At 45.1% G+C, this 72,089-nt stretch overlaps 1 protein-coding gene across 5 annotated transcripts; it reads left to right on the forward strand.

Annotated features, from left to right (window-relative positions):
* The first annotated feature begins 7,066 nt into the window (after positions 1 to 7,066).
* Positions 7,067 to 41,639, forward strand: LOC125551313 (rho GTPase-activating protein 7-like). 5 transcript variants are annotated; one of them, XM_048714496.1, is made up of 22 exons: positions 7,067 to 7,427; positions 8,222 to 8,258; positions 8,901 to 8,977; positions 31,519 to 31,589; positions 31,677 to 31,755; positions 31,873 to 32,017; positions 32,103 to 32,222; positions 32,346 to 32,423; positions 32,623 to 32,678; positions 32,786 to 32,855; positions 34,564 to 34,651; positions 35,001 to 35,244; positions 35,549 to 35,776; positions 35,961 to 36,281; positions 36,432 to 36,481; positions 37,305 to 37,365; positions 37,442 to 37,525; positions 38,228 to 38,341; positions 38,414 to 38,583; positions 38,903 to 38,969; positions 40,951 to 41,142; positions 41,221 to 41,639. In XM_048714496.1, exons 1-22 carry the CDS (start codon positions 7,296 to 7,298, stop codon positions 41,407 to 41,409), a joined length of 2,673 nt encoding a protein of 890 aa, XP_048570453.1. In that variant the 5' UTR covers positions 7,067 to 7,295; the 3' UTR covers positions 41,410 to 41,639. The 5 variants fall into 5 exon arrangements, 4 of the variants coding, with proteins under 4 accessions (XP_048570453.1, XP_048570450.1, XP_048570451.1 ...); XM_048714493.1 differs by having other exon boundaries at positions 31,519 to 31,755; XM_048714494.1 differs by having other exon boundaries at positions 31,519 to 31,755; positions 38,414 to 38,550.
* Positions 41,640 to 72,089: the final 30,450 nt, after the last annotated feature.

Here is a 72,089-nt window from a genome sequence, read left to right on the forward strand (position 1 = left end):
AAGTGGCCAGGTTTCTTGCACTTGTGACATGTTTTCTTCTTGTAGTCGTGAGCAGAAGCTTCATCATTCCTTGAGCTTGATCGGGAAGACTTTCTGAAACCTTTCTTCTTGGTGAATTTTTGGAACTTCTTCACAAGCATAGCAAGTTCCCTTCCAATGTCTTCAGGATCATCCGAACTGCTGTCAGATTCTTCTTCAGATGAGGAGACAGCTTTTGCCTTCAAAGCACGAGTTCGCCCATAGTTTGGACCATAGATATCTCTTTTCTCAGAAAGCTGAAACTCATGTGTGTTGAGCCTCTCAAGTATGTCAGACGGATCGAGTGTCTTGAAATCAGGACGTTCTTGAATCATCAGGGCTAGGGTGTCAAACGAACTATCAAGTGATCTCAGTAGTGTCTTGACGACTTCATGCTTGGTGATCTCAGTAGCGCCGAGGGCTTGAAGCTCATTTGTGATGTCAGTGAGTCGGTCAAATGTGAGCTGGACATTCTCATTGTCATTTCGCTTGAAGCGGTTGAAGAGGTTGCGAAGGACACTGATTCTCTGAACTCTCTGGGTTGAGACGCCTCCATTGACCTTGGAGAGCCAGTCCCAGACCAGCTTAGATGTTTCCAAAGCACTCACACGGCCATACTGTCCTTTGGTCAGATGACCACAGATAATATTCTTGGCAGTAGAGTCCAGTTGAACGAACTTCTTAACATCAGCAGCAGTGACACCTTCTCCAGCCTTGGGAACGCCGTTCTTGACGACATACCATAGGTCGACGTCAATGGCTTCAAGATGCATGCGCATCTTATTCTTCCAGTAGGGATATTCAGTTCCATCAAAGACGGGGCACGCAGCGGAGACTTTAATTACCCCTGCAGTCGACATAGCTAAAACTCCATGTGGTTAAACCGAATCACACAGAACAAGGGAGCACCTTGCTCTGATACCAATTGAAAGTGCGTTATATCGACTAGAGGGGGGGTGAATAGGCGATTTTTATGAAAGTCTTCAAAACGTGGAAGTTATGAAGACAAACGATAGAAATAAACCTATTACCCTGCAGCGGAAGGTAGACTACACTAGGCAAGCCATGAATTTTTGTTAAAGGAAGTAGGATTCCTCGGACATGTTATATCTGGTGAAGGTATAGCAGTAGATCCCACTAAAGTTGAAACCGTGACCAAGTGGGAAGCCCCAACAACAGTTGGAGAGATTCGGAGTTTTCTTGGACTCGCAGGATACTACCGGAGATTTATTGAGAATTTCTCAAAGATTGCGAAGTCTATGACAGAATTATTAAAGAAGGATACCAAGTTCATATGGACAGAGGAGTGTGAGGCTAGTTTCCAGGAGTTGAAGAAACGTTTGGTTACCTCACTAGTGTTGATTTTGCCAGACCAGACCAAAGATTGTGAGGTGTACTGTGATGCTTCACGTCGAGGACTTGGAGCAGTGCTTATGCAGGAAGGGAAAGTTGTTTCATATGCCTCAAGACAACTGAAACCTCATGAGTTGAATTATGCTACGCATGATTTGGAGTTAGCAGCCTAGTGCATGCATTGAAAACATGGAGACATTTTCTCATAGGAAATCATTGTGAGGTGTACACGAATCATAAGAGTTTGAAGTACATTTTCACACAGAAGGAGTTAAATCTCAGACAAGGGGAGATGGTTGGAGCTTATCAAAGATTATGACATGAAATTACATTATCACCCCGGAAAGGCTAATGTAGTAGCTGACGCATTAAGCCGTAAGAGCCATGTCAATACGTTAAAGACGGGAGAAATACCCAAGGAGTTAGTAGAAAATCTTCGTGAACTATGTCTGGAAATAGTTCCGAGAGGCTATGTAGCAGCGTTGGAGACTCAGTCAACTTTGATGGATAGAATCAGAGAAGTTCAAAGGACTGACAAAGAGATTGCCACTATAAAGGAGAAACTGAGCAAAGGAAAAGCTAAAGGATTTCGTGAGGATGAACACGACACCCTATGGTTTGAAGACCGCGTTTACGTGCCCAATGACCCGGAGATCAGGAAATTGATTTTGCAAGAGGCACATGACTCACCGTATTCAATTCACCCAGAAAATACCAAGATGTATCTGGATTTGAAGGATATTTTCTGGTGGACCGGAATGAAGAAGGATATAGCGGAGTATGTAGCCGTTTGTGATGTATGCCAGAGAGTAAAGGCAGAGTATCAGAAGCCAGCAGGATTGTTACAACCATTGCCGATACCCGAATGGAAGTGGGATAAGCTAGGCATGGATTTTATCACGGATTGCCCAGGACTCGTTCAGGCTATGACTCAATTTGGGTTGTAGTTGATTGATTGACGAAAGTAGCTCATTTCATCCCAGTAAAGACCACTTACACCAGTGCTAAGTTGGCAAAGATATAGATGACCAGGATCGTATGTCTACATGGAGTTCCGAGGAGTATCGTATCAGATAGAGGAACCCAGTTTACCTCAAAGTTCTGGAAGCAGTTGCACGAAACTTTGGGTACCAGACTAGAATTCAGTACAGCTTTTCATCCATAGACAGATGGACAGACCGAGAGAGTAAACCAGATTCTGGAGGATATGCTGAGAGCTTGTGCGCTAGATTATGGATCTAGTTGGGACGATAATTTGCCATATGCAGAGTTCTCTTACAACAACAGTTACCAAACCAGTTAAAGATGACCCCTTTCGAAGCCTTGTACGGAAGGAGGTGCAGGACACCGTTGTCATGGGACGAAGTTGGAGACCGCCAGTTGTTTGGACCTGACTTGATTAAGGCGTCTGAACAAAAGGTGAAATTGATTCGCGATAGGCTCAAGATAGCCCAGTCCAGGCAGAAAAGTTATGCAGATTCTAAACGCAAGGAGACAGTTTACGAAGTCGGAGATAGAGCTTATCTTCGAGTATCTCCACTTCGGGGAACAAAGCATTTTGGAGTTAAAGGGAAGTTAGCGCCACGATTTGTAGGACCGTATCGAGTTTTGGAACGTATGGGAGAAGTGGCCTATAAGTTGGAATTGCCCGAAGGATTGTCAGGAGTTCATGATGTGTTCCACGTTTCTCAGCTGAAGAAGTGTCACGCGGGGATGGCTGACATACCGTTGAGAGATACAGTGTCTTTGGAAACTATTCAGTTGGATAACGATTTGACCTACGAGCAGAAACCAGTCAAGATCCTCGAGTTTGCCAACCGAGTTACTCGCAGCAAGGTTATCAAGTTTTGCAAAGTTCAGTGGAGCCACCACTCACAGGATGAAGCCACCTGGGAGCAAGAGAAAGATTTGTTCAAGGACCACCCTCACCTATTTTCTAGCCAACCCGAATCTCGAGGGCGAGATTCATCTTAAGGGGGTAGGTTTGTAACATCTCAAATTTTCAATTTGGAATGTTATACATTAGATCATCAATGCATATCATATTTATTTTGCATTTTGGTTGATCCTAGGAATTCTACGCAACTCAATGACCCACGGAGAGAGTTGGGGATTTCGATATTTTCATATTTGAGTTCTCTCAAATTTTGAGAATAGGATCATTTGATTTTATTTATTCTATCATCAATTATTTCTATTATAAAAATATGAGAGAGGGAATAAAATGACTTTCCCAAAATAAAGAAATATTGAGGATTTAATAATAAAATCAAATAAGATTTTATTTCGGAGTTTTTCGGTGTTTTATTTGAATTTAGGAAAAATGCGTTTTTCAAAAAATTGTATTTAGGTCCCAAATAAATGTTCACCTTGTGAGGCTTGATTTTAGAAGCCCATGAAAATTTATTTCGGAATTTTTATAGTCCGTTTAGTATTTCTTTTTCTTTTTCTTCCGAGCGGAATTTTTTTTTAAAAAAAAACCGCGCCCGACTGGGCCAAGGGCCCAGCCGAGCCAGGCCGGCCCAGCCGCCGCCGCCTCCCGCTCGAGCAGCGGCCGGACTCGGGAGGAGTCCGAGCCGGAGCCGCCTCGCCGCCCCCCGACCCCCTCCCCAAGTTAGCCCCCCTCTCTTAAATACCGGACCCCGCCGCCCCTCACCTCACCCCGCCCCGCCTCGAGCCAGCCGCCGAGCCGCAGCTGCCACGCCGCCTGCGGTGTTGCCGCCGCTGCCGCCGCCGCTGCTGCGTCGCCCCGCCGCCCCGCATAGCCGCCGCCGCCTCCGGAGTGCCTCGCCGGAGGTATACCCGCTGCCGTTCGCCTCGGTTTTTTTCGAAATCCTAGATCGGTTTATTTTTTCTGGTTTATTTATTTAGTGAACGTTCACCGATCCGTTCGTTTTAGCGAACGTGTTCCCCGGTTAGTTTCTGTTAATGAACGTCCGTTCGATTAACTGTTCGTCAGTTTTCTTTTCTCGGATTAAATCCGCGATTTCTCTGATCGCGATTCCTGATCCAATTTTCGTTTTAGTTTAATTTTTCGCTCGTTTATCGGAATCAGGCGATTCAAGCGCCTAGAGTTTCGTCTCGAAACCCTCTATCCGTTTAACCAACTTAAACAAGATTTTGTTACTATAAAATTTGCCCTAGATCCAGATTGCTAGAACGAAGTTGTTTTCTTTCGCCATTTGTCTTCGTTGCTTCGTTCGATTTGATTCTTTGGCCAACCGGAGTTCTTAAGTTGAACCTTCTGGTTAGATCTCTTGTTTGAGTTTTGCCTATGCATTTGATGAGTACTTATTGTATGCTCGTTTGTTTGTTTGCGATAGAGTATCCGGAGTGCGCCGCTTGTTACTTTGAATCGCTAGGTTTCCCGGATCATCAGCAAGGCAAGTAACACTTTGATCATACATTTTCTACTACCCAGTTTTATTGCATTAGATCAATCCTTACACATTGCATGATTATGATCTAATTAAATTGTGGGATGGAAAGTAGATGAGGTAGTACCTATTACTTGTTTATTTTCAAACCTTTGGGAGTTACTTCTACGTTTGCTTATTATGCCATGCTATGCTAGTAGACGTGGATTGGGTGAGTGAAATTCATGACAGATGTGAGATTGTTAATTAATGGTTTATCTAAGGTGGCAACTTAAACACACATCTGGGTGGATTGAGGCACCTGGGTATTCCAGGACTTGCCTGTTTTCTTTTGGACCGCCACCCAGGCTCAAAGGGATCATAAGACTATTCATACTAGAAACTTCCGTGTGCAGCCACAAGCTATTATGGGCTCTAGCATAGTTGACTAAGTTGTGCGAACTCTTACAGTGGTAGACTAGCAGATGTAGGGGATGTAGGTGGTACGGTCTACCCGATCGTAAGGTGCTAGCGCTTCTGAAAGACTATGTCTCGGCCATCCGTCTTCTCAAACACCCTGTAGTGCGAGAAATCAAACGGAGGCGATCGAGTCTTGTGGGGAAAAGTGTGTAAACCTCTGCAGAGTGTAACAAACTAATCATGATTAGCCGTGTCCCCGGTTATGGACATCTTGAGTATCTAGTATCTGGATTTTCATGTGAATCTCAACATGTTACTCTAAATTAATTTTGTTGGGTTATTTTAATGATGATGCTTAAGTGGGATTGGGAATGCTGTCAACCATTCTCAATGTTTAACAACTATCATGATAGTTAAATAAATTTTATTCCTTTGAAGTAGGGAAAAATTGGCTTTACGCAAAAACTATAACCATAGAGCTTTCCACCAGCCAAATATGCATATAGTATAGTTGTTTCATTCCATTACTCTCTATGTGTTACCTTACCAGCATATTCCATGTGCTGACCCGTTTTCGGGCTGCAACGTTAATGTTGCAGACTTTTCAGACGACGATTAAGGAGTTTTTAGGTCGTGGTTCTATACTCAGTGATGCCGTTGGAGTTGATGGACTCACTTATCTTTCAAGCCTTTCGCTGTTATCGTTATTAGATAGCCTTAAGCCATATTTATTGTACTAAGTTCTCTTATGAGACACTCGATGTAATAAGTGTGTGATTGCTACTCTGCTATAAATCCTCCGAGTACTGTGTGGTGTCAGCATTACTGATCCAGGGATGACACCGGAGCACAGTGATCAGACTGTTTGAGGTCTGGTCGCTACAATGGCAAAGCGCTAGAACTAGTAGCCGTCCCGGGAGGGGCCGATGGGCGGGTGGGGCTGGGAATGGCGCCAACGCTAACCTTAGCGTGCCGCCAGTTCGGCCTTGCGATGGGAGTTGGTGTTTGAATCGTGGGAGGAGGAGGAAGATGGAAGTGGGGAGGAGGACGATGGACATAGCGAATAGATCGAGGGGAGCCTCATACCCGTCCGCCTTCGAGAGTTTCTCGTTACCTTGTTTTTTTTTCGTTACCTGTGTGGGACGAAAAAGAACCCAGATGAATGTAGGAGGTGAGACAAAAAAAACCAGACGAAGGTGGGAGGTGGGATGAAAAAAACTCCGGAACAGAGACTACCAACTGCTCCATTAGAAATAGAAATTTCAACATCCACTATAACCTCCTTTTTACACTAATTCGCCTAGTTTCGAGGCACTTTTTCTGTATTCCATCCAAATGACCATTCGTGTAGTTTTCCTTCATTTTGTAATCCTCTGTTTTGCACCTGCAATCCCATCGATTTTTTTGTATATTTGAATTTCTGTATTTTCAAATTCTACTCCCTCCTTTTGAAAAGCCCTCACCCAGGCATATGACCCAGGGTAGCAACAAAACGGATCCTTCCCAGGCGCAATAGCGTGCGTAATGAAAGTCTGCCGCCCCGCGAATCAACCTGTGGTTGAGTTGGTTAGATGTACAGTGGTATCCCCAACCCACCAGAGTTCAAATCCTGGTGCTCGCATTATTCCTAGATTTATTTCAGGATTTCCGGCGATATGCTTTCAGTGGGAGGAGACGTTCCCGTCGACGACGAGGTGCCTACGGTGACTTCGTAAATCTCAAGATGATATGCCGGCTCAGTCTCTCGGAGGTGCTTATAAGGGTAGGGTGTGCGTGTGTGCATTCATAGAGGTGAGTGTATGCGCGTGTATATGAGCGCTTGTGTGTGTACTGATGTTAAAAAAAAAAAAAGGTCTGCCGCCCCTGCAGCGTACCAACGTTCGGAACGCTCCAAAGCGTCTAGCCAGCCCAGTCCGGCAGCCGCAGGAAGACGGAAAGCTCCACACACACACACATCCTCCCCAAAAAACAAAAAGCGAAGCAAGGAGAGCGAGCTACCATCACCAAAACCCAAACCCTAACCAACGCCACCACCACCGTCCCTACGCTTCTGTTGTTTGTGGGACGCGCAGCAGATCGGCGCCCGGATCCAATGGCGCGCTTATTGCTGCTGCTGTAGCGTAGGGCGGCGAGGAGACCGGTGCTCGGATGCGGCCGATCCGAGGCATCGGCGAGGAGGAGGACGAGGGGATGTCGTCCGCGCCGGCGCCAGGTGGGGCGTTCGACCGCTACGTCCAGCGCGGTGGCGCGGTGGCGGTGCTGGCCTCAAGCGGCAACACGGTGCGTCGTCCCGTGCTTACCGCCGCGTGGCTATGGGTTGCTTGCGTGGCGGGGGTAGTGGATTGGCTGGGTTTGGGATTTCGTGTGGGTTTGGCATCCGACGCTGATGGGCAAGCATTTCGCTTCCGTGTTCCCGGAAGCTCTTGACCGTACGCTGCTCTGAGCGCTCTTTGTTAGCACGAGTGTTTGCTTCACTGCTATTAATAGGTTTGGCCTGGCCTTGGTTGGATTGTGTTGGAGGCGACGGGGAGATTTTATGCCTTCTTTGGTCCAAGAGCTTTGAATTCCTGGCTAATGATGATATTAGTGGGTATAATTGGCAATGCAGCTTAGGTTTGGATCCAGAGGGCGAGCTTGCCATTGGGGTGTAACACGGATCATGTTAGGATATGGACTACCTGTGGAGATTTTTGCTAGTTGCTCGATGCAAATGCTATGTCCGGACAATTGACGATGGTTGAATTGGGACAGAGTGAACAGATGACTTGAGGGGGGGGGGGGGGGGGGGGGGGGGGGGGATGGGGAGAGATTTGCTGTACGGTAAAATAGTGCAGAAATGACTAAGAGGGGTTGTCAAGGAAGGAATACAGTGGTTATAACAAGGCACTAAATAGAATTGCTTCATTGAAAACTCCACATAGCAGTTCCTTACTTTACTTTTACCATATACTCCGTAAAATTTTACTATATGCTGTCCAATGCTTGATTGAGAACTCCATGTCGCAGTTTCTTAGTTCACTTTTACTATACTCTGCCCATCTACATTTCTGATGCCATAACATCATTCTAATCAGGTTTTCAAGAGTGGACATCTCTTCATATCGTCCAAAGGTACACTCTTTGACTTTCCCTCTCTAACTAGTTGTTCCGCCCAGTTTAGCGACATGGATAAGAAAAATTAAGAAGCAAAATGTTTCCATGTGTTCTAGTATTGTCGTGTTAAGCCTTTAAAGCAACATTGGCATGCATACTTCTTTCTTTTTCTTGTGATTATCAGAGGGACCTGTGCAGATATGGCACTGGCACTTTTAATACGACTCTTCCATTATTGTTAATCGGTTGCTCAGGTTCTGTAGCTAAGTAGGGGCACTTGAATGTTGGGTAGTTCTCTAAGGAGGAAATCACCTTTAAATTCACGAACTTAAAAGATTTAAGAGTTATCTAAAGAGAAGTTTTTCTTGATGATAAGATATGTTTCTTATCACTAACATATACGAGGAACAGAAATATGTGGTCATGTACATAGTTCCATCGTCACTGTCAAGTTTGTTAGGTTGTCTCGTGTACAGAAAAATGGTCACCAAATCAGTGAACCATATTAATCCTTTGCATATCTGAATCATGGTCTGATATCACACAGTATGGTATTAGGGTTCAATTTCACGTGGCTGGTTATGGTAATCTGATGCAGTTTTGGGTACCATGACTTTTTGTCCTAACGGAAAAGAGAATACTTACATATTTGCTTTTCAGGACTTGGATGGAAATCATGGAAAAAACGCTGGTTCATCCTCACACGAACATCATTAGTTTTCTTCAAGAGTGATCCTGTTAGTACCTCTATTCTCATAAGTTTCCTTTTCATTTGTGAGATGCAATACTTTACATTTATACATCTTAAGGCTGAAGATACGATTATTACTATTATGATGATCATACGTTTGAAATTTTCCTCCAAAAGCTTAACTCCTCAAGTATAACACATCATGAAGTAAAATGCCTTTAACCCTTAAATTTGTGGAACATGAGAGAGACATACCCAAGCAGCTGCTCGATCTGGTGTGAAGCAGCGTCGTGATCAGATCCTCTTGTATGTTAAAGAATGGGCCTGGGTGATGTAGGGTGGAACCCTAATTTGATGATCTTTTCACACTTGGAGGAGGAAAAGGTGAAATCAACAAGAACAACAAGAGGAATCACTCAAACAAAACCCAAATCACACATCCACTAGAATAACATACATGAGATCCACAAGCATAACATGAACAATCAAGGGAAAATAGCACAAAGGTAAGGTTCTTCCAAAATCCAAAGGAGATGAGGTCTTGATAGTCTTCTCCACAAGGGAGGTCTTGATATCCACTTGGGGATCTTCTCCTAAGAGGTCTCGATCTCCAAGAAGAGGGGTAGTTGAGCAAAGCTCTCTCTAGAATATCTCAATATACTTTGCTAACCCTAATTCGTCCAAGTGAAGGGGTATATATCGTATAGGGAGAGAGGGGGATACATGGGTCAAAACCCGAGTGGCTGTGCACAAGCAGTTCCAGACGTCCAAAGGTTACCAGTCGTCCGGTGTCTCGCGAGGGACAGGATGTTCGGTACGGGTCGGACTTCCGACGTTTTGGCTTGGGTGCGGTGATGCTGGATTTTCGGATGATGTCGGATGCCCGGTCGTCCGGAGGGCTTCGGTCTTCCGCTGTTTTCGTATTGGACTGGGTGCACCGGATTTTCGGAGGGGTCTGGTCGTCCTATACTTACCGGTTGTCCGGCCACCGGAGAGCTTGTCGGCTGGGCCTTCTGGCTGGCTGATCCTCAGGGCGTCGGACGTCCGGTGGTTGTAGCTTGACGGCAACTCCTCTTGCTTCTTGTCCTTGTTGTCATGTCCGTTGTTCGTAGCGGCTCCATGGCCTTCCTCCAAGTATCTGATCACACGCAGCGTCTCCGCTTGAGGTAGTAGCCATGTCTCGCATGCGGAATGTGTAAGTTCGGAGAGGAGCGAGTTCACCTCGGTTTTGATGGCCCTTGTACAAGCTCTAGTCATTGGTACACTTGGTGTCTTGGGAGACAAAGGTACGTCCATGGGATGACCGTAGGATGCTCCGCATCATCTCCCTCCCTTAGGAAAGATCCGACCTCGGGTTGTTAACTCCATCACCATGGAAAGGAGATAGGTCCTTGACGTTGAAAATGTCGCTCATGTTGTACTTGTTGCGCGGGAGGTCGATTTTGTAGGCATTGTTGTTGTAGCGAGCTAGCACCTTGAATGGTCCATCGATGCGAGGTAAAAGTTTGTACTTGCGCTTGTTGGGGAAGCGTTCTTTGCGTAGGTGTAACTACATAAGATCTTCAGGGTTGAACACCATGGGGTGTTTGTTGTTGTTGAGCTTGATCGCGAGGCGGATCACTTGGTTCTCGATCGTGCGGTGTGCATCTTCATGCACCTTCTTGAGGTAACTTGCTCTTGCGCTCGCATCCATGTTGGTTCGCTCTTGTAGTGGTAGAGGGAGAATGTCCAATGGTGACAACCGGTTGAAGCTGTAGACGACCTCGAAGGGGGACTTGCCTGTTGTCGAGTGTCGTGCTCGATTGTAGGCGTACTCGGCGATGGGCAAGCATTCTTTCCACTCCTTGATGTTTTCTTGATCAACACACGGAGGAGTGTAGAGAGTCTGGTTGGTGACTCCATTTGGCCGTCCGTTTGTGGATGGTACGCCGATGAGAAGAGTAGCTTGATTCTAAGCTTGGCGCATAGCGTCTTCCAAAAGTAGCTAAGGAACTTGATGTCGCGGTCCGACACAATCATCTTGGGCACTCCATGTAAACGCAAGATTTCCCTACAGAAGAGATTTGCAACAAGTGAAGCATCGTCTATCTTGTTGCATGGAATAAAATGTGCCATCTTACAGAAGGTCCACAACGACAATTACCGAATCTTCGCCATTTTGAGTTCTAGGCAAACCAAGCACAAAATCTATTCTAATATCTTAGCATGGTTGGTATGGAATAGGAAGTGGCATATGTAATCCATGATATTGAGCTTTTGACTTAGCTTTGCGACATGTGATGCACCGGTTGGTGTAGCGTGCGTCGTCGCGATACATCTTGGGCCAAAAGTAGTTCTTGGAGAGTGTGGCGGAGGTCTTGTCGTGGCTGAAGTGTCCCATCAGTCCTCCACCGTGAGCTTCTTGCAAAAGCAACAAACGAAGAGAAGACTTGGGTATACAAAGTTTGTTAGTCCGCATAAGATAGCCATCCTTGAGATAATGTCGCTCCTAAAAATTGTTAGCTTGGCATTTGGCACAAGGAATTGCAAACGAAGTATCATGTGCATACAAGTCTTTAATGTTCTCAAATCCAATAACATTCAATTCAAGTTGAGTAACTAACATGCACTTGCGGGAAAGAGCATTCACTACTACATTTTCTTTACCCTTAATGTACTTAATGACATGCCCTTGCGGGAAAGAGCACCTGCTACTACATTTTCTTTACCCTTAATGTACTTAATGACATGCCCTTGCGGGAAAGAGCACCCGCTACTACATTTTCTTTACCCTTAATGTACTTAATGACATAAGGAAAAAACTCAATGAATTCACTCCAGTTAGCATGCCGTTTATTCAACTTGGTTTGACCTTTAAGGTACTTAAGCGTTTCATGATCCGTATGTAGGACAAATTCACGGGGTCGGAGATAATGCTCCCAAACATGCAAGACTCGCACCAAAGCATACGTCTTTTTATCATATATGGGATAATTAAGTTGTGGGCCGGAAAGTTTCTCACTAAAATATGCAATGGGTTGCTTTTCTTGCATCAACACGCCACTTATGCCATTACCAGTAGTGTCGCAATGCACTTCAAAAGTTTTGTCAAAATTTGGCAAGGCAAGTAATGGAGCATGTGTAAGCAAGTTCTTAAGCTCATCAAATATGGTAGCTTGAGAGGGTCCCCATATGGGGTGCATTCTTACTCAAAGCATGTAAAGGTGATGTAATAGTGCTAAGATTCTTAACGAATTGACGATAGAAACCGGCTAGGCCAAGGAAGCTACGCACTTGTTGCAAGTTGGTTGGTTGTGACCAAGTTTTAATAGTGTTAAACTTAGACTCATCAATTTGAACACCCTTAGAAGAGACAACAAAGCCCAAGAAAACAAGCTTATCAACACGAAAAGTGCATATTTCCATGTTAGCATAAAGTCGCTCGTTTCTAAGAACTTGCAATGCGTCTCTAAGGTGTTTGACATGATCTACAAAAGGTTGACTAAAGACAAGGATATCATCAAAATATACGACAACACAAATGTCAATATATTTGTGAAGGACATAATGCATGACGCGCATAAATGTGCTAGGCGCTTGAGATAAGCCCATAGGCATGATTAACCATTCGTATAGACCAAATTTGGTTTAAAAAGCCGTTTTCCATTTGTCACCCTCTTCCATGCGAATTTGATAGTAGCCACTTTTAAGATCAATTTTTGAGAAAATGGTTGCTCCACTAAGTCATCTAGCATGTCATCAAGGCGTAGAATGGGGATAGGTGGAGTACCGGGTTTGTTTCTCACACCTACAAAAGTAAAGCTTATGGAGTAGCTTTGTGAGGATAGGTGGCACAAAATTGATGCAATGGTTAGTAAGATGCCAATAATGTTGAAGAGATTCACAAATTCACAAGTGAAACAAGTAGACCAATGACAATGAGTCGCACACGAACACACACACACAGATGGATAATTGGGGTTGTGCAACCAAGAAATGAGCACAAAATGTGGAATCCACGGAAAACGCTCGTGTTGCACAACTCTAGAGAGACGCTAGCACGATTGCCCAAAAGGCTAGATACGCAAATTGTACACAACCTATGAGAGACAGAACATATCGACTTTCTATCCCAAATATGCTATGTATGTATGGTTCTGGTGTTTCGCACACGATGATCCAAGATGATCAGTGTCAATATGCTATGCAATGTGGCGTGATGCTATGGCTATTGCTTACAAGCTCTTTGTTTTCCTCTTTGCTTAAAAGGTTTTCTCCCTCTTTTTTTGGCCACTATGCGAAATGCTCAAACCAAGATAGCAATTATGTATATGAGGGAACTGTTAAGCTTCATGCACTAGCCAACGCAACCAAAAGTCCGAACTGATGGAAAGGGCTAGTGCAATCCACATATACTGTAACACCCCCTCTCACGTGTGACGGGGAAGACAAGTCAACACGTGTGACGGGGAAGACAAGTCAACACGAGTGACGGCGCGCGAAACTCACGTATGACTCAAAGAGGCCACTACGTGGACACAAAGGGGAGCTACGAGCAATTTTTGGATAAATTATGAAAGCCAGGACTTGAACTCAAGACCTTAGCTCCGATACCATGTTAAGCTTCATGCACTAGCCAACGCAACCAAAAGTCCGAACTTATGGGAAGGGCTAGTGCAATCCACATATACTGTAACAGGAACAAACTGATGACACAATAGATGATACGATGATATATGCATGCAATGAAAGCTATGCGGAGTATGTATCACTAAAGTGCACAAGTAGAATGGCCCGACAATACTCAACGGCTAGTCTCGGTAGGAAAGTGACGCAAAAATGGCTCGGTGTTAACAATGCAATAGCAAGGAGAATGTACAAAGATGTCGTCGAGGTTACCGTCCTTGCTTACGGTGTGGGTGTCAAAATGGGGAAGTGGTCATTGTCGACGCCGAGTCCATGGCGAAGTTGAGTGGCGGTGATGTCGATGACGAACTGTGCCTAGTTAGCAACCTAGGAAACGGAAAATTGTGAACTCTTCTCAAATGGAAAACGTCAAATGGTGGTAGCGGAAGGTGTGGTGGTGTATCGGAAGCTCGATGGGTTTGCAGAAATGCAATGGTGGGTTTCGAAGTTGGCGACGCGGAAGAGGAGTTGGTGGCTGAATTTACCTTTGAAAAATTTGGTTTCGTCAGGCTCGGTCGGACGTCTGGTAGCTGTCGGACGACCGACGGTTGGATGTTGGCCGGACGTCCGGTGGTTGGGCGATTTCGGGACCGTGGAGAGGAAGATGAACTCGTGGATTTTGGGGAAGAAAAGAAAAAATGGGGCCTAAATTGGGTGAAATTTGTGGATGGAAGTGGTGGAAAGCTAGATCTACCTAAACACTTCTAATCCATGGATCAAAATAAGCAAAACATCATCAAAGCAACAAATCACAATTTTTTTTGGTATGGCTCTTTTTGTGGGGATTTTCAAAATTGGGTAAAAACAAACAAAATAGGCTAGAAAATGGGGGTTAGGGATACAAAGATGTGAATCAACCTTACTCTGATCCAAGATGATATAGGGTGGAACTCTAATTTGATGATCTTTTCACACTTGGAGGGGAAAAAGGGAAAATCAATAAGAACAACAAGAGGAATCACTCCCAAATTACACATCCACTAGAATAGCATACATGAGATCCACAAGCATAACATGAACAATCAAGGGAAAATAGCACAAAGGTAAGGTTCTTCCCAAATCCAAAGGAGATGAGGTCTTGATATCCACTTGGGGATCTTCTTCTACGAGATCTTGATCTCCAAGAGGAGGGGTAGATGAGCAAAGCTCTCTCTAGAATATCTCTATACTTTGCTAACCCTAATCTGTCCAAGTGAAGGGGTATATATAGTCTAGGGAGAGAGAGGGAGATACATGGGTCAAAACCCGAGTGGCTGCGCACAGGCAGTTCTGGACGTCCAATGGTTACCGGTCGTACGGTGTCTCGCTCGGGATCGGATGTCCGGTACGGGTTGGATTTCCAGCGTTTTGGCTCGGGTGCGGTGATACTGGATTTCCGATGACGTTGGACGTTGGCCCGGTCGTCTGGAGGTCTCTGGTCTTCCGCTGTTTTCGTATTGGACTGGGGGCATCGAATTTCCGGAGGGGTCTGGTCGTCCGGGCGCTGGGGCGTGGCGGACATCCGGTACTTATTGGTCATCCGGCCGCTGGAGAGCTCGTTGGCTGGGCCTTCCGGCTGGCTGATCCCCAGGGCGCCGGACGTTCTGTAAGGACCTGTCGTGCGGTGGTCGTAGCTTGCCGGCAACTCGTCTTGCTTCTCGTCCTCGTCGTCGTGTCCGTTGTTCGTAGCGGCTCCATGGCCTTCCTCCAAGTACCTGATCACACACAACGTCTTCGTTTGAGGTAGTAGCCATGTCTCGCATATGGAATGTGTAAGTTCAAAGAGGAGTGGGTTCACCTCGGTTTCGATGGCCCTTGCACGAGCTCTAGTCATTGGTCCACTTGGTGTCTTGGCAGACGAAGATACGTCCATGGGGATGACCATAGGATGCTCCGCATCGCTGGGCCTTATGAGCCACACTGGAACGTGGGATCACATACAACACTCCCCCTCAAGAGGGGTGATAAATCAATCATTCCCATCTTGTCACATGCTAAGCTGCATTCTCTTGTTCCCAACCCTTTAGTCAAGCAGTTTGCTATCTGTTGCCCTGAGCTCACATACTATCTTGATAACCCCAGCATCCAGTTTTTCTTTGATGAAGAATTTGTTAATCTCCATATGTTTGGTTCTATCAAGTTGAACTGGGTTGTTTGCTTTGTTAATTGCCTGACTTGTTGTCACACCATTCATTCATATAACTAGTCTGCAATATCTTCAGGTCTTCTAATAAATTCTCCAAAATAATCAGATTTCGCAAGCAACATAGAGGAAGTATGAAAGGATAATCCTGCCGAGGCAATCGTATTTGTTTTGGTAGATATGCTCTTCAAACACTTGAACCTGCTTGGATCACGGCGAGACACTAGAAGCAGGACGACGAGCAATAACACGATATGCATGTCGTAGTGGAAAAATATGGGTCCTTATCCATTACTCACTCAATCCCTGAGACATGGATATGTATTCAGCATCTACAGTTGATTTGGAAACAACTCGTTATTTCTTGCTTCTCTAAAACACTAGATTTCGTCCTATGAAAACACAATGGCCTGAAGTTGATCTCCTGTCATCGAGGGGCTAGCCCTATCAGCATCACAATAACCATCCACGACAAAGTGTCCATGGCTCTTGTATATCATTCCTTTCCCAGGAGAACCTTTCAGGTATCTCAAGATTCTATAATCTGCCTCGAGATGTTCACTTCTAGGCTCATGCATATATCTGCTCACAACATCCACTGCAGATGCAATGTATGGTCGTGTATGACACAAGTACAACAATCTTTCCACCAATCGTTGATATTTCTCTGTGTCCACCAGATCACCTGATTGGGCAGTCACACTATGGTTTTGATCAATTGGGGTTGAAGCAGCTCGACAACTCAACATGCCAACATCATAGAGGAGGTCCAGGGTATATTTTCTTTGACAAAGAGCTATTCCTTTTCCACACCTGGCCACTTCTATACCAAGGAAGTACTTGAGTCGACCAAGATCTTTAACTTCAAAGGCCTTACTCATATACCCCTTTAACATTGCTATCTCTTAAGTCATCATCACCGGTAATAATGTATCATCAACATAAATTTCAAGGATGGTTATTTTCCCTTTAGAAAGTCTATAAATCAATGTATGCTCAACATTGCATTGTCCATGCCCCATGCCACATACCGCACGTCTAAACTTGTCAAACCAAGCTCTTGGAGATTACTTCAGTCCACAAAGGGCTTTTTTTAGCCTGCATACCTTGCCAGCAGTCTCAGAAGTCAAGAACCTAGGTGGAATCTCCATGTATACCTCCTCCTGCAAGTCTCCATGCAAGAAGACATTCTTCACATCAAGTTGGCGTAAAGGCCACTCGAAATTTGATGCACGGGAGATCTGAATCCTCACGGTGTTCATCTTCGCTACTTGAGCAAAGCAAAGGTCTCATCGTAGTCAATGCCGTATGTCTGGCTGTACCCTCTTGCCACAAGCCTTGCTTTGTACCTTTCAACCTTTCCTTCTTCATTCTGCTTCAGTGTATACTCCATTGGAGCTGGCTGCGTTCTTTCTTGTTGGAAGGTTTGTTAGTACCATGTCTTTGTTCGTACACATAGCCTCCAACTCTTCCACCATGGCCACCCGCCACTTTGAGTCCTCCTTTGCCTCTTCCAGTCAGTCGGAATTGACACAGACCGAAGAGAAGCAACAAATGCTTTGTGGGTTGGAGATAATGCTTCATAGGAGACATAATTTCCAACAGCCCATTGAACCCATACCGTTTCTCTGGTATCCCTGCTGTTGCTTGAGTAGTTCTTCAGCCTGATCCCCGTCAGAGGAGATGGAAATCACATCAGTACTACCCTTTTTGTTCCGTTAGTGGCTGATATAGTTGCTTCCCCTGATGTGCAACCCCGTCACCTCGCTTCCGTGAATACACCTTTAGCTGTTCCTCTTGCTCTGCTGTCCACCTTGGCACACTACCAATCCGAGTCTGTGCATGCTTACATGAATACACACCTTTAGCTGCTCCTCTTGCTATGTTATCCACCTCGGCACACTACTAGTCTGAGCCGGCGTAACTACATCATTGGTGGAAGCTGATGCTGGCATCAGAGGAGCCACACGAGTTACTAATGAGCTGCCTGTTGCTAAAGGTGACTGCTGCATCATCTGCATTTGTGTGCTACTACTCTCCCCCTCTTGACCAATTTCTGGTTGGAGACATCGGTCAAGTTCTTCAAACAAGATACTTGGATCAATTTTCTCACCATAAAAAGGTTCCGATTCACGGAAATCCATGCTCACAAATGTCCGCCTCTCAAACGGACTCCCAACATTTGTACCCTCTTTGCCCTGAAGAATACCCAATAAAGATACACTTGGGGGGGGGGGGGGGGGGGGGGGGGGGGACTGGAAATCTGTCTCGAGGATCTAATCTGTTGACTGATGGCCTATGATCACGAACAAAATAAGTGCAACCAGTCACCTGGGGGGACTGGAAATCTATTTACTGCGAAATCAACTCACACGGTGATTTCATACCTGTCATCCAGGATGGCGTGCGATTGATCAAGAAGGTGGCCATCATGACAACTTCACTCCACAATAACTTCACCACAATCATGGTGAACATCAATGCCCGGGCCACCTCTAGCAGGTGGCAATTTTTCCTCTTTGCCACCCACCCCATTCTAAGGAGTTGTGTCTAGACAAGATGTTTGGTGCAGGATGCCCTTGTCCAACATGAAAGCACCAATGGCCTTGTTAACATACTCGGTGCCATTGTCAGATCTGAGTGCTTGAATTTTCACATTAAATTGAGCCTGATCAAGTGCATAAAAAACTTTGAAGCTCTGAAACACTTCGTCTTTATGTTTCTAAAGATATACCCAAGTCATCCGCGGATGGCAATCAATGAACGTAACGAAGTACTTCATACCACTGACCACTGACAGATAACACTGGACATGTCCATACATCAGAGTGGATTAACACAAAAGGCGATATGGTCCTGATCCCCTTACTCACATATGAGGTTCTGGTATGTTTAGCAAACTCACACGCATAACAGTGCAGCTTGCTCTTGTCCACACCACTCATTACATCAGGAAATACTTGAGACATTTTATCAGAAGACACATGTCCCATCCTATAGTGGTGCATTAAGGCTCCAGTCTCCTTATCCTCAGCAACTGCAGCTAGCATGTGCATTCCCTCCTGGTCCGTCATGTTGCGGTCCATGTACCACAACCCCCCATGCCTCGTTCCAGTTCCAAAACTCCTGGCCGTTGATCTCTCCTGGATCAAGAACACAACCTTGTCAAGAATTATTTGGCAATCAATGTGGTCAACCAAAGCACTCAAGGACACTAAGTTCACAGGAAAAGCTGGCACATGCAACATTGATGATAATTCAATGCTCGGTGTGCAACTGACTGTCCCAACACCCGTGATGGCTGGGCTGTGCCATCTGCTGTGTGAATGTTTTTCTGATGTGCGAGAGAGTGTGGAACATAAGATTTAAACCCATTAAAGTCTCCAGCAACATGTTGTGGTGCTCCAGGTCCAGCACTCATTCATAGTTTATTTTATGGGCTGCTATTGATGGGTGTTCAATGTTACCTTCATTTGTATCGACAAAGTTTGCATAGCTGGTAGCAGTCTCCTGCCCTCCTACAGGCTGCTTCCCTTCAGCTGAAGCAGCTACATTTGCTTTGGGAGCATTCCGGTGAGGAGCATTCCAAGAACCGCCACTCCCATTGCGACCACGACTCCCATTGCGACCACCTCGGCTGCTACTGCCACCATTGTACTCTGCCTCTTCTGGGTCCAGTGCAAAAAAGGCTGATATGCCCAGTTTGACCACAATTATAACACTCCCCAAAACCTCGCTGGTCAGCCACTCTGTAAGCAGATTCATTTCCATCTCCTCTTCTCACTGCAGCCGTACCTCTTCTTGGGACATCGCAACAATGGCCTCATCAAGGGACCCAAGGGTCGGCTGATGTAGCAGCGCAGCATGTCTACTCTCAAAAGCGTGATCTATGCCTTTTAAAAACTGCATCACACGCCTGCGCTCAACCCACTTCCTGGCAATCTCCATGGACTTTGCATGTGGAAGCTCAAGGGGATCACACTGATCCAGATCTACTCAAAGGTGTTGCAGCTCATTCACATACACCAGCACGCTGCTGTCACCTTGACGAACAACATAGATCTTGCCTTCAATTTGAGACATGAGCATGAGGTTTCCCTTACCGGTATACCTCGTGGACAGCATGCTCCACACAACAGAAGTTTTTGGCAATGCCTCAACACACACTGCAATGGTTGGAATCAGGGAGTTCAACATCCAGACCAGTACCAGGGAGTTGGTGACACTCCACTTCTTCCATTCTGAGCTCTCCTTGTCAGCCGGTTCTTCAACTGTTCCAAGAACATTTCCTGTCAGGCCATTTGTCTTCAAGATCAACAAGGCCTGCCTCGACAAGCTCAGGTAGCTGCCCACACTATTCAACTTGACACCATTGGGCATGAACTCAGGCTTTGGCGCTCAGCAATGGCGCCACTTGCAGGAGGTAACCCCTCGGCAGCTTTTGCAGTCATGCGCTGCGCAAGTTTCTCTATTGCAGCAGTAAGTTCAGCCCCCATGATTGCCTCCCCCTCTTCTCCAATCAGCAGCAGAAAAAAAACTTAAACAATAGCAGCAGCGCAACACTCAGCAGCAGCCCGTTGCCTACAGCGCCACTACACCCAGCAGCTTCCTCTGCCAAGCATCCAGAGCTCAGCAGCCAGCCGCAGCTCAGCACTGCGTTGTCTTTGTCTCACAACATGGCTGAGCCACACCCGAGCCGCACCTCCCCTTGGGCAACACCAGCAGCCTCCCCTAGTGCAGCACCAGCAGCTCGTCCCCTTCTACCACCTCTTACCTCTCCAACCACAAGAGCCAGCCCCGGGAGCAGAAGAAGCAAGAACATAATGACCAGAAGAATCCCGCGATGGACCAGCTCGTCCCCTTCCCTGCTGTCGACGCAAGCCCCCGTCTGCGCTGCCTTCTTGCACAGTCGCGGCACGAGCTTGCACGCAGCTCCGCCTCCTCGCGGGCTGCTCGTCCAGATTCACCGCCTCCTCGCCGGATCCCGCCGTCTCACGCCCCGTGCCCTGATACCATGTGGAACGCGAGAGACGTACCCAGGTAGCTGCTCGATCTGGTGTGAAGCAGCACTCGTGACCAGACAACGTCTGGTTCCTCTTCTAGGTCAGAGAATGGGCTTGGGCCACACTGGAACATGGGTCACATACAACAGAATTACTAGATAATAGATATGACATGACTCTTCATGTTGACAGTAGGTTAAAACGCGCCCTACTTGGACTCTTGGATATGTTCCTGTTAGGAAAGCAACTTATCTTTATTGAAGGCCCAAGGGGCATATATATATATTACATATGACTTGAGGTGGAAGGAAACTAAACATAGACTAATAAGGACTCCTATACCTATACTAATACTTCCTAACACCCCCCTCAAATGCAAAGCGTATGCAATAGCATTATATTTGAAGAAGTGTAATACTAGAAATAAAAATGATAATCCAAATCCGCGTCTTGAGTGTCGTTGTAGCATGAAGAGTCCTCAAAACCTGTCGAGTCGCCAAAGGGGATAAAGAAGAGATGTCACATCAGCGGAAGACACCACATCAATAGAAGATATAAGAGAAGTATCAAGAGAAGATGGCACATCAAGAGAATGAAGCATTGCTTAAAGAATCATGGCCCATGAAAACCGACGGCGAAAGAAGCACGCCAGCAAGAGAATGGGCTTAGATCAACAATGCAAAGAGTGGCCACAGAAATCCTATTGAGAGGACAATGACCAGAAAAAAGGCTGACGGACAAAGCTATTGTGGACTCGCATGGCATGAGAAACACGAAATATCAACGGATTTGGTGGATACAACGAAAATTACAGAAAACTAGGAAGCTCGAAAGCACACACTAGATTAGGGATGATGGCAGCGGAAGAACATTGAAAGCCAAAAGCAGCAGAGTAGCAACAGCCCAAGTGTGCCCACGTAACCAAACAAATCATGGTCAGATGTACGCGTACACAGAATGATGTAGGGTGAAACCCTAGATGGCCGATCTTTCACGAAAGGAGCGGATCCTGCGAGGAACACGAAGAACACGAGGGGAATCACGAGGGGAAACATGAGGGAAACACTAAAACCAACAAGGATGATCACACATGTGCTAGATCCATGAACACAAAAGGAGATACAAGATCCACGATCAACAAGGGACGATACACGGTAATCGGTTCTTCTTCAAAGGAGGTCTTGATGGGGCCACCCAAAAGGGGGTCTTGAATCCAAGGGGATCTTCTCCGAAGAGGGGCCGCGGTCTCTCTTGGGGAGTAGATCCTTAATGGACGAGCAAAGCTCTATCTCTAATGAGCTACTACTTTGCTAACCCTAAAACGTAGGTAGGAGGAGAGTATATATAGTCCAGGGGGGCGAAAGGGTACATGGGCCTCGGCCCTTTACTGTGCACAGACAGACGGGGCCGGATGTCCGGGCTGACGGGGCTTTTCTTCTGTCCTTTGGATGGAGCTTGTCCGGATATCCAGGCGTTGGGGCCGGATTTTCGGGCCGGGCCGGATGTCCGGAGCCTGTAGATGCTTGGCGGCTGGAATGCTGCCGTTAGGGATGTCTCCAGCGGCCGGATGTCCGGGCTCGAGGCCGGATGTCCGGGTCCTGGAGCTGCCTTCTTCTCCTTTCGGCGTTCCTCTTCATCCGTGGACTTGGCAGCTTGTCCGTCTTCACGTGCATCTTCAGGAGGGTCCTCTTGGTACCTATTCATGCACACCATCTCGGACTTAGGTAGTAGCCATGTCTCGAGAGGATCATATGCAATATCACTAAGGAGAGAAGTCACCTCGGTCTCGATAGCTTTAGCTCTAGCTTGAGTCATAGGTCCTCTTGGCACTTCGTGAGATGATGGTAGGTCCATGGGGATGACCGTAGGATGCTCCGTATCATATCCCCTCCCTTGGGAAAGATCCGACCTTGGATCGAAATCCTCATCACCATGGTAGGGCGAGAGATCTTTGACGTTGAAGATGTCGCTCACGGAGTACTTGTCGCGTGGAATGTCGATTTTGTAGGCGTTGTTGTAGCGTTCAAGCACCTTGAAGGGTCCATCCGCTCGTGGTCGAAGTTTGGACTTGCGTTCGTGAGGGAAGCGGTCCTTGCGAAAGTGTAGCCACACAAGATCTCCAATGTTGAACACCATGGGGTGCTTGTTGATGTTGAGCTTGGTCGCAAGTCGTTGTACTTGACGCTCGATGGTGAGCCTTGTATCCTCATGCACCTTCTTAAGATGGTTCACACGTGTACTTGTGTCCATATTGATGCACTCTTGTAGAGGTAGAGGGAGAATGTCCAAAGGGGACAATGGGTTGAATCCGTAGACGACCTCGAAGGGGGACTTGTTGGTAGTTGAGTGTCTTGCGCGGTTGTAGGCGAACTCGGCGATAGGTAGACACTCCTCCCACTCCTTGATATTCTTCTTGATTAGCACGCGAAGTAGAGCGGAGAGTGTGCGGTTGGTCACCTTCGTTTGGCCGTCGGTTTGTGGATGGTATGCCGTGGAGAAGAGTGGCTTGATTTCGAGCTTGGCGCATAGGGTCTTCCAAAAGTAACTCAAGAACTTGACGTCGCGGTCCGAGACTATGGTCTTTGGCACTCCATGTAGTCGTAAGATTTCCCTACAAAAGAGATTGGCCACATGTGAAGCATTATCGATCTTGTTGCAAGGAATAAAATGTGCCATCTTGGAGAATCGATCCACAACAATAAATATCGAATCATTTCCATTTCTAGTTCTAGGCAAGCCAAGTACAAAATCCGTGCTAATATCTTCCCATGGTTGATATGGAATTGGGAGAAGCATATAAAGGCCATGGGATTGAGCTTTAGACTTAGCTTTGCGACATGTAGAGCATCGGTTGGTAAAGCGGTTGACGTCGCGGAACATCTTGGGCCAATAATAGTTCTTGGAGAGCGTAGCGAATGTCTTGTCGCGTCCAAAATGTCCCATTAGTCCTCCTTCATGAGATTCCTGCAAAAGCAACAAACGAAGAGAAGACTTGGGGATGCAAAGTTTGTTAGCTCTCATAAGATATCCATCTTTGATGTAATAACGATCCCAAGAGGTATGCGTCGAACACTTGACATAAGGAATAGCAAAAATAGGATCATGCGTGTACAAGTCTTTTATGTGCTCAAAGCCAATGACATCCAACTGAAGTTGAGTAACAAGCATGCATATGCGGGAAAGAGCGTTCACCACAACGTTTTCCTTACCTTTAATGTACTTGATGACATAAGGAAAAGACTCAATGAATTCACTCCATTTAGCATGACGCTTGTTCAACGTAGTTTGACCCTTAAGGTATTTAAGCGTTTCATGATCAGTATGAATGATAAATTCATGAGGGCGAAGATAATGTCCCCATTCATGCAAAACTCGCACTAAAGCATATAACTCTTTGTCATAAATGGGGTAATTGAGTTGCGCTCCGGAAAGTTTCTCATTAAAATAAGCTATGGGGCGCTTCTCTTGTGTTAACACACCTATGCCATTACCACTAGCATCACAATGAATCTTAAAGGGTTTGTCAAAGTTGGGTAATGCAAGCACGGGAGCATGAGTAAGCAAATTCTTAAGCTCATTGAGTGCGGTATCTTGGAATGGTCCCCAAACAAAGGGTGCATTCTTCTTGCTCAAAGCATGCAAAAGTGAAGCAATGGTGCTAAAGTCCTTCACAAATCTACGATAGAAACCGGCTAAACCAAGGAAGCTACGCACTTGATGCAAGTTGGTTGGTTGTGGCTAAGTTTTAATAGCATTGATCTTAGAGTCATCAATATGAACACCCTTAGAGGAAACAACAAAACCCAAGAAAACGAGTTTATCAACGCCAAAAAGGCATTTTTCCATGTTAGCATAGAGATGCTCTTTTCGAAGAGTTTGCAAAACGGTTCGAACATGGGTGACATGATCTTTGAGAGATTTGCTATAAACAAGTATATCGTCGAAGTAGACCACAACAAACTCACCAATGTAAGGGCGAAACACATAATTCATAAGACGCATGAAAGTACCCGGTGCTTCCGATAAACCCATAGGCATGACTAACCACTCATACAAACCAAACATTGTTTTGAAAGCGGTTTTTCATTCATCACCCTCTTGTATGCGGATTTGATAGTAACCATTTTTAAGATCAATTTTGGAAAAAATAGTGGCACCGCTAAGTTCATCAAGCATATCATCAAGGCGTGGAATGGGGTACCTATAGCGAACGGTGATAGCATTGATAGGTCTACAATCGGAACACATGCGAAAGCTACTATCTCTTTTTGGCACAAGAATGACCGGAACGGTACAAGGACTCAAACTTCCACGCACATGTCCATGTTCTATGAGATGTTTTACTTTCCTTTGTATTTCTTTGGTTTCTTCGGGGTTGACTCGGTAGGGAGCTTTGTTTGGAAGTGGTGCTCCGGGGATGGGGTCGATGTGGTGCTCGATGCCTCGTAGTGGAGGTAGACCCGGAGGTAGCTTGACGGGGAAAAAAACATCTTGGAATTCCTACAGAAGAGAAGACAACACTAAAGGTAGAGTGTGAGAGGTGTTAGCTTTTGGTGCCTCGTCCTTGCACAAAAGGATGTAGTGTGTCACACTAGATGGGTTCTCACACACTTCTCTTATCTCACGTTTGGTGGCAAATAGAACTAGGTTCTTCTTTTCGCTCATCGTGGAGGCACTCAATTTGGGCTTGTGGCGCTCACTCTCTTTTTGGTGGTTCGCTCTCTCACTATTCTCTCCATGATGGGTGGCTTGCTTGTCGGCGATCACTTGGCTTGGAGACATAGGGCGAAGTACGTATTCCTTTCCTTTCATCTTGAAGATGTAGTGGTTCGTTTGGCCGTTGTGGATGACACCTCTATCAAATTGCCATGGTCGTCCGAGAAGAAGGTGGCAAACGGTCATTCGAACGACATCACACTCCAAAGTGTCTTCGTAAGCTCCGATTTTGAAGGAGACTTGCACCCTATGCTCGACTTGGATAGTGCCGGAGTAGCTTAGCCATTGAACTTTGTAGGGGTGTGGGTGCTTCGTCTTGAGCAATTGGAGCTTGGAGCAAAGTTCTTCACTTGCTAAGTTATGACAACTCCCTCCATCGATGATGACCTTGATGGACCTTCCATTGATGCCGGCCTTGGTATGAAAGATGTGGCATCTTTGGTCTTCTTGTTGATGTTGAAGAGTCAAGACCTTGGAGACAACTAGAGCGGGGCTTGAATCTTCATCACAAAAGACGTGTTCCTCTTCATCGTTCACTTGTCGGTGCATGGCGACTTGCTCAAGTGCTTTCGTTTCTCCTTCGCTCATGGAGTCGTATGTACCATCATCGTTGAGAATCATGGTTCGCTTGTTGGTACACTCAAAGGACTTGCGGCCTCGGCCTCCGCATGTGAAGCATTTGAAGGAACTTGTCTTGACGGTCTCATCGGTTGGGGTAGATGATGATGAAGCTCTCGGCTTGAAGTTGCTCGTTGTAGGAGGATGACTTGAGGTTGTCGAAACTTTCTTGTAACTCGACTTGTCGACGTTGCTTATAGAAGGCTTGGTTGATTTAGAAGGTGTTGGAGTCGTTGAAGCTTGGGTGTTGGAGAAACCATAGGACTTGGATGAAAACTTGGCATACTTGAAGTCATTTTGCACTTGACGTTCCGCTTTGGTAGCTTGATGCACTAGCTCGATGAGGTTCGAGTATGGTTGGAAGTCGGCGATCTTCTTGATGGGATGATTGAGTCCATTCAAGAAACGTGCCATAGTTTGCTCATCATCTTTCGTGACATTGACTCGTATCATTGCAATCTCCATTTCCTTATAATATTCTTCAACGCTCTTGGTTCCTTGCTTGAGTAGTTGGAGTTTCTTGAAGAGGTCGTGATTGTAGTAGGTAGGCACGAAGCGTGCTCTCATGACATCCTTCATTTGCGCCCACGTAGTGATGGGTGGTTCACCTTTTGCCTCTCGGCGCTCAATGACTTGTTCCCATCAAATGAGGACATAGTCTTGGAACTCAAGGGATGCAATCGCGATCTTCTTCTTTTCTTCATAGTTGTGCAAGCAGAAGATTTTGTTGACCTTCAATGCCCATGAAGGTACTCTTCGGGATCATTGCTTTTATTGAACTTGGGCACGGTGAACTTTAGCTTGCCGTAGCGTTGCTCTTCATTGTGTTCGGGTCGGGGATGATGACGTCCTTGACGAGGAGGATCGTCTCTCACAACCCGCTCTTGTCTTGGAGGATTTCCAATGTCTTCTTGTTCTTGTTGAACTTGATGTTCTTGGTGAGCTTGTGGAGGAACTTGTCGAGCTTGACGTTGCATGCGAGCTTGATATATTCGTTCGTGAACTTCTTCGCGGAGCGCTTCTTGATGTTCACGAGCTTGTCGGCCTCGGTTGGCTACAGCTCGACTTGATTCTTGGAGGGCTTGTTGCGCCTCAAGTGCTTGAGCTTCTCGCAATTGTTGCTCTTGACGTTGTGCCTCGGCATCTTGTGCTTCTTGGTGTAGTTGCGCTCGCTCTTCCTCTTCGTGTTGGCGTTGTCGTTGCCGTTCTCATGCTTGCACAAAGGTAGCTTGGTTTTGACGATGTCGTTGTTCTTGAGAGTTGTTGTCGTGTAGAGGGTTGCGGTTTTCTTGACGATCTTGGCGCGCGGCACGATGAAGAGTATTTGATGTCGGTGTACTTGAGCCGGAGATGGTGTAGTCGGAGTGTCGACTTGAGCGGCTCCGTCTTGATGGGGACGAAGTGGAAGAAGAGCGGTTGAGCAACAAAGCACGAATCTCGTCCATTCTTGCGTCATTCTCTTGCTTGTGGTCGTCAAGCTTGTGGTTGAAGTAGTTTCTTGTACGTAGCTCGGAGAGTCGCAAGTCGGTGGCGAGGTTGTCGATGCGTTCGCTCATTGCTTGTTGCTCTTGATGCAAAGCATGTTGTGCACCAAAGAGGTGGCTCTTTGTGACGTAGGAGTTCATGCCGTCGTCTTGCCCGATGAAGAGTGGGTTGGTAGAAGTACTTGGCGAAATATGTGAGTGGGAGAAAGAGAAGAACCTATACCAAATGTACCTTGACCCATGTTGAAGATGGATCAAAGATCACTTCAATGTGGAACAAGGAAATAGCACAATTGGTACCAATTCTTGTCGGTTCTCACTACCTACACAAGTAAAAGCTTATGGTGGAGCTCGGTTAGGATGGTGGCACAAAAGTTGATGCAATTGTTAGTGAGCTTCAATAATGTTAGAAAAGATTCGCAAATTTGCAATGCAACAAGTAGACCAATAGCAAAATATGGTACACGGAAACACACACGCAAAGAGATAAGTGGGGTCGTGCAACCAAGGATGAGCCAAAATGTAGAATCCACGAAAATGCTCTTGTTGCACAACACTAGAGAGACGCTAGCATGATTGCACAATAGGCGGATACGAAGACTTGTGCACAACCTACTAAACAAAAATGCAACGACTTCTATTCCAAGTATGCTCTATGTATGATATTCCGATGGTATGATCCAAGATGATCTAGTATGACAATCTTAATGTTGTATGATGCTATGGTTCTTGCTTAAAAGCTCTTTGCTTATCTTTCTCTTTTTCTTAAAAGCTTGTTTGGCTCTTTGTTTTTGAGCTCTTTTCTCATGCAATGCTTCATGAACCAAGATAGCAATTGTGTATGCGATGACAACCTTGTGACACAAGAGATGATACCAAGATATGCACCAATGATATATGTATGCTGTGGGAATTATGATCACTAATGTGTACAAGTCACGTTGCCGGCAATACTCAATGGCTAGTCTCGGAGGGTAAGGTACGCAAAAGTAAGGCTATGGTGTTTATCAATGTAATGGCAAGAATGATGTATGACGATACTAAAGATGAGGTTACCGTTCTTGCTTACGGTATGGTGTCAAAATGGCGGAGTGGTCGTTGTCGATGACGCGTCCGTGGCGAAGATGAGCGGCGGTGATGTTGATGTCGAACCGTACCTAAATAGCCGAAACACAATATGACACGGAACCGCAACTCAAATTCTCAAGACAAAACGAGACAAAATTGTCGGAGTTGGTAGTGGTAAGCGATGGTGGTGTACGTGGTATATGGCGGTGCTATGCGGAAGTGGTGGTGGTATGTGGAAGTGTATGTGGGCACCGGAACAAAATTTGGCGAAATTTGGATGGAAAACAGGGCGGTGGATGGAAGTGATGTTGCTAGGGGGCGGATGTTTGGGTTTGATGGCCGGATGTCCGGGGTGGCCAGATGTCCGGGCTGTCGGGCCGAATGTCCGGGCTCTGGATCCGTGGACGAACTTGATGAACTTCGCGTGGAGAGGTCAAATCCGGAGCAAAATTCGGGGGAATTTGTGGAAGGAAATTGGGTGAAAGGTGGGGGAAAGCTAGATCTACCTGCAACACATGAAATCCGCGGATCAAATCCAACAAAACTTCATCACACCAACAAATCACAAAAAAAATAGGGGGGCTATTTTTATGGGGAATTTTCGAATTAGGGGCAAAATCAACAAAACAAGGCTAGAAAACACAACGGGGAGGCTCCGAAATCGTGATCAACGTGGCTCTAGATACCAAGATGATGTAGGGTGGAACCCTAGATGGCCGACCTTTCATGAAAGGAGCGGATCCTGCGAGGAACACGAAGAACACGAGGGGAATCACGAGGGGAAACACGAAGGGAAACACGAGGGAAACACTAAAACCAACAAGGATGATCACACATGTGCTAGATCCATGAACACAAAAGGAGATACAAGATCCACGATCAACAAGGGACGATACACGGTAACCGGTTCTTCTCCACAGGAGGTCTTGATGGGGCCACCCAAAAGGGGGTCTTGAATCCAAGGGGATCTTCTTCGAAGAGGGTCCGCGGTCTCTCTCGGGGAGTAGATCTGTAATGGATGAGCAAAGCTCTATCTTTAATGAGCTACTACTTTGCTAACCCTAAAACGTAGGTAGAAGAAGAGTATATATAGTCCAGGGGGTGAAAGGGTACATGGGCCTCGGCCCTTTACTGTGTGCAGACAGACGGGGCCGGATGTTCGGGCCTTCGGGAGGAGCCGGATGTCCGGGGCTGGGGCCGGATGTTCGGGCTGACGGGGCTTTTCTTCTGTTCTCTGGATGGAGCTTGTCCGGATATCCGGGTGTTGGGGCCGGATTTTCGGGCCGGGCTGGAAAACCGGGCTGGGGCCGGATGTCCGGGGCCTGTAGATGCGTGGCGGTTGGAATGCTGCTGTAGTGGATGTCTCCAGCGGCCGGATGTCCGGATCCTGGAGCTGCCTTCTTCTTCTTTCGGCGTTCCTCTTCATCCGTGGACTTGGCGGCTTGTCCGTCTTCACGTGCATCTTCGGGACTTCGGGAGGGTCCTCTTGGTACCTAATCATGCACAACATCTCGGACTTAGGTAGTAGCCATGTCTCGAGAGGATCATATGCAATGTCACTAAGGAGAGAAGTCACCTTTGTCTCGAGAGCTTTAGCTCTATCTCGAGTCATAGGTCCTCTTGGCACTTCGTGAGACGATGGTAGGTCCATGGCGATGACCGTAGGATGCTCCGCATCATAGAATCAGGCCAAACTGAAAACAACAGCACCAGCTAGTGGAAGTAGACAGAGGAGCACGCACAGAAGCACGCTAGCAGCAGCTCCGGGAATAGACTCACCTACGTCCATGGCTAAGAGACAGAGGCGCGGGACGCACTTGGAGGCGGAACGGCAACAGCTGCAGGCTTGATCTGAACAGGGCGACTGCGAGGGCCATGATCTCGACGTTGTGCGTGTACAGATCTGGACCACGACCTTGGAGCGTGGATCGGGAACCTCTCTTGGTCTGGGGAAACAGCCGACAGATCGAAGACAGCATTGTGGAGAAGGGCACCATGTCCTTTTTCGGGGTGGGCAGCATCCCGACGGCCGCACAGAGGGCTGCGACCTGGTAGATGGAGGCGTCGATCTCGGAGGGACGAACACGGACAACCGTCGAGAGTCCCAGGAGGCGGCCCATGGCTGCCCAACAGCGAGCGTGTAGAAGCCCAGCGGTGCATCTTTCGATCCAACGGGGCCAAGTTGATGCAGGGAACGGCTGGGCTGAGTTCCACCGGGGTCGAAGGAGGCAGCCATTGTCTGGTGGACTCGATTGATCGAAGGAAGAAGACCGAAAAAAGTGATTGTTAGGTGAGTTGTGGCGCTGGAGGGGACCTAAACCTAGGCTCTAATACCATGTTAGGAAAGCAACTTATCTCTATTGAAGGCCCAAGGGGCATATATGTATTACATATGACTTGAGGTGTAAGGAAACTAAACATAGACTAATAAGGACTCCTAGACCTATACTAATACTTCCTAACAGTTCCCTCTCCATTCCTTCTTCCCATGGACAATTAATTTGATTGGTCCATTTGGTTCCAGTATTCGTTGCATCTTCTGCATGCATACTGAACTGTTGTCATGCATGAATATTCAATGTCTAGGTGCTGATGTCAGATTGGTTACTCAATATGACGACATCCTTAGGTTGAATATAGGATTTCTCTCAGGTTATTTTGGATTCAGTGGTTCTGTACATAAGTTGCATGATAATAAATGCGATTACTGGTGAATGATAATGCATGGTCCGTAGCTGTGTCAAGCAATTTGTTCTTTCCATAGTGGTATACCAAATGGGGAGTTTCATTTTTGATGGCTATTCTGCTCTCTGTATCTCAGCAGTTGAATTTAGGCCTTCTGTGCACACACTTTGTTGTTGTGCGCACACCTTTTCTTCTCACTTGACAGGTTCCTTTTGTGGTGTTGCAGAATACCTTGCCCCAGAGAAGTGGTGAAGTGAGTGCTACTCTTGGTGGGATTGATTTAAACAATTCTGGCAGGTATTTATCTCATTCTATTAACACCTTTTCTTTTATGGATGTTGTGCGGGGCATTAATACTATATCAAAGTATATTTTCTTGTGCAGTGTGGTAGTCAGAGAAGACAAAAAATTGTTGACTGTCCTTTTCCCAGATGGTCGTGATGGTCGTGCCTTCACCCTTAAGGTACGACCTACCAACTTAATCATTAGCTGTTGTAAGAAAAAATGAGTGCTAATAGTATAAAAATAATGCATCATCATGTTCCATCTATATTTTGAATTATGCTTTTGCTTCATACAGGCAGAAACTTCTGAAGATTTATTTGAGTGGAAAGCAGCATTAGAAGAAGCTCTTGCACAGGCTCCAAATGCAGCTCTTGTGATGGGGCACAATGGGATATTTCGCAATGACACTTGTGATGCATATGAAACAACGGCTCCAAATTGTTGGTCCCATTGTGCTGCTGCATATATCTCCAGAGGTTTAGACCCTTTTTCCAGTTCAATCATACGGTGCCCAATTGTTTGCAGGGCGAGAGAAAAGGCCAGTCAAGTCACTAGTTGTTGGCAGGCCAATTCTGCTTGCGCTCGAAGATATTGATGGCCGCCCTTCTTTTCTAGAAAAAGCTCTGCGTTATCTTGAGAAACATGGTGGGCACACAAGTTATGCTAACTAATAAGAACCAATTCTAGAACCTGGAAACTGTAGATGTTGCTAATGAAGTTATCTTTATAACATCTCATTCCGTTTGTGACATAAATCTGTTGTTACAGGGATAAGGGTGGAAGGAATTTTGCGCCAGGCTGCCGATGTGGAGGAGGTTGATAGGAGGCTATGTGAATATGAACAAGGTTTATGTCAATATATCTTAATCTAACTTTGGACTACTCCCTCCGTCCCACAATATAAGACGTTTTTGCAAGCTGGGACGGAGGGAATACTAATCTACTCCAGTTACATGGTGGTATTGGCATCTCTCGTGTCTTGATTTCCTTCTGCCAATCAAGAGTGTACAATCCAAATTTTGTGACTGTTTCCATTTCATACCAGGAAGAACCGAGTTTGCACCAGGCGAGGATGCACATATTATTGGTGACTGTGTGAAGGTATCTCACTCATTTAGTCATTCTAGTTATTAGAATAATTATGATGCTCCCAAAAGCATGGATTTTTTTTCCTTTTACTAACTGCACTCGTGGAAACATCTCGTCAGCATGTTCTTCGTGAGCTACCATCTTCGCCAGTGCCTGCTTCTTGTTGTACAGTTTTATTGGAAGCTTTTCGTAAGTTTTCTGTTAAGTTTATTCTTAAATGTTCGTGCACTGTTTTGTGGAATGTCGTGTACGAAATGTTGGCATTGAATATCACAATTTTTTCTACAGTTTGAAATAACCACCCCCCGCCTTGAAGTTAAAATTAGTAGTGATAATTCATTGACATATGTGCTTAGCACCATCCCCTCTGCTGCCAGCAACATGACAATGCTGTCTTTATCTATTTGATTTGATTTGTTGATCTGGGAGTACACATTTGATGTTAAATAAATCTCCTTAGTATGTGAAATTTAACCATCCGTGCTTTGGAATGGAATTTCTTGTGCGGGTATCCTTTATCTTGGAACAGTGTATGCAAAGTACATAAAATACAAGCATATGTGCCACATCCACTCCCATATGTTTATTGTTCCACATGATATAGGAACACTGTCAAGGTACAATTTTACAAGTAGTGCAGATTGCATAGGATACAAAACTAAATCCTTTGTGTGCACCCATTCATACAGAAGCACATGCTTACCTCCAATTTTGGTTCTGTCCTTTACATTTGATAAAGCCTGTGAATGAAGAGGAAGTGAGGAGAGTTCCCATGTGAATCGTGCAGTTGTTATGGCCAGGCCTTGTTACGGCTCTGAGTATACCCTCGCCTTCATCTATCCACTGGTAGGGCTTTTTGTTGCCATTGTGGAGGGGCTCTGGAGCCTACTGGAGAAGTGAGAGGGAGAAACCAGAAAATCTTGTTTATTTATTGCTTCACTGAAAGTGATAATATGCCATGCCTTATATATAGAGCTGTAAGATTTGATAGAGTTTTGTATGCGGTGCACTTGTATTCCTTTACAACGGGATAATTTATACAACAACTCACAGATCAGCTAACAGAATCCCTAACTAGCCAAGAGAAAGAGGGGAAAGTGAGGGAGTGGGTTAGCTAATCCTGGAGAATCAGTCACCTATACGTGCACTACCGAAACGGCAGCCATGGCAGCGTATATCGCCTAAGTGCATCTCCAACAAGATGATGTAAAAGTTGGTGCCCGGAAATGATTTTAGGGCAGGAGACAGAAGGTTTTTGGGCACCAAAAAAAATCTGCCGTAACAGATGATGTAAAACTGGTGCCCAAAAAATTGAGAATCATGTTGCTCCAAGATAGTGTGGGCTTCTATCTGCTGCCTAGCATGTTCCCTAGTATGGCCTTGGTCTGTCTATAGTAGCATCATATTGCCATGTGTGTAATTTGATTATCTAATATAGCCCCAGTTTAAACAAATACTCCCTCCGTTTCTAAATTAAGTCTTTATAGAGATTCAATACAAACTACATACGGGTGTATATAGACATATTTGAGTGTAGATTCACTCATTTTGCTCCATATGTACTCCCTTATTGGAATCTCTAAAAAGACTTATATTTAGGAATGGAGGGAGTAGCTGATTACTTTACCCCCCCCCCCCCCCCCCCCTCTCACACACACACAGGGCAGCTGGGCGCACAGGGTCCGGGGAAGGGTCCAACCACTTTGGGTCTTTTGTATGCAGTCTTTTCCTACATTTCTGCAAGAGGCTGTTTCCAGGACTCGAACCCGTGACCGTCACAAGGCAACAGCTTTACCGCTGCGCCAAGGCTCCCCTTATATATATAGGTTTGCATAACTCAAAACAATTTGCTGTGTTCATTGGTTAATTGTCTATATATTCTGTTTTACTTTCATAGGCTTGGAGACCAAGGAAGCTCGGATAAATGCTATGCGTTCAGCTATATCTGAGACATTTCCTGAGCCTAATCGGCGCTTGTTACAGAGGTTAGACTCACGTTCTCCTCATAGCTTCTATTCTGCCAGTTTATGGTAAATGCAATGAATGATTTATTATTTATTATGTGTGAAATCATGCTTGCTGCCGATCAACGTGAGCATGTTCTCATTAACTTGCATATGATACTTGCACATTAAATAAGAACTACTAATGTGGACTATTTTAATTGCCCTCTAACTGTACAGTTTTTATTTCTTCTAATGTTAGATCACCATTTTAGTTTGGACTAACAATATCTCAATGGTTTTTACCAGTGTGTTGTTTGACATTTGATTACTTAAACTAACACTTCCCATGACAAAAGAAAACTTTCCTTATGGAGATTCTTGTTTGCAGAATCTTGAAAATGATGTATATTGTTGCTTCTCATACCATGGAGAATCGGATGACCGCATCAGCAGTTGCTGCCTGTATGGCCCCTCTCTTGTTGCGTCCGCTTTTGGCTGGGGAGTGTGAGATGGATGACGTATTTGATATGGATGGTGATGATTCTGCCCAGCTTCTTGCTGCTGCAAATGCTGCAAACAGCGGTCAGGGCATTGTTGCAACTCTCTTGGAGGAATATGAGATTATATTTGATGTAAGATTCTCTGATACTTCAATTTTTTTGTCCAAATCTTTAGGTGGCTTCATTTCCTTCATGATAGTTGTTCTACCCTCTAGGCATTATTTCTTTTTTGCATATAATCTGTTGATTATATTGAAAAGTTACTGCCCATATGAGTTATTTCTACATGCATTGTGGCCATGACTATATGTGAGGCAGCCGCTGGAACACTTTGCCTCTTTCTGTCTCTTGGACGTTCTGTTTCATTTACAATTATACACATAGAAATAACTCGTATGTTCAGCCAATTGGATGCTCATATTTAATTTCTTTGCAGGATGACCGTCTTGTCAGATCTTCCCCATCACCTGGGTCTCAGATTGAAGACAGTGGCAGTGAAGTATCAACTGATGATGTAAATATGGACACAAAAGATAATGGATTTCATGATGCAGAAAATGATGTAGATCAAGAAATGGACGATGACAATGGTGCAGAGCGTATACTTAGTGGAAAATTGAGTGAGAGCAGTGGGTATGCTGGGAGCGACCTATATGATTACAAGGTTTTGTTATGCTCCCTGCTTTATAAGCGTATAATTTGTGCTTATTTCTAGGGTTATACTGTGATTATTGCTAGACACGCATGCACATATATATGCATGCCTGATTTGATTTTAGGATCAGTGTTGTAACTGCAATGATGCCGTTGCTTTGATTCTTATTATACTGCTTCTGATTGAACACCAGGTTCATGCTGATGATTCAGATGCTGATTGCTCTGTTGATGATAAAGGACTGGAAGAAGAGACAGATTTAAGCAAAGTTCCAAAAATTCATTCATCTGAAAATGTTTCAAAAAATATGGAAATGCCTCTGAGTGAAAAGAATCCTTCCAACCCAACATCCGGTCATGAAACTCCATTGTCTATGGGAGAGATCCTTTCTTCTTTGGATCCTGGAATTACTTTACCTAGTAACAGTTCGGAATATTCTGCAGACAGACACTCGAACAAAACTAATGGATCTCACTCACATGTGAAGCGCAGTAACTTTTGGGGGCGTAATAGTGTAAGCAATAAATCTATTTATATTTTCTTCCCTTTGTGGGGCAGCTGAGTAGGAATAATGCATTGTTGTGCCAACTTCTCTGGCGTGTTGAATTATGGTTCCCTTCATATCATCATTCAGCATTCTGATTTTTATGCATCATTTATGCAGGCAAGAAAGAGTCAGCATTCAGAATCAGTCGACTCATCTGGTGAAGAAGAGTATGCTCTTTTCCACTAAACAGCAGTCTTATGTTTTTACAGAGTGAACTAGATTTTTATTTGAGAGCGAACTAGATTTTTAGTGGTATTCCTTCTCGAGCTTCTATTTCTTCCGTTAAGGGAGATTCCGTCATCAGTCCTATGTTGCCTATGCTTGCGCCCCAAAACGGTTGCTGACTTTGTACAACTCCGTAGGGTGGGGAGGATCGCCCTCCCAATTTGAAGTTTTTTCCATTTTGATTTTTCCTCTGTGCTTTTTAGGCGGCTATCTATATTAGCCAGAAAGCACTTACATTTACCGGGGCAGGAGTTGCCATGCTTGCTAAAGGAAATTGTCATCATTGCGACAACTATAATTACCATGATTTGCCATGGTTAAAAATCTGACAATCTGACATCAGATTTTAATATTACCGAAAGAAAATCTGGGCCAACCTGTTTAAATTTAACTTTTTGTGAAAAGGTTATGAAAGCAGTGGATGTAAATAGTGATGGAAATAGTTTTGAAATGGAAATGTAGATGAAAGCAGTGGATATAAATAGTGATGAAAATAGTTTTGAAATGTAAATGTAGATGAAGTTGCCTGTATTTTCAATTAAGTTTCAAATGTGGCCCCAACCCCTAAAACTTTAGCTATATGCATATCTGTAGTTTCTGCCTTAGTTAATAATGTTGTTGCATTGAATATTTGTTGTTTGACAACGAATGTTACAAATTAGAAAGTGTATAGTTTTAACACTTCTGTTAGCTTCCTGACTATTTTGCTGCTGATGCATGTGCAATTTATCAAGGTCAATTTTTCTATGAAAACAAACCTTTCAGGCTTGCGATTCAAAGGCTTGAAATTGCGAAGAATGATTTGCAGAACAGAATTGCCAAAGAGGTAGGGGAAAACTTCACACTAACTGGTTCACTTTTATTTATCGTCTTCCAGTAATCTAATGGAAAGTGTCTCTCAGGCTCGGGGTAATGCAGTTTTACAGGCGAGTTTAGAAAGAAGAAAGCAAGCACTACGTGAACGCCGTTTGGTCCTGGAACAGGATGTATGCTGCATTCCCTTGCCTTGTTAATTTTGCTCGGTAACCGCATCATATATTCTATGTTAGGGAAAGAGCCATCTCTGTTGTCAATTGCTGGGTTTCAGTTTATCTTAAACTTCATTGGTTGCTACTTTGTTTCATATGACAATTGAGTCGTTTACCTGCACGAAGAATGCTAAATGAAAGAATATTTTAAACCTAATGTCCCATTCGTTCGGTTTAGAACTTTTTTTCCTTCTTTCAGTTTTTTTTGGTGGAAGTTTGTGTGCTTTCTACATAGTTAGTCATCATCAATGTTTAGATTCCGTAAAGATAGCACGATGACATTTTACTTGGCTCTGACTTTAGATACACTAGCCCTAGCCAAGATTTGCGGTAATTGACTAACCAGGTGTCTCTTGCATTTGGGACTTCTCTCTACAGACAAATTGTCAGTTACTCGGAGGCTAGACAAGCTTGGTAAATTTATTGATGGAAGGATTTAGCCAGAAGCACTTCTAAAATCGAGGAACCAAAATAATATAGTGCCTGTAGCCCCACACAAATTTCAGGGTAACTGTGTAGATTAAACAGTCCAAACGTTTAGGGGCCAAAATGTTACTTTCTGCTTTCTGTTTTTTATGCAGTTATTGTTGAACATGTTCCATACACAAGATGGTGGTTGAATTTTCTGATGATAGATTTCACAACTGTTTATATCTACAGGTGTCCAGATTGCAAGAGCAGCTACAAGCTGAGAGAGATCTTAGATCTGCACTGGAGGTTGGGTTGAGCATGTCTTCTGGACAGTTTTCAAGTCCACGTGCTATGGACTCAAAGGTACCTTCAACCATTGCTCTACTTGTTGGACTCATTGTATGGAGTCTCATTTTCCTCCTTATTTTTCTCAAGACAAGGGCTGAGCTTGAGGAGATTGCTCTCGCTGAAGCTGACGTTGTGAGGTTAAAACAGAAGGTGGCTGAACTTCACCTCCTACTCAATCAACAACGCCAACAACAATATGGCCCATCTCTTGATGCAAATGATCGTTATCACTGTAATCCTGGCCATTTTTCACAGCAGTAAGCATATCGGTTGTATTGTATTCTTTCTTTCTTCCTTTCTTTTTTGTCACCATTGATGTTGCTGGATGTGGTTGTGACACCTTTTTGATTTTTTGTGATTTGAAGCCCACTGGTTGTTTGTTAATTGTTCTATTTCATCAAAGTGAAATCTTATTCAGTTATGCTGAATTATGCTGCAGTTGTTTAACATGGTTTCTTCATAGACTTCAATAATAATTGATCGAGGGCATTATATCAATATTTCTAGACATAAATTGGATATATTGTGCTCTGCTAATTTACTTATCATATTATGACACTATTTTATTCGTACCAGAAACTTTGTTCAACCAGGATTTGACATGAACCTTGCCTTTTGCAATCAAGAGAAGCACAGAAATGAGGTTTGATTAGAATCCCCCCACCCATACACTTACGGTCTCATTGATAATACCGAAACCCATTTAATGTTCAATTCCAGTTTCAACAACCTACATTTCCACATGCATGACTGAAAGCAGTGTCAGTGTGCTCTATAGATAAAGTATTAGTTTTGGAAATGAACAGTACTGCTTGTCATGTCTGGTTATTTAGGGGATCAGCTGGTAAGAAAAAGGAAATCTGCAAACATGGGCTTGCTTTTGCAGCATAGAATTTTTGAGGTTCATCAGTTTTGATGGCATTCTCTAAGATCTGTATAATGGTTCTAGATTCCATCACTAGGAATACCAGTAAATTGTGCACTATCTAGAAGTTTCTCGAGGACCAGTTGAACTTCTTGCATGCCAGTACTATTTTAGTCTTAACTCCCACAAGTCTGCAGTATGCTGGCAGAAGTGGGCCAACTGTTGGTCTGGATCAAGGTTACAGAAACTGGTGGCACATTGAAGTATTGGGCAATCCCCTTCCTATATACTCTTTAGGCCTCGTTTGATACAATGGGATTGGGGAGGTTTGTGGAGGGGGGGATTTCAGGGGATTGGGTGAATCCCTTCCTTTCACCCAATCCCCTCAAAACCCCTTGAATCCCCAAAACTCCTCCATCTACAATCCTCTTTGTTCAAAATGTCTGTTTGGTTGGCAGGGTTTGTCATATTGACATAACATGGTGTTGAACATTTAAAAATCCAATCTTTATAATGTAGCTAACATGGTGTTGACATAGCAGTTGGCACATAAAGCAAAATATGAGAGTGCCGTTCTAATGCACCAAACTGAACTTGTACAAACCGCCACATCCGCAGTAGGCAAAACTGGAACCCAATAGAGCATACAATTAATTAATTAGCCAATAATTGGTGTGTTCTCACATATGCAGAAGCTTAGAGCACACGGGTGTGTTCTTGTACAAACTGCTCTTGATTCCCCCATAGCAGCAGCATGCTCTAAATCTTGACAGGTAGCACAAAGAAGAAGGGGATATGCAGCAAATTGTTACTTTGGAGAGGACGGAGAGGGTGATCTACTTGGGCACCTCGATGAACAGCTTGCCGTGGGCACCTCGGTGAACAACATCTTCTGTTTCCTCTTCCACCTCTGCAACCTCCGCCACAGCTTCCACTTTGTAGCCTGCTCGAACAAAGTGGAGAGGTCAGAGAGAGAGAGAGAGATGGTGGCTCATGCTAGGGTGGGCGGGGAGCACCGCCGGAGCGGGGAGTGCGTGATACGAAGAGTGGCCGAGAGGTCCCGTACCTGGCTGGAGTGGTAGAGGTCCCGTGTGGAAGGTCGGCGTCGAGCTCCGCACTGTCTGGACTGGCGTCTACTAGAGCTGAACCGGCTCACGCCGCCCGCCTGTGGCCGCCTCTCCGCCGCCGGCCGCCGTCGCGTCCTCGGGAGTGGCTGCCGATTGGGGAGGGAAGACCAGGGTTCGCAGCTGTCGATTGGGTCGGCGGCGCCCGCGTGTCTTCAGTTCCTCGAGGGTCTCCTCGTGCCGTCTAAACCGCGTGGTTTGGGCAGAATCGAAGGGGATTGGGTGGACTGGGCCACGGCAACCCTGTGTACCAAATGGACCAAAGAGGATTCTAGGGGATTGCGGGCCGCGCGTGGAAAATCCTCTCAGAACCCCTCCAAACCTCTCGTGCCAAACGAGGCCTTAGTGTTAGAAACTCTAGAAATATTTGAAGGCATTCAGAGAATGTAGAGGGTGCTACATCTTAGGTCTGGTCGGTAGTGAGGCAGTTTCAATAGTTTACTTTCAGTGTGTTTATGCTTTAGCTGACTCCTATACTGTTCTCTCTGTTTTCTAATGTTAGTTATTCCTGTTTTACATGATGACATTTTGAGCATCGACGTCGAAATTCATGACTGAAGGAAAATGAATATATTTTGTGCTAACCTGATGTAGAGCTGACACTACATGTACTCATACTGTATTATTTTTGGCAGGAGAGCAGCTCGGTGGATGCATCTCAATGGAGGAACATCAAACAGCATGTGCTACCTTATGGTTCTTCAAGGCCACTAACCCGCAAGCTTTCCCTAGACGCATCTTCAAGTGATTCAAGAGGCATGGAGGCATCAACAAGCATGTCATCAGAGAGCACTTCTGTGGTAATCAATGTTCCCAAGTTAGCCGAGGTTAGGGAAATCACAACGCTTGATTATTGTTAAATATACCAACTGAAGTAAGATGATTCATATCTGTTGTTATGACAGGGTGTTGGATATGGGAGGCAGCCAATGGTGGCATCTTCCACTTTGGTAGAACTAACAACTAGGCTAGATTTCTTTAAAGAACGGAGGTCGCAGCTGATGGAACAACTCCATAGTCTTGATTTAGGGCATGGATCTGCTTCTCAGGGTTTTCAGTACAAGCCGCCTTCTCCTTGGAACAGTCCAAGGTAGGATATGCTCATTGTATATCCTGGGTAGAGAGATTCTTCCTCCGTCTTCATCATTTGGTGGTAGTGTAAATTCATTTTCCTTCTCTAATACGGGCTCAACGTTTTGTTGTTACATTAGGTAGCTATTTGAGCCTTGAGTGTGCTGTTGTAGCCTCATTTATGCAATGTGTCAAGGGGTGTATTTGAAACAAGTTTTTCAGAGATGTGGTATATACGTATATGTTTTTGTTTGGTGTGGCTGCTCATAGGGAATGGAATTGTTTTCTCCTTATAATTTCTATGACCATGTTACTCATACCTATATTACAGAGGGGGGGCTAGAGGTTAAAATCAGAAGCGCGCTTGCATGCAATTTCAGTACCCGTAGTCTTATTTATGTTGCTTGTATCTTTGTATGTACTACTGCTGTTGGCATCCAACTGTTCTTGAATTGACTTATTCAAGAATTTGATAAAAGAATGGAATCCTAGAGTTCCCATTTGAGATATTTTGGGCCCTTGGGCGCTGCTGTAGCTAGTATATCACAAGACTAAAAAAACTATTTGTCAGAATAATGTAATAGAATAGTAAAAGACAAAAAAAAAGAAGGGGAACCTAATCTCGCCCACTTTTGTATCATAAAGACAAGATGTATTTTCAAACTTCTCTAAAATGAAAAAGTGCCTTTGTAATATTATAGATTTATCTAGCTGCTACTCTTTTGATTTTGTTTGGAATTCCTAGCTTCTTTAATCCTTTCTTGGTCCTTCGGTGGTGTTGCTATTGTTGTATGGGCAGAGTTTTTTGAAGTTGCTAGACAATTATATGAACTAGCCGGTGATAGGGCATGTGTAGGAAGATGTGCAAGATCCCTGAAGTTCAAAATCAACTACCGTCCGGTTATATGGGATCCTTTGTTAGTGTCAAGGTGAACAAGGTGAACCTTGATGTTAATAAAATATTGAAAGATTTGTTTCGATCACCAAGGCGGGGACATATTGGTATGTTAGGTCATTGGTATGAGGAGTGTGGAACTAGAGAACACGGCGATTATAAATTTGAGTAGGGGGAGGGGGGTTCATATTGCCTGATCAATGGAGAAACAAGGGAGATGATCGTGGCTCGGGAAGAAGTAATGGAACAGGACATGGTGGTGCGTGATCTGGGAGAGACGCTAGAAGAGAAGGGATGGATCAGGAAAGGTTTAGGAATGATAGAGGGTGTCCTACCTACGACCTTGAGTGGAGATGGCGATTTAATGCAGCCTTTGATCCAGTAAACGCGTCATAGAACAACTTGCGAGAACAATTAGAGAAACAAACCACTGCGAATATGACACAAATTGTTCCTTCGGTAAGGAAGAGGTTATCACATAGTTTCGTCGGCGTAGGAGGGCAAGAGATGATGGGTGCTCTAGTTCCAGTGGATGGCTCCTCGCAAGTGGCAAACATTGTTGATTTGTTTGACGACAACACCTCTTTGGATCCTAATGCCACACCGCAGAAAAATGCGAATAAAAAGAAACAAAAAGGGGATGATGGTGTAGCTGTGGATAGTATGATTGTGCATCATGAATTGCCAAGAGTTGATGTTCTAGAGGACATCATAACTAATGGCATAAATGGAGCGTGCAGCTGCACTCCGAGATGAAGTTGGCATTTTGAGGAAACAAATAACGCCATGCAATGCAGTACTCACCAAAACCCATCAGTACATGGAGGAATTCAGAGAGAAGCAAGCTGAGACTGACAGGTTTGCTAAGCAGCTACTGGGCAAACCTAGGGTAATCCCACTTCCTAAATCCCAGGTGGAATGGTTAATTCCACTGATGAATCTGTCATGACCTCTGGTTTGTGTGTGCATGAACTCCCAGTTGTATATCCAAAGCATGAGGATGTTTAATGTTCATGCAATAGATAGAAACCATTCATTTTTGAGATTATGTAATAACTGGTTTGACTTTCCAAGATAATTCATTTCATTAGACGGGACTCCTTTATTATAGCAGAGATATATGCAGAACGGGCCAAACTTAGCATTAGGTCATATGAGTCGAACGCTGTTGTGGGCCAAACATGTCGAACAAATCTCTGGGCCAAACGGGATGAGCACTGCTCTAGGGTAAATGGGTCAACCATAGTAGTGGCCCAAACATGTCAATTATAGCACTAGGCCGAAATATATGGCGGTCCAAACGTGTCGAAACTAATACGAGCCATTGGGCCGAAACCAACATGGGCCTAATTAGGTGAAAATAGTATGACCTGATGGGTGAAAAGTTTTGCGAGCGTTTATTGGGTCGTCCCAAAGGAAACAATCTGTGCGTCGACATATGTGTGGACCTTGGGCAAAAATTTATGGGTCCTGGGCCTACATAAATATAGGCACCGAACCTAAATTTAGATGAGCCCTGGGCCTAAATCTATATGGCCATGGGCTGAAATCAATAAGGGCCATTGGTTGAAATCTATATGACTCATGGGCAGAAGGAGGTATAGTTGTAATGGGCGATGGCCTGCCAGTGCACATGGTTTAGTTGTAGATTTTCTGAAGTAAGAGTATCGATCCCATAGGGAGCACATGAATTGGATATTTGTCCCTTGTAGTGACTTATGGAATTATGACTGCAAGTAATTATAGACTCAGAGCAAAGTGAGGGTGGATATAAACAATAGTTTGAGTAGACTGTGAACAAAAGTAAATAACATAAACATAAATAAATGAGATCAGTGAAAGGGCAACACTTGAAGCTAGTAGAGGAGTAAGGCGTTTTCAGGGAGTCTGGAATTCCCATTGGTATGTGTATATCGTGACTTATGCTACATCATAGTACTAACTGGATACTTGAGCCACTCTTGACGTTTGAGCTGGGTGGATCCGGGTACAGAAGATGTTCTACTCTAGGCAGACTTCGTACCCGACACACCACCACTGTATCCCCCCTACATGTTACAACTATGGTAATTAAGGGTTTTCTCATGGACGCGACCTCACCAAGGGTTCTCAGTTACTCCCCTATCAATTCCAAAAGCGAGGAGTGAAGGATTTTACTGTCACCTTGAATTACCATCATTTCCTAACCTTTACAATGACAATAATATGCTTCGTAGCCTTACGACGGAAATGTTAACTAGGCCCACTTCACAACATTCACAAAGGCTATTAAACTAAACATTCAACAGAGGATCTTATATCCTTATCAATGTTTTGAGCACCTTAACATACTGAGGTTCATCCAAATCTCCGAGAACTAGGGGTTTTACTCATACATAAGAACGATGAACATCAGGTGAACAACGATGGTAAACATGGATGGATCAAATAGGTAATTAACACGGCAATCCACAAAGGGTTTGGTATTAGAACGAGATGAATACGGGGGGTGATGATGACAGATGATGGAGATGGTTGACGCTGTTGCCCCCTTGCATGCGATGGTGAAGATGGTGATGCCTTCCGGAGGCTAGGATTCTGTGTAATGGATGAGTTTCTGGTGTGTGTATGCGTCTGATCCCCTGTCCAATTCCACGGGGGTGGAAGTAGTTGATGAAGAGGAGGCGGAGTTGGCTGGTACAAGCGTTGCGTAGCCTCCAACTTTCTCCAAATTGCCTCATTCTTTTATGGTACTTATTAATCACATCAATTGATGCGATTTTATCATCATTCCCTAGAGTTCTTTTCCGAGTGCTCCAGTTACTTCCAAAAACACATCCTGGGGAGAATCGACAAAAGAAGTGCGTGAACATAGTAAAATTCCACAAAGCCTACCGTGTAGGTACAAAATAAAGATAAAAAACTTCACATAATTTGGATCATCAACTCCCCCAAGATTAAGCCTTGCTCGTCCCTGAGCAAGCACCACAGCTTGTAAAAACAAGGTCGTTTGGATTTTATGAGGTGCGGACACACTTAGAAGTATGAGTCCATCACAAGTTATTGAAACGAAAAGAGAAAAGATTACACAATTAGTAGTGCATCCCCACTGCTAGGATGATCTTGAAGGCTTCCACACCTTGTTATCTAATTCATTAATGAATGAGATACAACTTTATATAGTAGGCCATCTTTTATTTCAACTTGGCAAATAGCAAGGAGTCCTCTTTTATTGCCAATATTTTCCATCACTTTCTCTCAATGCTTGAAACATGTTTATATGCCCATCTCACACTTCATTCTCATGTGACATGCAAGCTAAACATATTCCTTTCAATATTGACCAAAACTTTTGTTGATTTTAGAGCATTTTTATCCTTTGATATTTGCTCTTATTTATTTATTTGATTGGACATAAGTCTGAACCTTTTATGCTCCAGATTTTAACAATTGAAAATAGATGGACTAGCACATATAGTTATTTTCCTTCTCTAATCAATCAACAACGGTTTGTGGAAGACTTATGATCATCTCATATGCTTTCCAAGGAAGGTAATGGAATCAAACATCTAAATATCCATAGCCATCGGAAGGGAGTATTCCCCTGCCCAAAAAGGAAATTAGGAGTTCAAACTTTTAACGACAACTAGCGAGCTAATATTGACTTGCACAAATAAAGACATGAAAGTAAAGATACAAAGTACTCTAGGATCCCCCAAGCTTACAATCAAGTCGTAGAGATCCTGTGTAACGCCCCGAGACCGATGCGCCAGGTGTCTTCCAGTTATTCGCTGTTGTTGCCTTGCCATTCGCTTGCGTGTTGCATCTTGCCATGTCATCATCCGCATTGCATCTGCATGTTTTCAAAACTTGCATTCGTCCGGGTCTCCCAGTTCTCTCCGTTGTCCGTTCTGAGCCCAGACACACTTGCACGCGCCCGTGGCACGTCCGAAATAGTATTTTATAAGTGGTTGGAAAATGTTTTCGGAATGGGTTGATAGTTGGCGTGCGGTCTTATTATAGTGTGGCTAGATCGTCTGTCAAGTTTCGTCGCATTCGGAGCTCGTCTGATAGCCCAACCGTTAAACATATAGTAGCACTATAAGCCGGTCACACGTCGAATGTTTTTAGTCTCCAGAAACCATTGCCGGGCTGCCTTCTATTCTCTCCTCTCAGCCCATCGCACTCCCCACAGCCCACCTAGCCCACCTATCTAGCCCCCCCTCCGCTCCGGACCGTCCGATCGAGATCGAACGGCTCCGAGACGGCCTCGAAATCCCCTCAAACACCCCTAAACCTAACCCTTGCCTATTTAAACCCCCACCTAGTCCATTTTGGGCTAAACCTAACCCTACCCCGCCTCCCACCTCTCAGCCACCAGCCACCTCCCTCCTCCTCGATTTCCGGCGCACCCCAGCCATCCTCCGCCACTTGGCGCGCCCCTGTGAAGTCAGCGCCGCCGCCAGCCGCCTCCTCACCCAATCCCCGTGCGCCAACTCATCTCCTAGCGCCTCCCACCACTGCCGACCCGCCAGGCCCGAGAGGGACCCGCGGAGCCCATCCGCCGCCGCCGCAGCCCACGCGCACCCACGCGAGCCCAGCCTCCCGTAGCCTCCTCGATCCCGACCTGGATCGAGGGAGTCTACCCCGCCGCACCATCTCCTCGTCGCCGGCGAGCATGACAGCCACCGGCGATCCCAGTCCCGAGCGCCGAGTCGCCTTCCTGCCCGAGCTCCTCCCGCCTCGTCATCCGCTGCCGTGGGAAGCTCCGCCGCCGCACTTGGAGTCCCGCCAACCGTCGCCGTTGCCCGCATCTGGCAAAGCACCGGCCGGATCCGCCTCCGCCGACCTCCTCTGGCGCTGCCCTCCGCCGGATCGAGCCGCCCATGCCCAGATCCACCGCTCTGTGTCGTTCTCCGCGCCTCCTCGCCGGCAAGTTCGCCGGAGTGCCCCTGCCACGGCCTCGCTCGACCTCCTGTCGAGGGAGACGACGAACGCCCTCCTCCACTGACGTGGGCCACGGCCTGGCCAGCTGGCCCGCTTCCCCGGCCCAGCCAACCGTGGCCTGCCCGCTCCCCTGCTGGCCCCTCCTCTCCGTCGAACGGGCCAAGGCCCACTGGGTGAGGCCACACCCCAGCGCCCCCACCTTTTGTTTTTTTCTTTCTCCTGTTGGGCCAGTGCAGTTTCGGCCCATAGACAATTTTTTCCAGATATGCGATTTTAGCAATTTTCCCAGGATTTGCTGTTTTACAGAAAAACCTCATACTTCATGCATTTAATATCTCCACAACCGTGCATCGGATTAAAACAACTTATATATGTAAAATGCTTAGAATTTTGTGTAGTTTCACAATATACAACTTTCATGCATGTTTGAAATGTTTAAATTGCTGTTTGCATTAATTTGCTTAAATGCCATGCTAAAATGTTTTATTTCATAACTAAATAACCGTAGCTCCAAATTTAATAATCTTTATATGTAAATGGGGTAGAAAAATGCCTAGTTTAACATGGTGTACTTACTTTGCATGTTTAACAACTCTAAAATATGTTTTAGGTCAGAACACCAAATTCAAAGTATGCATATGGGGATTTTTCGGACTTGTTGCTTGTTGTTCCGGCCTCATTTAAACTTGCCTAGATAGGTAGTTTTCATATGCTTCACCACTTGCCATGTTTAAGAATATTTAATATTGATGGGTACCTAAATGAGAGAGAAATAAATAAGTCACGTGGTGTTTCGTCAATATGCAACTCGTTGCATATTGAGCTTCACTTAATTTGTAGTTTTGTTTGTGCACTTTGCCATGCCATGCCTCTTTAAACCGGACATGCATCATCCTTGGTTGTGCATCATGCCATGTTTATGTGATGGTTGTTTACTATGTTGCTTGCTTCTTTCCGGGTTGCTTCTCTCGTTAGTTTCGGTTTTGTTCCGGAGTTGTGAGGATTCGTTCGACTATGTTGGGTCGTCTACTTCTTGGAGTCGTTCTTCTTCCTTGCGGGATTTTACGCAAGATGACCATACCCTCGATATCACTTCTATCTTTGCTTTCTAGTTGTTTGTTCTATCGCTATGTTGAGCTACCTACCACTTGTTATATCATGCCTCCCATATTGCCATGTCAAGCCTCTAACCCACCTTCCTAGCAAACCATGTTACCGCTTTTGCTCAGCCCCTCTTATACGTTGCTAGTTGCAGGTGAAGTTGAAGTTTGTTCCATGTTGGAACATGGTTATGTTGGGATATCACAATATCTCTTATTTTAATTAATGCATCTATATACTTGGTAAAGGGTGGAGGGCTTGGCCTTATGCCTGGTGTTTTGTTCCACTCTTGCCGCCCTAGTTTCCGTCATACCGGTGTTATGTTCCTTGATTTTTGCGTTCCTAATGCGGTTGGGTGTTATGGGAACCCCTTAATAGTTCGCTTTGAATAAAACTCCTACAGCAAGGCCCAACCTTGGTTTTACATTTGCCTAACAACCTATACCTTTCCCTTGGGAGTAATTAACCCGAGGGTCATCTTTATTTTAACCCCCTGGGCCAGTGCTTCTCTAAGTGTTGGTCCGAACCGAGCTGCCTGCGGGGCCACCTCGGGGAAACTTGAGGGTTGGTTTTACTCGTAGCTAGTCTCATATGGTGTTGCCCTGAGAACGAGATCCATGCGACTCCTAATCGGGATTGTCGGCACATCGGGCGGCTTTGCTGGTATTGTTTTACCATTGTAGAAATGTCTTGTAACCGGGATTCCGAGACTGATCGGGTCTTTCCGGAAGAAGGAATATCCTTCGTTGACCGTGAGAGCTTGTGATGGGCTAAGTTGGGACACCACTGTAGGGTTTAAACTTTCGAAAGCCGTGCCCGCGGTTATGTGGCAGATGGGAATTTGTTAATGTCCGGTTGTAGAGAACTTGACACTTGACTTAATTAAAATACATCAACCGCGTGTGTAGCCGTGATGGTCTCTTTTCGGCGGAGTCCGGGAAGTGAACACGGTCTTGTGTTATGCTTGAACGTATGTAGTTTCAGGATCATTTCTTGATCACTTCTAGCTTCTCGACCATTGCGTTGCTTCTCTTCTCGCTCTCATTTGCGTATATTAGCCACCATATATGCTTAGTGCTTGCTACAGCTCCACCTCATTACCTTATCCTACCCATAAGCTTAAATAGTCTTGATCTCGCGGGTGTGAGATTGCGGAGTCCTCATGACTCACAAATACTTCCAAACAGTTGCAGGTGCCGATGATACTAGTGCAGGTGACGCAACCGAGCTCAAGTGGGAGCTCGATGAAGATCTTGATCGTTGTTATGTTTCGTTTACTGTTGATCAGTAGTGGAGCCCAGTTGGGACGACCGGGGATCTAGCATTTGGGATTGTCTTCTTTTATTTTGGTTCTGTAGTCGGACATTGATTGTACTCTAGATGATGTATGTTTAACTTGTTATTTGTGTGAAGTGGCGATTGTAAGTCAACTCCTTATCCCTTTCTTATTCAGTACATGGGATTGTGTGAAGATTACCCCACTTGCGACCAAACCACCATGCGGTTATGCCTCTAAGTCGTGCCTCGACACGTGGGAGATATAGCCGCATCGTGGGCATTACATCCTGGTACCTAGTTTTTATGCTTCCTGCTTGGCATCCTCGCAAGAAATAGAGATGTTCTTGAAGCATGCTTTGATCCCCTAAGCATCTTCTGCTGCTCATCAACAACCCTTCTGAAGAAATCAAGATGTGCAGTATTCTGATTCAGAGTATCAATCATGATACCGATCTTATGGAAGAGACCATCAACCCTAGCTTCAAGGTATTTTCTCAGCATCCAATAAGCATCGATCCCTTTGCCGATGGTATGCACACAAGCTTTGGAAACTTGCTAAAGATCCTTAATATTTTCCTTTATCTCCTCTTGGGACGATGGTTCCTTCACCCACTCGTTATTTGGAGGCCCAAGAGGAAATATAGGAATAGATCCACATATATTGAATTGGTAGTGATTAGAGGATACTCATCTGAGGTGACCTCTTCTTCTTCCCGTGACTTTTTTCCTCGTTCTCTGCAATGATCTTCTCCTTGCCAGCCTCCACCTTTGAATACGACTCTTCCTTGAGATTCATCTTCCTGAGGTCCTTCCAACTATCTGGAACCACCTCCTCCAAGTTAGGAAGGCGATGATGCGGACAAAGGTTAAGGAAGGTGTTGAGTATGATCCATCGTTCATGTCCGCGACCATATTCTTCATCCTGTACTAAGAGTTTTTGGGAGGAGGTGACATGCAACCAAAGGCAATAGATTAGATTGATACTGGGCTAAGGGACGTGATCCTTAGCCTTTTATAATGGTTAGGAACCCTAAAAATCTCGAGATCAATCTTACAGAAGAAGTTAGAAAGAAATCGAGATAAAACTGTGAAAGAATTGGCCCAACAAAACAATGGATGACCATCGGTGCTCGTACCATCGCTGCCGTGGCCCCCCTCTCCCTCTCTTTCTTGCAGCAAACCTGTCGTTGGAGGGACTGAAGGGTACGACCCTAGTATGAGCACCTCCGCTTGTACCACATGTCGTCTTAGCTTCAGAGACTTTCTATAAGTCGGCTTCGACCTGTAGTATGACTCCTGGTATGACCACATGCGCTCGTACTAGACACCGTTGATAGCTCTGTTGGAACTGCTCTCAGTGTTGAGGGGAAGTACGACCACTGGTATGAGCGTATGCGCTCGTACCACACACTGTTGACTCCTCTGTTGGCTCCCATTACTTCCTGTTCAAAAGTTTTTATTTCTATCCTACAAAGTTAGTTTGAAAGACCTCCAATAGGCAACAACATCACAAAATTTGACCTCCAGTTTAAAATAGATATTTCCAATGAATGATTTAAAAAATTCTAGCAAATATAAAGGCTCAAAATAAAATTGCACTAAAATCAAAAACTATTCTAATACAATTTACCATGTCTCTATAGCATTTCAGCTTCTTAACCAGTTATTAAATTTACCTCTTCGTCCTATTGCTGTACATCAGCAAGGTAGAGCTTCAGACGTTGCCTGTTCACAATCCATGGAGTATCTTTCTATCCTTTCTATTGAATGGCTCCTGAATTGTAAATTTCTTCAATCTCACAAGGTCATTCCCATCTGTACCTAAGTTTTCTAGAAAAACTTAAGACGAGAATTAAACAGGAGGACTTTGTCTCCTACATTAAATTTTTGTTTCAATATTTTTCTATCATGCCATTTCTTAACCTTTTCTTTGAAAAGACGTGCACTTTCATAAGTCTCATTTCTAAGCTCCCCTAAAGCATGCATATCTAAAAACCTCTTCTCCCCTGCTTCCTTGAAGTCAAAGTTTATATTTTTCACAATCCAATAAGCTTTATGCTCTATCTCTAAGGGTAAATGGCATACCTTACCGTATACTATTTTGTATGGTGTCATACCCATGGGATTCTTGTAGGTAGTTAGATATTCCCACAAGGTTTCATTCAACTTCCTAGCCCAGCCCTTCTTTGACTTCTGCACCGTCTTCTATAATATAGTCTTCACCTCATGATTTTATACCTTGACCTGACCACTCATTTGTGGATGATATGCCGATGCTATGTGATGAGTTACTCCATACTTACAGAGGATCCTCCTAAAGGTATCTTGTATAAAATGAGATCCACCATCAGTAATAAGAACTTTAGGTACTCCAAACTTGAGGAGGATGATATGCTTAATGATCTTTAGTGAGGAAGCCATGTCGACATGATTCATCCATTGGTGTAGAGACGTGCTATACAAACGGTTTTAACCCCCTTTCCCGCTACGGAGTATTAAACCACTGCCTTGCCTCTATGTGCGATAGGGGGGGGGGGGTCCTTCCCACACGACCCAGAAACCGTCGGTGATAGGTCCTCCGGTCACACACACAGGGCAAAAGGAGCTCGTGTGTGATTGGGCTAGCCATCAGAGACAATTATACAAGCCCAATCATTTCCATTGGTACGTACATCCCACACAGTGAATCCCATGAAAATGTTTCCGTTCGTATGTATATCACACACAAATTTTTTATGTGGAAATGTTTGTGGAAGGTGGCCTAACGCAAACATTTGTCAGGTGGAAGTCGTGTGTGATTGTTCATTGATCCAACACGCCTACTTTCTAGAAACCGTGTGGGTTTGTTTGAGTTCATCGCCCACGGTGTTGTCTGAGAAACCATATGTAATAGAAAAACCCAACAATCACTGAAGGCTCAATATTTGCCTTGTGCTTCAGCAGTTCTTAAGGACGGTCTCAACAAGACAACCCACCATGTACTCCTACATAGCCTCTCATCGCTACCTTTACCAAATCATGTCCATACACTTAGCTCTCAACATCAAAACATGATCACAACATTCCAATTCATTCCCAGATGAATCAGACCTAACACAACTCTAAGCAATAGCAAGCATGGCATGGATGAAGTCACAAAATGGCTCAAGCAACCCCTAATCATTCTATGAAGGCTTAACTATTTACTGTGGCAATGACAGGTCATGCAGAGGAATGGGTTCAACTACTATGACAAGTAGCGTTGAATCGTTGTTGTCATAATGCAATAAAAAGAGTAGGAGCAAGAGAGTGGATTGTACTAAAATGACCAAGGGGGTCTGCTTGCCTGGAATATCAACACGGTAGCACTGTCCTCACATAAATACTCGGTGCCACTCGCAGGAGCAGGACCTATCAAGAAGAACAATGCCGGAGATGCAATCAATACATGACAAATGCAATAATATGATGCATGATTATGACATGGCAAGAATGCTATGGATTGTGCTAATGCACCTAGAAAATTTTTAAATGAAGTTCATTTAAACCAAAGGTTCAAATGCAAACTCCAAATTTAAGCATTTAAAATGCCACTTATGTGTTTTCACTTATACAGTAGGTATAAGTTGCTTTGTCATGCATGAAAATTGTACAAATGGATTTGAATTTTTCTGATATTTTTTCATATGTAAATTATTTCAATCCGAGCTACGATTGTATTTCTATGAATTTTTGAAGTTTAGCTATTTTTTGGAATTTCCAAATATTTCTAAAATTAGAAATAATCTAGAAAAAGGTTTATTGCATTAGTGTGACGTCAGTATTTAATTGGGTTGCCCAGAGTCAGAACTGACCTATGGGTTCCACCGGTCAGTGACTCATACTGTTAACATTGTTAATTAGTGTTAATTTGTCACTAATCCAAAATTAGTCAAGGTCTGGGCCCACACGTCAGTGACTCATTGGGAGTCAAAAGGTGGTCAAACCCGGTCAAAAAAATCGGCGTTCAGCCGCCGGCGAGGGCCGAGACGGCAACGCTGCTCGGAAAATGGCCATAGGCAACCAAACACACGGCGGCGAGCATCTATGGGATGCTAGTGCTCGTGCGCATCCAGAGGAGCCATCAGTTCATGCCGGGGGGACCAAAATGACGGCGGCGATGACATAGGCGGTGGCCGGAGTTTGGACGTCGATGGAGTTGACGCTACGGTGTGCTTGGGGAGAAGCTAGCGGGTGCTACGTGCTCCTGAGGATGCCAGAACACGATGACACACTTAGGCGCGACCTGTGGTGGCCCTGGCCATGGCGACGAGGAGCCACGGCGGCGGGACCTCTCAGGTCCGGTGGTTAGCATGGTTAGGGGATGAAAACAAGAGCGGGGAGAGAGGGGAAAGGGGTAGTGGCGCACAGTGAATCCATCAGAGGCAACAATGAGGCTGGGGATGGTCAGGAGCTTGTGAGTCGACTTCGGTGATCCATGGTGGCTGAGGATGAAGATGACAGAGAGGACGATGGTACGGAGCTTCTGGCGTCGCGTGGCTCGGAGATGAGGAAGAGGCCGTTGTGGCTGCCTATCGAATGAAGCAAAAGAGTCAGATGACCAACATTTATTAGGTTACAACTCATCAAGAGCACAACCAGAAAAGTTCAAGAGTTGCAACTTAAGCAAAAACAACCCATATAATGACCCGCTTGAAGACTAACTCAAACTTCTCCCCCTTTGTCATCAAATGACCAAAATGTGAGGTATTTGAGAACTAGCGCCTCTGAATAAAATCATCAAGGAGAGGAAAAAGGAGTGCCAGCATTGTTGGGATCGTGCGGTGCAGAGGGACCAGCAGCTGTGTCTTCGACGACTTCATTTTCGTCGGTGGAGCACGATGAAGACGCTGAACTTGGCATCAACGGAATAACTTCAGTTTATTTAAATGTCTTCCTTGGTGGTTTAGCCCAATCAAAAATCTGCTAAAAGTCACCAGCAGCAAGTTCTGCCTATGTTTTAAGATGTAAAAGAGTGGCCCAACTGCGATCAAATATCTCATGGAGATAATATCTGTTCTTGCAGACGCCGTTATGTGTCACTGTCATATTTGCTTGCACAACTGCAAATTGACGCTTAACCCATCGATGATGCTTGTCAAGTTTCTGATGAAGACTAATGAGCAGCTCATGGTCAGTCATGACATGTGACGCTTCTAGTGAAGAAGATAGTCTAGAAGCTTTTGCGGTAGTGTCTTGGCTGGCAGATTCATCAACTATGGAGCTGGAGATAGGTTGAAGAAATTGTCCATCAAGGGGACAAATTCCTTCATCAATAACTTCTATGCCTTTGCTAGGAACAGAGGACAGTGTGCTTTGAAGAATTTCAACATCTGGCAAGTAACTCAAGTGATTCTGACGATCAATCTTGTAGTTGATTGAAGATCGGGATCTGATGAATCTCATAATCCAAGGTGCATACGGCTTCAAATCAAATGGAGAAGTATCAACAGTGACCAAAGTCCTCAGAACAAAATCATGAATGTTGATGGGAGTACCATGTATAATGTGGAACAATAAGTTCTTCATGACTCCCACAACTTCTTCAGTGCTGGAATTGTGGCCTTTGATCGGACTTAGGGTCTTTGCCAGAATACGATACACAGTCTTTGGCACATATAGAAAATCCTTCACTAGGAAGGTTGTCCTTGGAGCATTATCATCAACTATAGGCTTCATCAGTACTTGCATCAAATGGTTTGGCAGCTCAGTTTCTTCATATTCTTCTTCCTTCTTCTTGGGGTGGATCCACTGGAAGAGCACGAAGTAATTCATCAATAGGTGCTTTGTAGTGAGTGTCTTCATGTCACGCCCAATATGCGATCCTATCCGAGAGGAACTCGAAGGTCCCGCCAAGGATAGAGCCGCATATCGAAACACTTTTGCAAGGTGGATATCATTACATCGTACCATTACATAATAGTTGGGGATACATACAAGGCATACAAATGCCACATGAATACATCAAACATCATATATGAGAACAACATCCGACTACGGATGAAACAAAAACAGAAACTCAAATGACATCCACCCTGCTAGCCCAGGCTGCCAACTAGGAACCTATCCCAAGATGGACGACGAAGAATAAGAACTCCAAAACAAGTAAACATCGCTCTCACATCATGATCATCACATTACCTGTACCTGCAACTGTTGTTGTAGTAATCTGTGAGCCACGAGGACTCAGTAATACAATTACCATGGGTATCAAGACTAGCAAAGCTTAATGGGTATGGAAAGGAAAAGTGGTGAGGTAGCAGCAAGCGACTAAGCAATGTATAGTGGCTAACTTACGAGTACAAGAGTAAGATGAGAATCTACTCAAACAGTCGCAAACTAGTAATGATCAAGAAGTGATCCTGAACTACTTACGTTCAAATATAACCCCACCGTGTTCTCTTCTCAACTCACTTGAAAAGAGACCGTCACGGTTACGCATGCGGTTGGTGTATTTTAATTAAGTTTAGTTCAAGTCCACTACAACCGGATATTAAAAAAATCCCATCTGCCACATAACCGCGGGCACGGCTCTCGAAAGTTTAAACCTTGCAGGGGTGTCCCAACTTAGCCCATGACAAGCTCATGATCTGCGGAGACAATCCTCCATCTCCGGACCCTCCGATCAGACTCGGATTTCGGTGCACAAGACATTTAGACAATGGTAAAGCAAGTCTAGCAAGACCTCCCGGTGTGCCGACACCCTGATAGTAGCCTCACGTATCTTGTCTCAGGCCACGAGCGGATGAGTGCAGCGTACAACAACTGAGACCCGAGTTTCCCAGGGGGAAGCCGCACACGTCTCTAGTTTGGGACCAACACCATCAACACTGGCCCCCTGTATTATGTAGAATAACGAACCTCGGGTAGTGCTAACTCCCTATGCGTCAAGTTTATTTTCAAGTTTAGTCATTATGTTGAGCAAATGGTAAAACCAATGTTGGGTCTTGCTGGAAGAGTTTTATTCAAAGCGAGCTGTCAAGAGGGCCCATAAACCCTCATCGTGTTAGGGACGCAAAATCAAGGAACATAACTGTAACACCCTCGATGCGGCTATATCACCCACGTGTCGAAGCACGACTTAGAGGCATAACCGCATTAAAAGCAATGTTGCAAGTGAGGTAATCTTTGCAAACAACCCATGTAATACAATAAGGGAAAAGATACATAGTTGGCTTACAATCGCCACTTCACACAAATACATGAACAAAGCATTATATCGACCAGATACACACAAGGTCCGACTACGGAACCAAAATAAAAGAAGAACCCCAAATGCGACAAAGGTCCATGATCGACCCCAACTGGGCTCCACTACTGATCAACTAGAATGAGATAACGCAAAGGACAAGATCTTCATCGAGCTCCTCCTGAGCTGGGTTGTGTCCTCTGCACGGACTCATCGGCACCTGCAAACTGGTTTTGGAAGTATCTGTGAGCCACCGGGACTCAGCAATCCCGCACCCTCGCGATCAAGACTATTTAAGCTTATGGGTAAGGTAAAGGTATGAGGTGGAGCTGCAGCACGCGACTAGCATATATGGTGGCTAACATATGCAAATGAGAGCGAGAAGAGAAGGCAAAGCACGGTCGATAAAAGTATGATCACGAAGTGATCCTATAGCGACCTACGTCAAGCATAACTCCAACAACCGTGTTCGCTTCCCGGACTCTGCCGGAAAGAGACCATCACGGTTACACACGCGGTTGATTCATTTTAATTAAGGTCGACTTTACGTTTTCTACAACCGGACATTAACAAATTCCCATCTGCCCATAACCGCGGGCACGGCTTTCGAAAGTTCAAATCCCTGCAGGGTGTCCCAACTTAGCCCATCACAAGCTCTCACGGTCAACGAAGGAATAGACCTCCTCCCGAGACATTCCGATCAGACTCGGTATCCCGGTTCCTCAAGACATCCTCGACAATGGTAAAAACAAGTCCAGCAAAGCCGCCCGATGCGCTGACATCCTGATGGGAGCTGCACATATCTCGTTCTCAGGGCAACACCGGATGAGACATCCTACGAGTAAAACCAGCCCTCAAGTTTCCCCGAGGTGGCCCCGTAGTCTACTCAGTTCAGACCAACACTTAGACAAGCACTGGCCCGGGGGGGGGGGGGTTTAAAAATAAAGATGACCCTTGGGCTGGCCTAACCCAAGGGAAAAAGAGGCTAGGTGGCGAATGGTAAGACCAAGGTTGGGCCTTGCTGGAGGAGTTTTATTCAAAGAGAACTGTCAAGGGGTTCCCATTATAGCCCAACCGCGTAAGGGACGCAAAATCTGGGAACATAACACCGATATGACGGAAACTAGGGCGGCAAGAGTGGAACAAAACACCAGGCATAAGGCCGAGCCTTCCACCCTTTACCAAGTATATAGATGCATTAAATAAATAAGATATATTGTGATATCCCAACAAAATATCCATGTTCCAAACAAGGAACAATCTCCATGTTCCAACAAGGAACAAAACTTCAATCTTCACCTGCAACTAACAACGCTATAAGAGGGGCTGAGCAAAGCAGTAACATAGCCAAACAACGGTTTGCTAGGACAAGGCGGGTTAGAGGCTTGGTTCAACAATATGGGAGGCATGATAAGCAAGTGGTAGGTACCGCAGCGTAGGCATAGCAAAAGAGCGAGCATCTAGCAAGCAAAGATAGAAGTGATTTCGAGGGTATGATCATCTTGCCTGAAATCCCGCAAGGAAGAAGAACGAGTCCATGAAGAAGACAAACGGACCTAGACGAACGGGTCCTCACAAACGCGACGTTAACGGAACCAACCCGAAGAAGCAAACACCGGAAAAGAAGCACACAACATAGTAAACAACCAACACATGAACATGATATGATATGCGGGATGCGGTATGCGATGCATATGCATGATTTGACAAGATATGAAAGAACCTGGCCTCAACTTGGAAATCCAAGTGTGCCACTGGAAAGGTGATATGAAATCGCTTGAAAACAATATAAAGAACGCTGGAATCGGAGTTACGGTTTGGAAATGGCAAGCGATTCAAATATGACTCCGGTCTGCGATTTACAGCAAGTAGCCATCTAAATGCAATGAGATGAACATGCTACAGCACCCAAACATGACAACAAAATACATGGAAGGGATGCATTCAAGATGCTTAACAAAAGTCTAGCACTGAGTTACGGCCAATTCATCCATTAACAGGTTCAAACAAGCATGGCAAAAATGCATATGGCAAACAGATCTCAGACTTAGTGAAATTATCACTTGTCTGGAATTTCAGATCAGGTTGCACTCTTCGGAGCAACAAAACTACATGCTACAGGACCTGAACATGGCAAAGTAAAGCATGGCATGGAGCTACTCAAAGAGCTTAACAAAAGTCCCTTAGTGACCTTGAGCCAAAAGGGATCAGAAAATACAATAGCAAGCATGTGAACATAGCAAAAACATAATCAGTTTTTCAGACTTAGTGAAAACTGACACATGCTGAAACATAACTCAAGTAGGCATGTTTACGAGCTCGATGCACTCACTACGATGCAAGTCATGAAAAGCTAAGCATACATCCATAAAGAACACACAAAATGCAAGATAGACATGGCAAGAACAATAGCATAGCATGCACGGATCAACTACAACAACATCGGCAAAATTGCAAACAAGTTGACAATCTGCCCAGATTCACAAAGTAGCAAAAGTAGAGCTCGATTGACTCAAGCTAGGGTGCTCCATAATTGCAAACAAAGATATGGATGGATAGAGCACTACAATATTAACAAAACATCCTTACTGATCATCCTCAAAAGAGGCACGGATCACTAGGAAACAACATGAACATATGGCATCATGAGATAAACAGATCAAGGACTTAGTGGAATTGCTAAGTCCCTGAAAACAGAATTACTAAGTGCACCACTTTGCAAGCTTGCACTAGTCACCTCACACATCACAAAAATACATGGGTTGCACCTCTGGAAATATGACAAAACCCTTAACAAAACATATGTAGAGCAACAGGGCATATCATGCACACATTAATCATGGCAAAAATGACAAAAACCTAAACGGAGCAGCTGATCTGACAATTAACTCAAGTAGCCCTCTTCTAACAGCATTTCGGGCATCAAGATGAACTCGAATGAAAATGATGCAATGGAATGAAATGATGTACTCTCTGAGATGAACATTTTGATATGTTATATGCATAAATCGGAGCTACGGATGCAAAGTTACAATGCGATGAACAGAGGCACATGGATCTGGGAATTTCGGGACTTAGTGAAAATATACCTCCAAAAAAAGTCAAACCGGGACGAAGATATCCCGGACGGAGTGGATCGGGACGAGGGGAGGCGTTTGGTTGAGCGAGCGGGTTGATCTGGTCCACACCGGGTGGATCCGGCCGGAGTCTTCTCCGGCGAGCTCCGGGAGCTCCGGCGATGGCGGCGGCGGCCGGCGATCGGAGCGGCGCGGCGCGGGTGGCGTTGGGTGGCGGGGACGGCTTCCGGCGGTGAAGCACGCGGCTGAGATCCCCGGCGGGACCGGGCGAAGGCGGCGGCCGAACGGTGCCGGCGGTGGCGGCGAACGCCGGCGGGCGGCGGCTGAGACGAGGCGCGGCGGCGGGGTCGAGCAGGCGCGGGTGGCGCACGGGCGCTAGCGGCGGCGGCCTGATCTGGCCCGGGGCGGGCCCGATCTGGGCTTCCTCGGGCCTGGCGGCGGGGAGGAGAGAGAAGGAGCGCGGGGCTGACGTGGCGGCGGCGGATTCGTCGGGGACGGCGGCGCGGACATGTCCGGCGCGGGGATTTTTGTCCGGCGGCGCGAGGTGGACGAAGGCTAGGGTTAGACCGCGAAAATTTCGGGGATGGCCACATATTTATAGGTAGAGGGAGCTGGGAGAGTCCAAATGAGGTGCGGTTTTCAGCCATGCGATCGTGATTGAACGCTCTAGATGATGGAGCAGGTTTAGGTGGGTTTTGGGCCAAATTAGGGGGGGGTGTTGGGCTGCAACACACACGAGGCCTTTTCGGTCCCTCAGTTAACCGTTGGAGTATCAAACGAAGTCCAAATGGTACGAAACTTGACAGGCGGTCTACCGGTAGTAAACCAAGGCCGCTTGGCAAATCTCGGCCCAATCCGGAAATGTTTAATCCCCACACATGAAAGAAAGGTAGAAACGACCACCGGAGGAGAACGGAGCGCCGGATTGCAAAACGGACAACGGGAAAAATGCTCGGATGCATGAGACGAACACGTATGCAAATGAAATGCACATGATGACATGATATGCAATGCATGACAGGCAAGCAATGACAAGGCAACAACAGCGAATAATTGCACGACACCTGGCACATCGGTCTCGGGGCGTTACAATAACACCGGTATGACGGAAACTAGGGTGGCATGAGTGGAACAAAACACCATGCAAAAGGCCGAGCCTTCCACCCATTACCAAGTATATATGTGCATTAATTAAATAAGACATATTGTGATATCCCATGATATCCATGTCCCAACATGGAACAACCTGCAACTGCATGCAACTAGCAACGCTATAAGAGGGGCTGAGCAAAGCGGTAACATAGCCAAACAACGGTTTACTAGGATGGTGGAAAAGGTTAGAGGCTATCATGGCAATTTGGGAGGCTTGATAAACAAGTGGTAGGTAGCGCGACACAGCGATAGCATCGAGACAACTAGCATAGCAAAGATAGTAGTGAGATCCAAGGTGATGGTCATCTTGCCTGAAATACCGCTAGGAAGAAGAACGAGTACATGAAGAAGACGAACCAACGTAGCCGAACGAATCCTCACGATCGCAACGAAACAGGAACTATCAAGAAGAGGCACAACCGGAAAGAAGCAAACAACACGGTAAACACACAACATGTCGCAGAATTGTCACGGCAGATGTCCTAGTGTGAGGACTTAGTCATGGAGCCATCGCGATGAGGTTAGCTTAAAGGGGTTAATCAGGACAAAGGACACGAGGAGTTTATACTGGTTAGGCCCCTTACGATGAAGATAAAAGCCTAGTCCAGTTTGTGGATGGTATTGCTAGGGTTTCGATAAGCGGGGAGCGAATACGCTTGACTCGGCTCTCGATTTGTTGTTTCTTTCCCTAAGCTGCCGCTAGGTCGTCCCCTTATATACACGGGTTGACGCCCTGCGGGCTACAGAGTCCCGGCCGGCTTATACAACGTTTCCGGCTCGGTGACCTTTCTTACATGCCTTACAATACAAGTTTACATACATGGCAGTTTATCTCCATGGGCTTTAATCCGCCTTCGGGTCTGGGCCCTCTACCAAGCCTATCTATGAACCACCATATGATCTTGGGCTTCATTGTGATGAATCGTCATAGGGATGACCCGTCCCCTCCCGGGCGTGTTATACCTAATAGTTATATCCCCAACATTAGGCCCCGGGTTGATTTGAACTTGTTCATGTCAATCTTCAAGACTTAGAAAAATCCTTTCGCATATGTTGTGAAAACCTTATAACCCGCCATGACGCCATCTCCAAAAATTTCAGAAACCCGCCACGACGTCATCTTTAACGGATCTTTATCTTAATGTCTTTTTGAAAATCGAGGCGTCCAATTAGCTGAATAACCATCATTTGGCCTCCTCGTCTTTCGTGCCTGACTGTTTTTCTGTTTCCTTATAAATAGGACCATAGAGTCATCTTTCATTCTTCTCCTTCTCATTTCTTCCTCCTCGTGACGCACCGACCCACACGAGCCTCGCCGCCGTCAATCTCCGTCACCAACCTCAACTCCGGCCTCTGCATCGCCCTGAATAGACCAGAAAACTGCGGCGCCACTCCGCTGTCCTAACAGCATTAGTAAGTTCTTTTTTCTTCACCATAGATCTGTCACTAGGTTTTGTTGGTGTTCGTCAGCGTTCACCGCCGCCCTTCTTTCTCTTTGTTTAGTTCCATGGGTTAGATCCAAAAACCATATGAATCTTGTGCGGTAGTAGTTTTAGCACTTGTTCTTGACACTGGAATATATCCCCACCGCGACAGATCTCCTCTAGGGCACCTCTGTTTTTCCACTGTCACCTCTGTAAATTTCGAATTTATTTCCTTTTTCTGAACAGCGGTAGATCCAACATTTGCAACCTCAATCTGCAGAACCTGTTTGTCCTAACACTTAGCAAATTATAGCCTTGATAGATCTTGAATGCCTTTAGTCATGGTGGCTTATTCTGTTGGTTTATTGTTACTTTATATATCATTAGCCCTTGCTTAAGCCACCATTCTAAACATGCACTGTATTTGTTAATCTTGCAATTTTAACAATCATTTTGAGCCGACAAATTCTTTCCTGTCTTTTAGGTTGTCCTTTCACCATGCCGCCCAAAACAATCACGACCTGCAACTGGGTTCCCTCCACAGTCACTGAGGATACCTTGAAGGATTTCGTCACCGTTGGACATTTGCCGGATAAGAGTGTGATGCATTACGGTGTTCCTGACCCGGGCGAAGAGAAGCCTCAGCCTAAGGACGGTGAAGTTATCGTATTTACCTATCATATGAACCGGGGTTTCTCGCCACCCGACTCTAAATTCTTCAGAGATATCCTACACTTCTTCAAACTCCATCCGCAAGACATTGGATCCAATTCCATATCAAACATCTGTAACTTCCAAGTCTTTTGTGAGGTATACCTTCAAGAAGAGCCTAGTGTTGAGCTTTTCAAAGAGTATTTCTACTTGAACTGGCAGAACGAGTTCACAAATGGACCCAACTTGGAGCTTGGTGGGATTTCAATTCAACGCAGACGAGATGCCATCTTCCCTCAAGTAGCTCTGCCAAGTCATCCTAAAGACTGGAACCAAACATGGTTCTACTGCAAAGATGTCTCTCCGTCTGATGAGAATCCGTTGATGAGTTATCGGCCTGAGCGCCTCGATTCAAAGTACCAACTCCCTGATAAACTTACTACCGCCGAACGCAAGAAACTTGTCCCTACAATTAGAAAAGTTCAAGCCTTGCTGGGAAACGACTTAACTGGAGTTGACTTAATTCGCTGCTGGGTCGCATGGCGGATCATCCCCTTAAGCCGCCGATGCGGCTTGATGTGTAACTATACCCGAGGAACATATGATCCTTTACGCCATAGCTTTCTACGACTAACTGAAGAGGCCATCGTTGAGATGGCGACCACACTTGTAAATAGTAAATACGAAGACTGCAGCAAAGTGGGCTTGAATCCTTTCTGCAAACTTAACCCGGCACCAGATGTAAATTTTTTGATTTCTTTCTCCTTCGACACTTAAACATTGCATGACCTCCAATATGTTTATCCGTCCACAGGCTAAATCTAACTTCTGGAAGGCCAAATATGACCATGAGGCTGCTAAAAAGGCTAAGGCTGCTGCAAGAGCCGTCAAAAAGACCAGCAGGCGGTCTAGAAAGAAGCCAAGCGCCTTTGAGTTGCTAAAGCTAGATGATGCCTCTGAGTCAGAGGTAGCCCTTGATTCTCTTGGCTTGTTTTTTAACAACCTTATTGACACTGACTATTGCCAGGATGACACGGGGGCCAGCCAGGCAGTCAGAGAAGAGGTAACTATTATTTCCTCTGACTCAAAACCTTTACCAAGGTAGAAACTTCGGCGAGTAACCCGGAAAGTAAGGTTTTCACACCCCTTGGCTTATTTAGATCCTCATTTTCTTTTGAAACGATAAGAACATGAGAGCCGCCGCCAGACCCGGGCCGGTGAAGATGAAGATTTAACCTTCGGTTTACCAAACACCCCTTGGAAACGGCAAAATGAGGTTCTTTTAACCTTAACTCTTGTATTTACCAATGACTTGCTTTCATTAATCACTCAATTTTGATTGCATCTTTGCATGAAATTTTCCGTTCCTCTTCTGGCGACTTATCACAGACTCAACTGCCGGCTTTCAAGACTGCCCCTGGGTAAAGATAATTATCTCTATTCTGTTCCTTTATATCTTCATCATTATGCTGACTTATCAAAATTCCTTTTAGCGGTCAAGCAAAGCCCAACAAAAAAGCAAAGGTGACGAAGCCGGCCGTGGATCCGAAAGCTGCTGAACCGGATCAATCCGCCCTTGTACCAGAACACCCTGAACAACCAGAAGACCCTGCTCTCAATGTTCAACTGGATTTACCTGAGCCGTCTATTGATGAGACCACTATTGATCCGTCAAGTATTGAACCATCAAGCTCAGCTAACCCGCCAGAGACTCATGGTGATGACGTTTTGATCACTGGCACCAGATTCGTTGAACCGGGGAATCCAACTGTACTAGCAAGACACTCTGCCAAACAAGAAGTCATGGAAATACAAAAAGTGAGGTTTGATGTCTCTCCCTATGCTCACCTGAGTATTAGTGAAGTTTTATCTGGCTATGTCAGTCAAGTGCATTTCGGCTGTGACTTGGAGATTGAAATGGTGAAGCAAATGCACCAGAAGTATGAGGTATGTCATCCGGCTTATATCTATATCCTGCCAGCCCCCAAGTCTTCTGATTATGAGAAACTTTGAATGATCTGTAGACTTGAAATATGTACAAGCTGCTGTTCTAGACTCCTTCCAAGTGAGGTTTAAAAAGCTTTAAACCGGATTCTGATGATAGCATAACTTTACATTTGTAATCCCCAAGGGTCGGCTTATTTAGTATGAATGAGCCGGTCCTATTAGTCATTATGTAAAGGACCAAAACTTAACTGCATATCCCTCATGAGTCGGCTGGGACTATCAATAGCACACCCAGCTCATCTTTAACAAGAAAACAAGCAATATGCATTAGCCTCCAAGTTCCAAGTGTTATTGCTTGCAAAGCACTTGGGACTTTTTAGAAAGAGCTAATTTCGTTGACAGACATTAGCCCCCAAGTGCCAAGTGTTGTTGCTTGCAAAGCACTTGGGACTTATATTTTGTAATCCGCCAGAAACTTAACGAACTTATGCTGTATGCAAGCTGCGACCACAGAACTGGAAACTCAATTGTCCGAGGCCAAGACCCAGCTGGCGGCTCAGGTGACTGAGACAAAAAAGGCTGAATCAAAATTCTAGTTGGGTGTGTCTGAAGTAGAAAAATTGAAGACCAGCTTTACTGTGGAGAAAGAGGCTTGGGCTAATGAGAAGACTGCCTTGACGCAGCATGCTAAGAAAGTCGAGGTGGCTCTGGAAGAGGTTACCGCTGAACTCACCAGTTTAAAGAACCATGTGTCTCAGATGGTTTCTGCAATCTTCGGTAAGTCACCTTGTTATTTACCCAAAGTGAGTATTTGTCATCATAATATAAGCTGCCACTTAACCAATTGTGTAAACTTTACAGGTCCCAGGAGTAGCAATCTGAGCTGAGATACACTGGTAAAGCTCAAGGCGGTTTACACGCTTGTTGAGCAACTATACACTGGAGCTCAGCGGACTCTTGCCACTATCTCCCCAGCGAATCAAGGACCAAATCTGTTAAGTGATGTCTTGAACAATTTGTCCATCTTGCCCACTAGGTTCCAAGAAATCAAGCGATCTTGTGCTAGAGCCGGAGCTGTGACAGCCTTGAGCCGTGCCTAAGCTTGGGTACCGGAATTAGACCCGGCAGACGTAGCCAGTGGGTATCCTAGTCTTAAAGAAGATGGAACCCCTTTTGACCAACAAGATTTTTCTGCCTGTGTCAAGGAGATTCTCCCTCATGCAACAATCATTGCCGAAGAGACCAACCTTACCAAGTATCAGTCGGGTTATGATGTAGACAATCAGAAGATGTCGACCCCTTCATATAAAGTGATGGACTTGATTCCGCCCATTCGTAAGCACACTTTTGCCCCTGATATTGACCCGTCTGATCTGATTGACAATGAAGCTGAATTTGTCGCCTTGCATGGCTTTGATTGGTCCAAACCCAACTTCCAAACAATGGAGGAGGAAAACGAACCGGTGAGGGATGAAGCACAACCTTCGAGTCAGCCAGGCCAAGATTCATGAACCGGGGCCGGTTTATCATCTGCTGATTGTAAGAATTTAAAAACAATTATCCTTGTGGGCACCAAGCGCCTTGTAATAGGCTAGCTTTAAACACTTATGCTGCTATGCCATCGTGCATATTTTGCTGTTTATGATACTTATTTATTCGCTATGCGAAGATATGCCATATATGCTTGATGATATTATCAATTTTGAATCTGTTCTTGCATATAACAGATGAAAAGTGTCTTGGCGGTTTACTGCTGGACGGGTTATAAGGCCCCAATATGAACTTATCACGATTTATAACCAAGATTGGACTAAATCATATATGATTAAAAATATGTCATACCTGTGACATTTGATCACACTTGTTGGTTTACCAAGCCAGTGCAAAAAGGGCGATAACCCAACACTTTGGACACCGGTATTTATCAGAGATTGTCGTCTTATGAACAAAACCGGACCAGGTTAATAAATACCGGATATTATCTTTATTTCATACTGGTGACTTATACCCGAAACCAGGCTGGACCAATAAACACCGGATATTATCTCATACTGGCGCCTTATAGTCAAACCAGGTCGGGTCAATAAACACCGGATATTATCTCATACTGGCGACTTATAGTCAAACCGGGCCGGGTCAATAAACACCAGATGAATAATAATCATAAAACTTTATAAACTTTACCAAATAAACCTCAAAAGAAAGAATCTGCTAAAAAATAAATGAGAAGCGAGGCTTTTCATGGGCTGCCAGGCCCAAAACGAGGCTTTTCATGGGTTGCCAGGCCACTGAGTTAAACCATTTTACAAACCTTACAAGATGGACCTCACATTAACCAATCATCGTTTTAACTTTGACAAGTTCAGGGTCTGTATAAGATGGACTTGTCAAACGTTCGACGGGTCTTTCCAGGATTACCTGGGCGGAGTGACTTACTTAAAAAGGCAGGATAACCCGGGGTTTTAGGTGAATGCACCTGGCTTCCAAGCCTGGCTTTTTTATAGCCTATCACAAGGTTATAGACTCTTTGTTCTTTAGAACAAAAGAGCCCCCAAGAAATATTCCGAGCTGTGCTCAAGGGGTACCTATGTTTGAGTTGTGATTTTGCAACAAACTCTCTTTGGTCCCTTTAACCTAGGTAGCAAGCCCCCAAGTTTTTTATGTGGATTATAAGACGGATCAAAGGGTAATCATAACTTTGCTGTATAAAGCAGAAGCCCCCATGTGACCAAAAAACTCATTATTTAAAGAGAAACAACGACAGAGGCCCTGCTTTAACAGGGATGCCGGCTTTATTATATTGATCATAATATATACATTGTCAAAGTATGTACATTGGAAGAGTCAGTGGCTTAAGTGTAGTAAGGCCGAAGATGAGCAATATTCCATGGCCGACGAGTCTCTTCCTCTGACGTGCGTGAGTCCTTGTGGTCTCGAACATCGATAAGGTAATATGACCCGTTGTTCAGATTCTTGCTGACCACAAAGGGTCCTTCCCAAGGTGGGGATAGCTTGTGCATATCAGTCTGATCCTGGATAAGCCGGAGCACCAGATCGCCTTCTTGGAAAGTTCTGGTTTTAACCCAGCGGCTGCGGTAACGACACAGATCTTGCTGGTAAATCGCTGAACGAGCCGCCGCGATGTCACGCTCTTCATCCAATAGGTCAAGTGCTTCCTGACGTGCCTTTTCATTGTCAGCTTCAACATAAGCTGCCACACGAGGTCAGTCATGACAGATGTCACTAGGGAGAACCACCTTTGCTCCGTAAACCATGAAGAAAGGTGTGTATCCTGTAGATCTGTTAGGGGTAGTATTGATGCTCCATAACACGGAAGGTAACTCCTCCACCCAACAACCCGACGTTCTCTGCAGGGGAACCATAAGCTGGGGCTTGATGCCTTTCAAGATCTCTTGATTGGCTCTCTCCGCTTGACCATTAGATTGAGGGTGAGCCACTGACGACACATCAAGCCGGATGTGCTCACGTTGACAAAATTCTTCCATAGCACCCTTAGAGAGATTAGTGCCATTGTCTGTTATGATGCTGTGTGGAAAGCCAAAACGGAAGATCACCTTCTTCATGAATTGTACTGTCGTTGCTGCATCACACTTACCGACTGGCTCTGCCTCTACACACTTAGTGAACTTGTCAACCGCCACCAAAAGGTGTGTCTTTTTATCCTTGGATCTTTTGAAAGGTCCAACCATATCAAGCCCCCAAACTGCAAACGACCAAGTAATTGGAATCATCCTCAATTCTTGAGCCGGCACATGAGCTCGTCGTGAAATTTTTTGACATCCATCACACCTTGTGACCAGGTCCTCCGCATCAGCATGAGCTGTTAGCCAATAAAATCCATGACAAAAAGCTTTAGCCACGAGAGATTTTGAACTGGCATGATGACAACAGTCTCCTTCATGAATCTCACGCAGGATCTCACAGCCCTCCTCTGGAGAAACACAACGTTGAAATGCTCCTGTGACGCTGCAATGGTGTAACTCCCCATTAACAATTGTCATTGACTTCGACCGCCGGGTTATCTGTCTGGCTAAGGTTTCATCCTCAGGTAACTCGCCCTGTGTCATATAAGGCAAATAAGGAACTGTCCAATCCGGAATTATATGAAGAGCCGCCACCAACCGAGCCTCCGGGTCAGGGATAGCCAAATCCTCCTCTATAGGTAACTTGACCGACGGGTTATACAAAACATCAAGAAAAACATTAGGCAGCACCGGCTTACGTTGAGAACCCAACCGACTTAAAGCATCTGCCGCTTCATTTTTCCTCCAATCCACGTGCTCAACTTGTGTAACACCCTCGATGCGACTATAGCTCCCACGTGTCGAGGCACGACTTAGAGACATAATCGCATTGAAGGCATATGTCGCAAGTTAGGCAATCATCACAACATCCCATGTAAGATATAGATAGTAAAAGGGGAGATAACATAGTTGGCTTACACTCGCCACGTCAATCAAGTACATAAATAACATTACATCATCCAAACACTCATGGCTCGACTATGGCGCCAAAATAAAAGATAACCCAACATGCGACACGGTCCCGATCACCCCCAACTGGGCACCACTACTAATCATCAGGGAAAGACACATAGTATCGTTGAGAGTCCTCGTCGAACTCCCACTTGAGCTCAAGCGCGTCACCTGGAGCGGAATCATCAGGCCCTGCATCTGGTGTAATAGTAATCTGTGAGCCACAGGGACTCAGCAATCTCGCACCCTCGCGATCAAGACTATTTAAGCTTATAGGTAAGGCAAGGTAAATATGTGTGGAGCTGCAGCAAGCGACTAGCATATATGGTGGCTATCCTGTTCGCAAAAGAGAGCGAGAAGAGAAGGCAAAGCGCGAGCGAGAAACTAGAGGACAACCTGCGCAAACATTACTCCAACACCGTGTCCACTTCCCGGACTCCGCCGAGAAGAGGCCATCACGATAACTCACATGGTTGATTCATTTTAATTAAATTAAGGTTCAAGTTATCTACAACCGGACATTAACAAATTCCCATATGCCCATAACCGCGGGCACGGCTTTCAAAAGTTCAAATCCCTGCAGGGGAGTCCCAACTTAGCCCATGACAATCTCTCATGGTAAACGAAGGAATAGACCTCCTCCCGAGACGTTCCGATCAGACTTGGTATCTCGGTTCTTCAAGACACTTCGACAGGTTAAAACAAATCCAGCAACACCGCCCGAATGTGCCGACAAATCCCGATAGAAGCTGCACATATCTCGTTCTCAGGGCACACTCAGATGAACACTACATACAACTAAAACCAACCCTCGAGTTGCCTCGAGGTGGCGCTGCAAGTGGCTCTATTTGGACCAACACTCAGAGGAGCACTGGCCCGGGGGGGTTTAAATAAGATGACCCTCGGGCTCCAGAAACCCAAGGGAGAAAGAGGCTAGGTGGCAAATGGTAAAACCAAGGTTGGGCATTGCTGGAAAATCTTTAATCAAGGCGAACTATCAAGGGGTTCCCATTATAACCCAACCGCGTAAGGAACGCAAAAATCCGGGAACATAACACCGATATGACGGAAACTAGGGCGGCAAGAGTGGAACAAAACACTAGGCGAGAGGCCGAGCCTTCCACCCTTTACCAAGTATATAGATGCATTAAGATAACATGGCAATATAATGCTATCCCAACAAGTAAATAAATGTTCCAACAAGGAACAACCTCCAATCTTCACCTGCAACTAGCAACGCTATAAGAGGGGCCGAGCAAAGCGGTAACATAGCCAATCAATGGTTTGCTAGGACATGGTGGGTTAGAGGTTTGACATGGCAATTTGGGAGGCTTGAAAGCAAGTGATAGGCATCGTAGCATTGGCATAGCAAAAGAGCGAGCATCTAGCAAAGCAAAGATAGTAGTGATTTCGAGGGTATGATCATCTTGCCTGCAAAGTTGTCAGAGTTGACTGGATCCTCGAAAGCAAACTCAACGGGCTCCTCATAAGCGAAATCGTCTCCCGGCTCTACCCAAAACAAGACAAACAAGCAACAAGGACACAATCAACCATGTGCAAGGATCAAACAATATGATGCAAGGATGGTATGCTATGCGGGATGCGATGCGGGATGCATATGCAAGATTTGACAAGGAAAGCATGAACCTGGCCTCAACTTGGGAATCCAAGTATGCCACTGGAAAGATGAGATGAAATCGCTTGAAAACGATATAAAGTTCACCGGAATCGGAGTTACGGTTTGGAAATGGCAAGCAATTCAAATATGACACCGGTCTGCGATTTACAGCAAGTAGCCATCTAAATGCAACGAGATGAACATGCTACAACACTCAAACATGACATAAAAATACATGGCAGGGATTCATTCAAGATTCTTAACAAAAGCCTAGCACTGAGCTACGGCCAATTCATCCATTAACAGGTTCAAACAAGCATGGCAAAAATGCATATGGTAAACAGATTTCAGACTTAGTGAAATTAACACTTGTCTGGAATTTCATATCAGGTAGCACTCTTCGGAGCAACAAAACTATATGCTACAGGACCTGAACATGGCAAAGTAAAGCATGGCATGGAGCTACTCAAAGAGCTCAACAAAAGTCCCTTAGTGACCTTGAGCCAAAAGGGATCATAAAATACAATTGCAAGCATGTGAACATAGCAAAAGCATAATCAGTTTTCAGACTTAGTGAAAACTAGGGCATGCTGAAAACAGATATCAAGTAGGCATGTTTACGAGCTCGATGCACTCACTACGGAGCAAGTCATGATAATCTAAGCATACACCCATTAAGAATACACAAAATGCAAGCTAGACATGGCAAGAACAATAGCATAGCATGCATGGATCAACTACAACATCATCGGCAAAATCGCTAACAAGTAGACAATCTGCCCAGATTCACGAAGTAGCAAAAGTAGAGCTCGATTGACTCAAGCTAGGGTGCTCCATAATTGCAAACAAAGACATGGATGGATAGAACACTACAAGATTAACAAAACATCCTTACCGATCATCCTCAAAAGAGGCACGGATCACTCGGAAA

Source organism: Triticum urartu, chromosome 4 (assembly GCF_003073215.2).
Source record: "Triticum urartu cultivar G1812 chromosome 4, Tu2.1, whole genome shotgun sequence".
NCBI lineage: Eukaryota > Viridiplantae > Streptophyta > Magnoliopsida > Poales > Poaceae > Triticum > Triticum urartu.

Excerpts from the sequence above, each read along its gene's own strand:
- LOC125551313 (XM_048714493.1), top strand. The coding sequence starts at position 7,296 with ATGCGGCCGATCCGAGGCATCGGCGAGGAGGAGGACGAGGGGATGTCG. Across the intron at positions 32,424-32,622 it reads GCTATGTGAATATGAACAAG|GAAGAACCGAGTTTGCACCA; the intron begins GTTTATGTCAAT and ends ATTTCATACCAG. Across the intron at positions 41,143-41,220 it reads ATGTTCCCAAGTTAGCCGAG|GGTGTTGGATATGGGAGGCA; the intron begins GTTAGGGAAATC and ends TTGTTATGACAG.